The sequence below is a fragment of the Somniosus microcephalus genome, chromosome 19 (genome assembly GCF_052327205.1).
Source record: "Somniosus microcephalus isolate GS21.2 chromosome 19, FLI_Smic_1.0, whole genome shotgun sequence".
NCBI classification, from domain to species: Eukaryota; Metazoa; Chordata; class Chondrichthyes; order Squaliformes; family Somniosidae; genus Somniosus; species Somniosus microcephalus.
In genome coordinates, this window is record NC_141005.1 from 74,922,301 (window position 1) to 74,994,021 (window position 71,721).

The window sequence follows — 71,721 nt, forward strand, 5'->3', positions numbered from 1 at the left end:
TGTTGGTCCCACCCTTGACCTTTATGGGAACATGTTGGCATTGTACTCTCTCTATTTCCTTTCTGAAAGACTCTCACTGCTCTGATGTGGGTTTTCCTACAAGTAGCTGATCGCAGTCCACTTTGGCCAGATCCTGCCTTATTAAAATCGGCCTTCACCCAATTTAGAACCTTTATTTCCGGTCCATCTTTGTCATTTTCCATGACTACCTTAAATCTCACCGAATTATGGTCACTGTCACCAAAATGCTTTCCTACTGACACTTCTATCACTTGCCCAGCTACATTTCCCTAGAATTAGGTCCAGTACCGCCCCCTCTCTTGTAGGACTTTCTACATGCTGGTTCAAAAAGCTCTCCTGGATGCACTTTAAGAATTCCGCACCCTCTAAACCTTTCACACTCTGACTATCCCAGTTAATAGTGGGGAAGTTGAAATCCCCTACTATTACTACCCTATTATTTCTACACTTCTCTGAGATTTGCCTACATATCACAGAAATCACAGAAACCCCACAGTGCAGATAGAGGCCATTTCAACCCATCGAGCCTGCACCGACACATATCCCACCCGATCCCCGTAACCCCTACACCAACACATATCCCACCCTATCCCCGTAACCCCACGTGTTTAATCCCCCTAACACTAAGGGTCAATTTATCATAGCCAATCAACCTAACCTGCACATCTTTGGACTGTGGGAGGAAACTGGAGCACCCGGAGGAAACCCACGCAAACACAGGGAGAATGTGCAAACTCCACACAGACAGTCGCTCGAGGCCGGATTCGAACCCGGGTCCCTGGCGCTGTGAGGCAACAGTGCTAACCACTATGCCACCGTGCTGCCCTCTGTTCCTCTATCTCCCCCTGTTTGGGGGCCTATAGTACACTCCCAGCAAAGTGCTTGCCCCCTTTTTGTTTTTAAGTTCTACCCATATGGCCTCATTAGACCTGCTAAGATATCATCCCTCCTTACAGCAGTAATTGACTCCTTGATTAATATTGCAACCCCCCCCCCCCCCCGTTGTCTCGCCTGAAGATTTTATACCCTGGAATATTGAGCTTAATGTTTTTAGACTTCCCTGATACGGTAATGCTGATAGCGAAAATAGACAGTAACAAAATAAGAACTAGCCCAAAGCAGAGGAAAGCGAGCAATCCCTGCCCCAGCACCATCTGCCAGGAGAGACATTGTTCCCAAATACGATCACTCATGCTCTGGTAGAGCAATGTTCTCAGGCTGTGGGGTTGGGAGCAGCCTCTTGTGCCTTGAGGGTGAGGAGTGACTCTCCTCTGTTTACAGGGAAAGTGAGCACGATTCACTTGTTCACTCATCCTTGTGGAGACGTTTGCTTTAGCAGCACCATTTTTAATTTGAGAGAGTTAAGAGAAGCCCCACGCCCCATATATCATCACTGTATCCAGGAACCGAGTGCTACATCCACCAGGTTGACCTTTCGCGGAGAGCCCTGTAAAAACTGAGCAGTCCCAGCTCCAGATGTTACAGCCGCTGGATCCACATCTGCTGCTGTGTGAGGGACTGGTGGGTGTCTACAGCCGCTGGATCCACGTCAGCTGCTGTGTGAGGGACTGGTGGGTGTCTACAGCCGCTGGATCCACGTCAGCTGCTGTGTGAGGGACTGGTGGGTGTCTACAGCCGCTGGATCCACGTCAGCTGCTGTGTTCGGGATTGGTGGGGGTCTACAGCCGCTGGATCCACGTCAGCTGCTGTGTTCGGGATTGGTGGGTGTCTACAGCCGCTGGATCCACGTCAGCTGCTGTGTGAGGGACTGGTGGGGGTCTACAGCCGCTGGATCCACGTCTGCTGCTGTGTGAGGGATTGGTGGGGGTCTACAGCCGCTGGATCCACGTCAGCTGCTGTGTTCGGGACTGGTGGGGGTCTACAGCCGCTGGATCCACGTCTGCTGCTGTGTGAGGGACTGGTGGGTGTCTACAGCCGCTGGATCCACATCTGCTGCTGTGTGAGGGACTGGTGGGTGTCTACAGCCGCTGGATCCACGTCTGCTGCTGTGTTCGGGATTGGTGGGTGTCTACAGCCGCTGGATCCACGTCTGCTGCTGTGTTCGGGATTGGTGGGGGTCTACAGCCGCTGGATCCACATCTGCTGCTGTGTGAGGGACTGGTGGGTGTCTACAGCCGCTGGATCCACATCTGCTGCTGTGTGAGGGATTGGTGGGTGTCTACAGCCGCTGGAGCCACGTCTGCTGCTGTGTGAGGGACTGGTGGGTGTCTACAGCCGCTGGATCCACATCTGCTGCTGTGTGAGGGATTGGTGGGTGTCTACAGCCGCTGGATCCACGTCTGCTGCTGTGTGAGGGACTGGTGGGTGTCTACAGCCGCTGGATCCACGTCTGCTGCTGTGTTCGGGATTGGTGGGGGTCTACAGCCGCTGGATCCACATCTGCTGCTGTGTGAGGGACTGGTGGGGGTCTACAGCCGCTGGAGCCACGTCTGCTGCTGTGTGAGGGACTGGTGGGTGTCTACAGCCACTGGATCCACGTCAGCTGCTGTGTGAGGGACTGGTGGGTGTCTACAGCCGCTGGATCCACGTCTGCTGCTGTGTGAGGGACTGGTGGGGGTCTACAGCCGCTGGAGCCACGTCTGCTGCTGTGTGAGGGACTGGTGGGTGTCTACAGCCACTGGATCCACGTCAGCTGCTGTGTGAGGGACTGGTGGGTGTCTACAGCCGCTGGATCCACGTCTGCTGCTGTGTGAGGGACTGGTGGGTGTCTACAGCCACTGGATCCACGTCAGCTGCTGTGTTCGGGATTGGTGGGGGTCTACAGCCGCTGGATCCACGTCAGCTGCTGTGTTCGGGATTGGTGGGGGTCTACAGCCGCTGGATCCACGTCTGCTGCTGTGTTCGGGATTGGTGGGGGTCTACAGCCGCTGGATCCACGTCTGCTGCTGTGTGAGGGATTGGTGGGGGTCTACAGCCACTGGATCCACGTCTGCTGCTGTGTTCGGGATTGGTGGGGGTCTACAGCCGCTGGATCCACGTCAGCTGCTGTGTGAGGGACTGGTGGGTGTCTACAGCCGCTGGATCCACGTCTGCTGCTGTGTGAGGGACTGGTGGGGGTCTACAGCCGCTGGATCCACGTCAGCTGCTGTGTGAGGGATTGGTGGGTGTCTACAGCTGCTGGATCCACGTCTGCTGCTGTGTGAGGGACTGGTGGGTGTCTACAGCCGCTGGATCCACGTCTGCTGCTGTGTGAGGGACTGGTGGGTGTCTACAGCTGCTGGATCCACGTCTGCTGCTGTGTGAGGGACTGGTGGGTGTCTACAGCCGCTGGATCCACGTCTGCTGCTGTGTGAGGGACTGGTGGGTGTCTACAGCTGCTGGATCCACGTCAGCTGCTGTGTGAGGGACTGGTGGGGGTCTACAGCCGCTGGATCCACGTCTGCTGCTGTGTTCGGGATTGGTGGGGGTCTACAGCCGCTGGATCCACGTCTGCTGCTGTGTGAGGGATTGGTGGGTGTCTACAGCCGCTGGATCCACGTCTGCTGCTGTGTGAGGGACTGGTGGGTGTCTACAGCCACTGGATCCACGTCTGCTGCTGTGTGAGGGACTGGTGGGTGTCTACAGCCGCTGGATCCACGTCTGCTGCTGTGTGAGGGACTGGTGGGGGTCTACAGCCGCTGGATCCACGTCAGCTGCTGTGTTCGGGATTGGTGGGGGTCTACAGCCACTGGATCCACGTCTGCTGCTGTGTGAGGGACTGGTGGGTGTCTACAGCCGCTGGATCCACGTCTGCTGCTGTGTGAGGGACTGGTGGGTGTCTACAGCCGCTGGATCCATATCTGCTGCTGTGTGAGGGACTGGTGGGTGTCTACAGCCGCTGGATCCACGTCTGCTGCTGTGTGAGGGACTGGTGGGGGTCTACAGCCGCTGGATCCACGTCTGCTGCTGTGTGAGGGACTGGTGGGTGTCTACAGCCGCTGGATCCATATCTGCTGCTGTGTGAGGGACTGGTGGGTGTCTACAGCCGCTGGATCCACATCTGCTGCTGTGTGAGGGACTGGTGGGTGTCTACAGCCGCTGGATCCACATCTGCTGCTGTGTGAGGGATTGGTGGGGGTCTACAGCCACTGGATCCACGTCTGCTGCTGTGTGAGGGACTGATGGTTGTCTACAGCCGCTGGATCCACGTCTGCTGCCGTGTGAGGGACTGGTGGGTGTCTACAGCCGCTGGATCCACGTCTGCTGCTGTGTGAGGGACTGGTGGGTGTCTACAGCCGCTGGATCAAGAGTCCTCAATACATCACCCAGCTCCATGCTTCAAGCTGTTGAATGCCACATGTTTGCTTCCATGCATAATATATCGGTCAACACCAGAGTGTTGATATTCTCTCGGAAGTGGCTCCTTGCACCAAGTTTAACTGCAGTCAGGGAATGAGGTCTGACGCTCTACCATAAATAAAGCAGCCCAAGCTTTAAGCATCTCACACTCAATGTGTTGGAGTGGGCCTTTGGCGTAGCGGTAGCATCCCCGCCGCTGGGCCAGAAGGCGTAGGGTTTCGAACCCCGCTCCAGACAGTCCCGGCAAGTGGAGTCGGAGCTCCGGCTCTAAATTCTGGGTTGACATCCAGCGGGATACTTGCGTCCGTGGGTGGGTGTGGGTGGCCCCCCCCCCCCTCGTATGGGTTGTGGGAGCCCGTAAAACCCACCCGCCATAGGACTAACCACCCTAATGGCTGGTACGAAGATGGTTATGGTCACGGAAGGAGCGTTAATTGCGGCCAGAAATCCTTCCACCACTTCATACAGTTCCCCAAAGGGGACACGTACGACGACGACTCAATGTGTTTGGTCATTTATTAAACATTCATCTATAAAGCCAAGTGTTTCTAAAAAACATTTTATTAAAGCACATTTCTGAAACATTAACATCTCAAACACCACCATCTCTTACTCAGTATTTCCGCATTTGTCTGCATCCCGCTCTCTTTTTAAAGTTATCTTCCTATTTTTTAGGCCCATATTATGTACGAGCATGGGAAGGATTGGGGAGCTGAGCCAGGGCCTCTGTTGATGCTCTCACAATCCGTGCAGGGTCGGACACATTGGGCACGTGAACCTTTTTTCCCCCAGTTTGAAATGAAAGCAGAGTTTTACAGTGGTTCGGTGAGCTTCTCAGAGCCAATTAGATTGTGAGCTTTATCACATTTGCAGACAACACTGAAATGAGGACGGCAGTAGAGACAGAGGTCCCAGCAAAACGATACATGGAAGGATTTAGACAAATCAAATTTAATATTGATAACTGCAAAATATTGGGGCAAAAAATATGCCACATACTTACACAACTTGTCACAGGGACTTAGTCAGGGACCAGGAGCTGATGGTGGACTGACTGGTCAAGGTGATAAAGCAATTTAAAAAAGCAAGCAGAATGCCGGGTTATATCGCCAGAGTACAGGAAACTTTCGATTTACCGGCACCTAAATAACCGGAAATCTTGGTTAACCGGCAAAATTCAGGAGTAGGTTCAGGTAACTTTTATTACTTTTTTTACTCCATTTATTGCTGTGCAAGGGTGTGGCTGCAGCTGTTGCTAAGCTACAGAGACGCTTGCAACTTGTGCCCATTGTTCTGAAGCTGGGTTTGTTGCTTTAGCGTTCGGTTATCCGGAATTTTTGATGAACCGGCACCACGTCGGGCCCGTCCGTGCCGGATAAAAAAAAGTTTCCTGTACGTCAACTGAGGTTAAACTATTCAAAGCACTAGTCCGTTCCAACATGGAGCACTATGTCAATTCTGGCCACCCTGCCACAAAAAGGCTGTACATGCATTGCAGAAGGTTCGGAGAACAGCAACATGACTGCTAATGTAACACCCTTATTTAAAAAGGGCAGTAGACAGAAGGCTGGAAACTATAGACCGGTTAGCCTAACATCTGTGGTAGGTAAAATTTTGGAGTCCATTATTAAGGAGACAGTAACAGGACATTTGGATAATCATCATTTAATAGGACAAAGTCAGCATGGTTTTATGAAGGGGAAGTCATATTTGACAAATTTGCTGGAGTTCTTTGAGGAAGTAACATATAGGGTGGATAAAGGGGAACCAGTGGACGTAGTGTATTTAAACTTCCAAAAGGCATTTGACAAGGTGCCACACAAAAGATTATTGCTTAAGATAAAAAATCACAGGATTGGGGGTAATATTCTGGCATGGATAGAGGATTGGCTATCTAACAGAAGGCAGAGAGTTGGGATAAATGGTTCATTCTCAGACTGGCAATCAGTAACCAGTGGTGTTCCGCAGGGGTCAGTGCTGGGTCCCCAACTCTTTACAATCTATATTAACGATTTGGAGGAGGGGACCGAGTGTAACACATCAAAGTTTGCAGATGATACTAAGATGGGAGGGAAAGTAGTGAGTGAGGAGGACATAAAAAACCTGCAAGGGGACATAGACAGGCTAAGTAAGTGGGCAGAGATTTGGCAGATGGAATACAATACTGGAAAGTGTGAGGTTATGCACTTTGGCAGGAAAAATCGTAGAGCAAGTTATTATCTTAATGGCAAGAAACTGGAAAGTACTGAAGTACAAAGGGATCTGGGGGTCCTGGTGCACGAAACTCAAAAGGTTAGTATGCAGGTGCAGCAAGTGATTAAGAAGGCCAATGGGATGTTGGCTTTCATTGCTAGGGGGATAGAATATAAAAATAGGGAGGTATTGCTTCAGTTGTACAAGGTATTGGTGAGACCGCACCTGGAATACTGCATACAGTTTTGGTGTCCATACTTAAGAAAGGACATACTTGCTCTCGAGTCAGTACAAAGAAGGTTCACTCGGTTGATCCCGGGGATGGACATATGAGGAGAGGTTGAGTAGATTGGGACTCTACTCATTGGAGTTCAGAAGAATGAGAGGCGATCTTATTGAAACATATAAGATTATGAAGGGGTTGGATCGGGTGGATGCAGGGAGGATGTTCCAGATGATGGGTGAAACTAGAACTAGGGGGCATAGTCTTAGAATAAGGGGCTGCTCTTTCAAAACTGAGATGAGGAGGAACTACTTCACTCAGAGGGTGGTAGGTCCATGGAATATGCTGCCCCAAAAAGCTGTCGAAGCTACATCATTACATAAATTTAAAACAGAAATAGGCAGTTTCCTAGAAGAAAAGGGAATTAAGGGTTACGGGGAGCGGGCAGGAATTTGGCCATGAGTCTAGGTTCGGATCGGTCATGGCCCTGTGGGTAGCGGAGCGGGCCCAGGGGCCGTGTAGCCTGATCCTGCTCCTGTTTCGTGTGTCTAATTCTGTTAGATTCAGGAGATGGTTCTGTGATAGTGGATTGGCGGTTAGGATCAGATCAGTCATGATCTTATTGAATGGTGGAGCAGGCTCGAGGGGCCGATTGGCCTACTCCTGCTCCTATTTCTTATGTTCTTATGATACTGCAAGAAAAGGGGATAAACTACCAGGAAAAATTAAAGACATCCAAGCCTCAGAGCCTGACGAGAAGGTGGTTAACGGATCTCAGCGAGATATATAAAATATTAAATGGTATTCAAAGTAAGCCAGGCTGCATGGCAAAAAAGTTAATTGTGTGAAGAGTAAATTTGAAACAGATATTAGGAAGAATGAGTTTATTGAAATGGTGATAAATGTTTGGAATAGTCTGTCAGGTAAAGTTAAGAATCAAATGCTGTCAAAAGGCAATTGGGTAGTAGCCTGGAGGAGTTAGGATATTTGAGTGGTGGGCTTTGATGGGTCAAATGAGTTTTTCCTCACCCCAGACTGTTCTTGGGATTGCTGAGCCCTACTCCCAGGGAGGTCTCAGCTTCGAGGCTGAGCCTGCGCCGAGTTACCAGGGTGGCAGTAGGGCTGCTACAGTTGGTCACAATATCTCACAGCTAGGGAGCGGAAAGTCAGCCAGGGTCCCTGCTCGTAATCACTACCCAGTGACCCTGTTGGAAATCCGTGCATGATTCCATCGTTGTCCACGCCTCTGTTACAGACGCTTCAGACACTGTACCAGACATATGGGTCTGAGAAGAGCAGTTGGCAACAATAACCATAATACACTTGCTTGGGCACTGCAGTGGGAGCCTAACTCTGCATCCAATACACACTGTACCCGGCCTCGGAGTACTTCACAGAATAGTGCTGTGGGGGCTTTACTGTACATCTAACCAGTGATGTACCTGGCCTGGGACTCTGGGAGTCCTTCATGAGATAGTATAGAGGCTTTACTTTGTATTTAACCTGACCTGGGAGTGCTTGATGCGGACAATAGGTCCAAGGAGTGGGAAATATTGCATTTCCCATAACTGACATTACTCAATATAATGAGCTGGAAAGTTAAAAATAATATTGGCCTAGAAATTCGGGTCCCAATGCGTGAGTACTCACGGGTAGGCCCAATGAAAGTGCTGGTTTCGTGCATGCACTGCGCATGCGCGGGAAACCAGCACTTCCGTTCCCCTGAAAGAAGGGGTTCAGAGGTGGATCGCATGCGCAGGAGAGGCAGCGCGTGCGCATCGAACTTACGTTTTTTTTCCAGGTTTTTCCGGGAGGGCAAGTCTCCAGCAGTTACACTTTTAAATAGCAGGCGCAAGGCCTGCTTTTAACAAGGTAAGTGATGAATTAATTAAAATTAAAACATTTTTTCCACAGGTTTATTATTTTTAAATACTTTAAAGAAAGGTAAGTTTATTTTTAGCCCCGTTAGAAAATGTAATTAACTTTTTCAAAAGTTTAATTTATTGTTTAAAATAGTTATTTCATGTAATTTATAGTTATTTTAAAAATGTGATTTAAAAAAACAAATTATTTGAAGTTTTAGTGATGTTTTGGGGCTTATAGTATTTATAGGTTTGACAGCTCTTCCTGTCAAACTTATGAATGAAGCATTCCCTGCTACCATTGGCTCTCCATGGCCCATGTGATCCCAGGGGACGCATCGAACTAACTGCGCCCCTGGGAAAGGCAAGCACTGCGCGCCGGCAGTTGGAGGAGGCCCAGGATCGGAATCCCACGCGGGCCCACAGCTCAACGGCCGGCGCGCAAGGTAAGTGCAGGTCAGGGGGCTTGCACCCGCGGGAAGCCCCCGACCCGAATTTCTGGGCCAATGACATTTATCTATGTGGCCTGGAGAATCTTTAAATAAATATCTCCAAAATTGGGAAAACATAATTCGTGAGACCTGTATAGGCATGTGAATCTGAGGGAGCAGGTAGCTGCCTATTCCCAATTTCTCTAAGTTTTTCTGGGTCTGTCCCTGGGCTTTATCCCTTTATAATGTGGGGAGGGTCGAACTCTGCCCAGATGCATTTTATAATGTGGGGAGGGTCGGACTCTGCCCAGATACATTTTATAATGTGGGGAGGATCGGACTCTGCCCCGATACATTTGAATACAAGGAAGCTAGCCGTGAAGTTACCTCCACACATACAAAGAATGATGCATTCTCACAGTGCAGAGTAGCACACAGTTCAAATAGATGCCGTGAATTTCCTCTGGGGTTATCCCACTCAGCCACCCTAACTTCGGCAGAAGATGGTTCGACAGCCCGTTTACGAGATGTAAGCAGAGTTTCTGCTGATTTTCCGCCAAAGTTAGGGCAGCCGATCGGGAGAAGCCTGGAGGAAATTCCTGGTATGAATCTTTCCCGTCTCATACTACGCTATGGAAGTGAAGCCCGGGTTTGTGATCCTCAGGCGTATGGCTTAATTTGCCCCACAGATCTGTATCCAAAAGAGTGATTATTACTTATTGGTGTAAATAGACATCTTTATCTCGCTCCGAGAGCAGCAGTTTATCATCCTCTTGTTCTTCTGGACCTGAAAGATTTTGGAACAGATTGCAAGCAGTGAAATCATAGAACCACAGAATCTTACAGCACAGGAGGCCATTCAGCCCATCGTGCCTGTGCCGGCTCTTTGAAAGAGCTCTCCAATTAGTCCCACTCCCCCTGCTCGTTCCCCTGTAGCCCTGTATTTTTTCCCTTTTCAAGTATTTATGCAATTCCCTTTTGAAAATTACTATTGAATCTGCTTCCACCGCCCTTTCAGACAGTGCATTGCAGATCATAATGATGAGAGGGCTGTCCTATGAGGGGAGATTATATAGAATGGGCCGATACTCTCTGGAGTTTAGAAGGTTGAGAGGTGATCTCATTGAAACATACAAGATTCTGGGAGATTGACAGGGTAGATGCTGAGAGGTTGTTTCCCCTGGCTGGAGAGTCTAGAACTAGGGGGCATAATCTCAAGATAAGGGGTCGGGCATTTAAGACCAGGGTGAGGAGGAATTTCTTCACTCGGAGGGTTGTGAATCTTTGGAATTCTCTGCCCCAGAGGGCTGTGGATGCTGAGTCATTGAGTATATTCAAGGCTGAGATACATAGATTTTTGGACTCCAGGGGAATCGAGGGATATGGAGATCGGGCGGGAAAGTGGAGTTGAGGTCGAAGATCAGCCATGATCTTATTGAATGGCAGAGCAGGCTCGAGGGGCCGTATGACCTGCTCCTGCTCCTAATTCTTATTTTCTTGTGACATATATTAACAAACATTTGCATTGCTTGCTGATCAAAGCTGGTGTCTGTGGCTCTGGTCCAATCTGCTCATGTGCACCGCATCAAAACTTTTACCTCAGACTAATCACAGTTGGAATCTTCGGAATCTATTTGTATGAGCTCCACTGGAAAAGGAGGGAAGAGAAGATCAAAACTGGACATTGTGTACGAGTGGGTGCTCAGATACATCACAAAATAACAACTGTACGCACATAGGCCCCGATTTTAACGGGGAGGCGGGACGGGTGCGGGGGAGCCCAGTAGTGGGAGAAGAACCCGGCAAGGCCCGAGGACGTGGTGGCCCTCTCAGTTTGAACAGTAGTGCCTTATTTAAATAAATATGGCCGGCGGGCAGGAGTAGGAATCTAGTGGCAAGAGGCTGCGGCTGGGGACCCGTGGGAACGTTCCCCGGCAGTCAGAGGGAGAGATGGAAGACTCCGGGCATGATCGTGGTCGGGATTGCGGGGAGGGCAAGTCTGAGCATTTTCGGCTGAAATTGCCTTTCCCTTGTGATGCCTGGGGGCAAGACTCCTGCTCCTCCTGGCCCAAGAAGCTTAAAAAACAGGCAACGTTGTAAACTTGCCTGGACCTCTTCTCGCCGGTCAGTTCCTCCCACCAGCCACGTTTCTGCTGCCGGGCAACAGACAGCGTGAGGCGCCCCCCTGTGGCGAGGTTAAAAATACATCGCGCCACCAAGGGCATCATTGGGCCGTGGCTTCTGAATCTTAAGTAGGCCTGCCGCCCGCTTTTAGCAGGAGCCTCATCCAAGGACTGAATCGCTGCCGTAAATATTACGCCGGCCGGGAATGCTGAGGGTTGGGGGTCAGGTTGCGGGATTCCGATATTTTAAACCCCCCACACCGACCCTCTCCCGCACATCAGGGTGTTAAAATCGAGGCCCAGTGTCTGGTACCTGCCAACACTGGCAATAGCTGCCAGATTTCATCACGAGTCATGTAAAAAAAACCATAAATTTTCCACTAATATATAATTTGCATGAAATTATATCACAGAGAATAAATGATCATATAATTAAATACTATATAACAACATTGCACTACAAAAAGTAATCGATGGTGTAAAGCACTTTACAATTATCGATGTGAGGGGATGATGTGTAAATTAAAATCTTATTCTGTAAAGGGCAGGAAGGAGTAAAATCATTCAGCCTGCTACTTGGGACCCCAGTGTTTAGGGTCTAGAATCCTCTAGTCCCCTGTTCGTTTTCCCTCCAGGACACACACACACTTTTGCTCCTTTTAAAAGGCTCACATAATTTTAACCCCTAAATTTTTATCTCTTTAATTTTGAGCCTTTTAAGGGTTGCTTGCTTCCTGATATTCTATAGACTTCCTTCATCACCTTCCCTGTACAAGGATTGAGATGCACAGCAAGCTTATTCAGATGAGATTCATGAGGTGGCCTCACAACATCTAATGAGGGCAGCTCCTCCTCACTCAGCCAGCACTCGCGGAGTGGTTCCAGCAGCTTTTTAGCTGAGATCACGGAATGCACCCTTCACGCTGGCTCACTCTGTACTTCAGCTGGTGTGCTCAATGCTGATGTTGGGTGCAAAAAAACTGCTCTTTCCCCAGTTTTAGAATATTACACCGAAAGAACGAACTGGAATTCACATAACGTTTTTCACATCCTCCGACAGCCCAGAGCACTTCACAAACAATGAAGTATAACAAATTTGGGCAAGAGATACAGGGGGGATATGAGGAAAAACTTTTTTACGCAGCGAGTGGTGAGGACCTGGAACTCGCTGCCGACGGAAGTGGTGGAAGCGGAGACACTCGATGTTTTCAAGGGGAGACTGGATAGGCACTTGAGGGAAATAAACTTGCAGAGCTACGGCGATAGAGCGGGGGAATGGGACTGACCGGATTGCTCTACAGAGAGCCGGCACGGACTCGATGGGCCGAATGGCCTCCTTCTGTGCCGTATGACTCTGTGACTCTATGAAATGGCCTTTATTGCAAGGGGGTTGGAGTACAACAGTAAGGGAGTCTTGCTACAATTGTACAGGGTCTTGGTGAGACCACACCTGGAGTACTGTGCACAGTTTTAGTCTCCTTATCTGAGGAAGGGCATACTTGCTTTAGAGGCGGTGCAACGAAGGTTCACTAGATTGATCCCTGGGATGAGAGGGCTGTCCTATGAGGAGAGATTGTGTAGATCGGGCCGATACTCTCTGGAGTTTAGAAGGATGAGAGACGATCTCATTGAAACGTACAAGATTCTGAAGGGGATTGACAGGGTAGATGCTGAGAGGTTGCTTCTCTTGGCTGGGGAGTCTAGAACGAGGGGGCAGAGTCTCAGGATAAGGGGTCGGCCATTTAAGACGGAGATGAGGAGGAATTTCTTCACTCAGAGGGTTGTGAATCTTTTGGAATTCTCTACCCCAGAGGGCTGTGGATGCTGAATCGTTGAGTATATTCAAGGCTGAGAGAGATAGATTTTTGGACTCTAGGGGAAGTCGAGGGATATGGGGATCGGGCAGGAAAGTGGAGTTGAGGTCAAAGATCAGCCATGATCTTAGTGAATGGTGGAGCAGGCTCGAAGGGCTGTACGGCTTACTCCTGCTCCTAATTCTTATGTTCTTATTAAGTACTTTTGAAGTACAGGCATTGTTGTTTTGTAGGCAAACATGGCAGTCAATTTGCAACCAGCAAAGTCCCACTTACATCAAATGAGCTGAATGGCCAAGGAATCTGTAATTGGTGCTGGCTGAGGAAGGAATGTTGGCCAGGACTTGGAGAGAACTCCCTGCTCTTTGCTGAATCGTGACAGTGGGATCCTTTACATCCACCTGAACAGGCAGAGGGGGCCTCGGTTTAACATCTCATCGGAAAGACGGTACTCTCCTCTGCAGCACTCCCTCAGCACTGCACCGGATTAGGTACTCAAATCCTGGAGGGTGGGTTTCAACACACAAACTTCTAACTCGGAGGTGAGAGTGCTACTCATCAGCTCGACGTGTCAGCTTGGCTCAGTGGTAGAACTCTTGCTCGATTCCTCATCCCAGGACTTCAGCGCATAATCTAGGCCAACACTTCAGTTCGACACATTGTCAGAGGTGCCATCTTTTGGATGAGACATTGAACTGTCTGGGATCCGTCTGTTCGGTGGATGTAAAAGATTCCATGACACTATTCTAACAAGAGCAGGGAGTTCTCCAGTGTCCTGGCCAACATCTACCCCTCAACCAACACCAACAAAAGCAGCTTAACTGATCATTCATTTCACTTGCTGTTTGTGGGATCTTGCGGTGTGCAAATTGGCTCCCACTCAAATAACAAGAGAGATTGCTTGTCAAAACGAACTCATTGGCTGTGCAGTGCTTTAGGACATCCTGATGACATGAAGAGGTATAAATGCAAGCTCTTTCTCTCTTGAAGAACATAAAAAATGCACCCAAAAGTAAATAAAATTGGAGGAAAGAAGTGCAGAATGGATTTTTTTTAGTGTTAAAATATTTGTGAAAATGTAAAGAATGTCAGTTTACCTACTGTGTCCAGAATAACAGATGCCGCTTGCATTCCATCGTCCTCAGCCCCTGAAGTGACGCTTTCTATGCAGAGGGTAGGGCTGTGTGCATGGTAGTTGGGAGAAGAGGTGAAAACTCCCGCTGCACTGTTACTTGGCTCCTCTTTCACACACTGTATTTTGGGGTCTTGTGCCTCCCACTCTGCATCACATTTTCTTTTGTCGCAGCTTGTTTGAGAAGTGTGCGCCACATCCTGAAAAAGCGGACGGTTGTTTAGGCTTCTGACGCTGCGTTACCGACAGGACACAAACCCCGTTCATGTGGAACCAGCGACTATTCTAGGCCTCGTATTACAGCCAGACCTTTCCTCAGGCATCCTCCCCTTTATTGTGTCATTCAGATCCCAGCTTAAGTCGAGTGCCATTTAAAACTTACGAAACAAATTGTTCGCGGTGGTGACCGTTTCAAATCCCAGGGGACACAAGTTGAAAATGAGGAAGTTAGGATGAAGTAGGGAAGTTCAGGAGGGATGAGGGAAAGAGCAGGGCAGGAGGAGAGGGAGAGAGGAGGGGATCGGCAAGGAAGGGAGAGAAGAGGGGGTGGAAAGGCAGAGGAGGGAAAGGGACAGAAGTGGAGGATGGGGTTACTTTGGTGCTTTTCTTGGATGGGGATGAGACGGGGAAGAAGAGTGGGATGGCGGATAAGAACAGGACAGGGAATGGCGGGAGGGCAGCAAACTCTCAGCGCAGGCTCCAACCAGCTCTGTCCAAAAATACCAATCAGGCTCCTATAGGATGCTGGTTTACTTACTAAAAGCAGTCGAGCTCCTGGAACAGGCGGGTGCTTTGGCCGCCCTGTGGTAGGCACCAGTAGCAGGAGACAGGCCATCGGCCTTAATGGGGCAGTAAAGCTACCAACATCATTCTGAGCCCCCGTATCTCCAATTTCAGCAAGTTTTAATCATCCCCGTGCTGCAGCAGGAATGGAACCAAAGCAAGCAGTGTGTCTACATCAGCAGTGCCTTATGCATTGTAACTAAACTGTACTGCAAATCGTGATGTACCTCAAAGCACTGGCGAGGTACCACCAACGCTGCCTCCGCAAGATCCTGCAAATCCATTGGCAGGATAGGCGCACCAACGTCAGTGTTCTTGCTCAGGCCAACATCCCCAGCATCGCAGCTTTGACCACGCTCGACCAGCTCCGATGGACGGGTCACATTGTCCGCATGCCCGATACGAGACTCCCAAAACAAGCGCTCTACTCGGAGCTCCGACACGGCAAGAGAGCCCCAGGTGGGCAGAGGAAACGCTTCAAGGACACCCTCAAAGCCTCCTTGAAAAAGTGAAACATCCCCCACCAACACCTGGGAATCCCTGGCCCAAGACCGCACAAAGTGGAGGAGAAGCATCCGGGAAGGCGCCGAACACCTCGAGTCTCTTCGCCGGGAGCAAGCGGAAGCCAAGCGCAGGCAGCGCAAGGAGCGCACGTCAACCCAAGCACCCCACCCACCCGTCCCATCTGCCCCACCTGTGACAGAGACTGTCGGTCCCGCATTGGACTCATCAGTCACCTGAGAACTCATTTTTAATGTGGAAGCAAGTCATTCTCGGTTCCGAGGGACAGCCGAAGAAGAAGGTGTGGAATGGGAGGAAGAACATTGTGAGAGAGTAACCTGCATCCCTGGAAACATGCCCAGTTGAGTTTATAAACCCGGAGTCTCTCCTAGTACGTTCTTCTCAGGTAAAACCACCGGAGACACACTGGTCGGGGCAAGAATAACACAGTTGATGAGGTGTCGATTACACTGTGCATCAGAATGAGATTGGTGGGGCCAATAGTGCGATCGCTGTAGGACCACTGCCCGAGGCACTCTGTGCAATGCGCAGAAACAAGCTGACCGCACACCATAATTAATGCGAGATTCTTCCAACGCTCTCCTGGCCGGCCTCCCACATTCCTTCCTCTAAACTTCAGCTCATCCAAAACTCAGCTGCCCGTGTCCTAACTCGCACCAAGTCCCGTTCACCCATCACCCCTGTGCTCGCTGACCTACATTGGCTCCAGGTCCGGCTACACCTCGATTTCCAATCCCTCCATGGCCTCACCCCCCTCCCTATCTCTGTAACCTCCTCCAGTCCTACAACCCCCCCCAGAGATCTCTGCGATCCTCCAATTCTGGCCTCTTGCGGATCCCCGATTTTAATCGTTCCACCATTGGTGGCCGTGCCTTCAGTTGCCGAGGCCCTAAGCTCTGGAATTCCCTCCCTAAACCTCTCCGCCTCTCTCTCTCTTCTCATTTAAGATGCTCCTTAAAACCTACCTCTTTGACCAAGCTTTTGGTCCCCTGTCCTAATATCTCCTTATGTGGCTCGGTGTCAAATTTAGTTTGATAAATCGCTCCTGTGAAGCATCTTGGGACATTTTTGCTATAAAAATCCAAGTTGTTGTTGTTGTTGTTGTTATCAGCAGAGAGCACAAGGCCTTGGGCCTGAATTTCAGCTTCCAGCAAGTAGCGACGGGGGGCCGGTCGGTCCATGGGGGGCGGTCGGTCCATGGGGGGCCGGTCGGTCCATGGGGGGCCGGTCGGTCCATGGCGGGCCAGTCGGTCAAGGGGGGCCGGTCGGTCATGGGCGAACGGTCGGTCCATGGGGGGCCGGTCGGTCCATGGGGGGCCGGTCGGTCCATGGGGGGCCGGTCGGGTCATGGGGGGCCGGTCGGTCCATGGGGGGCCGGTCGGTCCATGGGGGACCGGTTGGTCAAGGGGACCGGTCGGTCATGGGGGGCCTGTCGGTCCATGGGGGGCCGGTCGGTCATGGGGGGCCGGTCGGTCATGGGGGGCCGGTCGGTCCATGGGGGGCCGGTCGGTCATGGGGGGCCGGTCGGTCCATGGGGGGCCGGTCGGTCATGGGGAGCCGGTCGGTCCATGGCGGGCCGGTCGGTCCATGGGGGACCGGTCGGTCCGTGGCGGGCCGGTCGGTCCGTGGGGGGCCGGTCGGTCCGTGGGGGGCCGGTCGGTCCATGGGGGGCCGGTCGGTCAAGGGGGACTGGCAATTTCTTACATCAGCAGTGGGGAAACGCTTCAGCCTTTACAGGTCAAAGTGCAGAGGAGGAGGAGGAGGAGGATGACTGTGGGACCCTAAGAGGGTGTACTCTCCAGTAAGGATTGCTGACTGGAGCACTGCTCAATCTCTTCCGTCACATTATAGGTGCAGGGGGACGGGGGGGGGAAGAATATAAATGAATTTATGGCCATAATGAGCTGTACAGACAATTCAAATTCCCAGTTTCCTTTGTGCTGGCTCGCAGCGCTGAGTGCACCAGGCTCATCATCGGCCTCAGGCCTCTGCACTCAACAATACAACGCCCGCCGACCCCGACAATACAACGCCCGCCGACCCCGACAATACAACGCCCGCCGACCCCGACAATACAACGCCCGCCGACCCCGACAATACAACGCCCGCCGACCCCGACAATACAACGATCGCCGACCCCGACAATACAACGCCCGCCGACCCCGACAATACAACGCCTGCCGACCCCGACAATACAACGATCGCCGACCCCGACAATACAACGCCTGCCGACCCCGACAATACAACGATTGCCGACCCCGACAATACAACGCCCACCGACCCCGACAATACAACGCCTGCCGACCCCGACAATACAACGATCGCCGACCCCAACAATACAACGCCCGCCGACCCCGACAATACAATGATCGCCGACCCCGACAATACAACGCCCACCGACCCCGACAAAACAACGCCCGCCGACCCCGACAATACAACGCCCGCCGACCCCGACAATACAACGATCGCCGACCCCGACAATACAACGCCCACCGACCCCGACAATACAACGCCCACCGACCCCGACAAAACAACGCCCGCCGACCCCGACAATACAACGCCCGCCGACCCTGACAATACAACGATCGCCGACCCCAACAATACAACGCCCGCCGACCCCGACAATACAACGATTGCCGACCCCGACAATACAACGCCCACCGACCCCGACAATACAACGCCCACCGACCCCGACAATACAACGCCCGCCGACCCCGACAAAACAACGCCCGCCGACCCCGACAATACAACGCCCACCGACCCCGACAATACAACGCCCACCGACCCCGACAATACAACGCCTGCCGACCCCGACAATACAACGATCGCCGACCCCAACAATACAACGCCCGCCGACCCCGACAATACAACGATTGCCGACCCCGACAATACAACGCCTGCCGACCCCAACAATACAACGCCCGCCGACCCCGACAATACAACGCCTGCCGACCCCGACAATACAACGATTGCCGACCCCGACAATACAACGATCGCCGACCCCGAGAATACAACGCCCGCCGACCCCGACAATACAACGATCGCCGACCCCGACAATACAACGCCCGCCGACCCCGACAATACAACGATTGCCGACCCCGACAATACAACGCCCACCGACCCCGACAAAACAACGCCCGCCGACCCCAACAATACAACGCCTGCCGACCCCGACAATACAACGATTGCCGACCCCGACAATACAACGCCCGCCGACCCCGACAATACAATGCCCGCCGACCCCGACAATACAACGCCCGCCGACCCCAACAACGCAACTCCCGCCGACCGACAATACAACGATCGCCAACCCCGGCAATACAACGCCCGCCAACCCCGGTGGCAGCCCACATAATATGGCACTTGGAGAGGCAAGCATGGCATCCCATCTATTGTCCCCGCAGGGAAGAGAAGCCCAAGTCAGGAAAAGTATTGACCAGACGACCGCCAATTACGCCTTCCATCAGGACAAATACATCCTCCTCATGACGAGTGAAATACAGTCAGTGAGGAGCCATGTGATACTTGGGGAAATGGAGTAACAGCAGGGAGCTTTGTCGGTCTGACCAAGCTTCGAGTTTGGTGTGGAAATTCTCGGCAGACACCCAACACCGACGCTGACCCATCACCAGCTGTTGCTGATCAAGGCACGGTGCCCGTCGCTAATTTGACCTACTCTTAGATCAGTTTTGTAAAGTCATATTGCAAGATAATAAACTGCTTTAAATCCTTGTACACTGTATATTAATTATATATATTTACCTCCTTACAACACGATGCAGCAGTATTACACCCCGGCAAGTGTACCATCCCATCTGAAACTGATTGTCGTCTCACTGAAAAGGAATAATTTAAACATATGTATTGGTGGTCATTAACAACCAGTATGAACTGATTAATATCAGTTTAATTACATCATTCATTTAAAACAGTTCCTGGAGTTGGCCACCTCACCAAACTGAAGCATAAAGAGAACGATACAAACTGGGAGATCAGAGCGCCGGACCCAATCACGATAGGTTCATAACGGACAGACACATTTACCCTCCCCGCCCTTTTTGATTAGAGTTCTTTACACGAATAGGTGCTTTACCTTTGAGGATCTGTGCTGCCATTTGAATTTTCCTTTGCTTGTTATCAAAGTGCTATGGATGATAGGGAGGTGCTGACTCAGAGACCCCCACCTCCCCTCCTCCAATGTGAACACGAACCTCAGCAATCCTCCAGCCGGGGGGTGACAGGGAGTGAGCTCGGGTAATTTACTGGGGGTGACGGGGAGTGAGCTCGGGTAATTTACTGGGGGTGACGGGGAGTGAGCTCGGGTAATTTACTGGGGGTGACGGGGAGTGAGCTCGGGTAATTTACTGGGGGTGACGGGGAGTGAGCTCGGGTAATTTACTGGGGGTGACGGGGAGTGAGCTCGGGTAATTTACTGGGGGTGACGGGGAGTGAGCTCGGGTAATTTACTGGGGGTGACGGGGAGTGAGCTCGGGTAATTTACTGGGGGTGACGGGGAGTGAGCTCGGGTAATTTACTGGGGGTGACGGGGAGTGAGCTCGGGTAATTTACTGGGGGTGACGGGGAGTGAGCTCGGGTAATTTACTGGGGGTGACGGGGAGTGAGCTCGGGTAATTTACTGGGGGTGACGGGGAGTGAGCTCGGGTAATTTACTGGGGGTGACGGGGAGTGAGCTCGGGTAATTTACTGGGGGTGACGGGGAGTGAGCTCGGGTAATTTACTGGGGGTGACGGGGAGTGAGCTCGGGTAATTTACTGGGGGTGACGGGGAGTGAGCTCGGGTAATTTACTGGGGGTGACGGGGAGTGAGCTCGGGTAATTTACTGGGGGTGACGGGGAGTGAGCTCGGGTAATTTACTGGGGGTGACGGGGAGTGAGCTCGGGTAATTTACTGGGGGTGACGGGGAGTGAGCTCGGGTAATTTACTGGGGGTGACGGGGAGTGAGCTCGGGTAATTTACTGGGGGTGACGGGGAGTGAGCTCGGGTAATTTACTGGGGGTGACGGGGAGTGAGCTCGGGTAATTTACTGGGGGTGACGGGGGAGTGAGCTCGGGTAATTTACTGGGGGTGACGGGGAGTGAGCTCGGGTAATTTACTCGGGGTGACGGGGAGTGAGCTCGGGTAATTTACTGGGGGTGACGGGGAGTGAGCTCGGGTAATTTACTGGGGGTGACGGGGAGTGAGCTCGGGTAATTTACTGGGGGTGACGGGGAGTGAGCTCGGGTAATTTACTGGGGGTGACGGGGAGTGAGCTCGGGTAATTTACTGGGGGTGACGGGGAGTGAGCTCGGGTAATTTACTGGGGGTGACGGGGAGTGAGCTCGGGTAATTTACTGGGGGTGACGGGGAGTGAGCTCGGGTAATTTACTGGGGGTGACGGGGAGTGAGCTCGGGTAATTTACTGGGGGTGACGGGGAGTGAGCTCGGGTAATTTACTGGGGGTGACGGGGAGTGAGCTCGGGTAATTTACTGGGGGTGACGGGGAGTGAGCTCGGGTAATTTACTGGGGGTGACGGGGAGTGAGCTCGGGTAATTTACTGGGGGTGACGGGGAGTGAGCTCGGGTAATTTACTGGGGGTGACGGGGAGTGAGCTCGGGTAATTTACTGGGGGTGACGGGGAGTGAGCTCGGGTAATTTACTGGGGGTGACGGGGAGTGAGCTCGGGTAATTTACTGGGGGTGACGGGGAGTGAGCTCGGGTAATTTACTGGGGGTGACGGGGAGTGAGCTCGGGTAATTTACTGGGGGTGACGGGGAGTGAGCTCGGGTAATTTACTGGGGGTGACGGGGAGTGAGCTCGGGTAATTTACTGGGGGTGACGGGGAGTGAGCTCGGGTAATTTACTGGGGGTGACGGGGAGTGAGCTCGGGTAATTTACTGGGGGTGACGGGGAGTGAGCTCGGGTAATTTACTGGGGGTGACGGGGAGTGAGCTCGGGTAATTTACTGGGGGTGACGGGGAGTGAGCTCGGGTAATTTACTGGGGGTGACGGGGAGTGAGCTCGGGTAATTTACTGGGGGTGACGGGGAGTGAGCTCGGGTAATTTACTGGGGGTGACGGGGAGTGAGCTCGGGTAATTTACTGGGGGTGACGGGGAGTGAGCTCGGGTAATTTACTGGGGGTGACGGGGAGTGAGCTCGGGTAATTTACTGGGGGTGACGGGGAGTGAGCTCGGGTAATTTACTGGGGGTGACGGGGAGTGAGCTCGGGTAATTTACTGGGGGTGACGGGGAGTGAGCTCGGGTAATTTACTGGGGGTGACGGGGAGTGAGCTCGGGTAATTTACTGGGGGTGACGGGGAGTGAGCTCGGGTAATTTACTGGGGGTGACGGGGAGTGAGCTCGGGTAATTTACTGGGGGTGACGGGGAGTGAGCTCGGGTAATTTACTGGGGGTGACGGGGAGTGAGCTCGGGTAATTTACTGGGGGTGACGGGGAGTGAGCTCGGGTAATTTACTGGGGGTGACGGGGAGTGAGCTCGGGTAATTTACTGGGGGTGACGGGGAGTGAGCTCGGGTAATTTACTGGGGGTGACGGGGAGTGAGCTCGGGTAATTTACTGGGGGTGACGGGGAGTGAGCTCGGGTAATTTACTGGGGGTGACGGGGAGTGAGCTCGGGTAATTTACTGGGGGTGACGGGGAGTGAGCTCGGGTAATTTACTGGGGGTGACGGGGAGTGAGCTCGGGTAATTTACTGGGGGTGACGGGGAGTGAGCTCGGGTAATTTACTGGGGGTGACGGGGAGTGAGCTCGGGTAATTTACTGGGGGTGACGGGGAGTGAGCTCGGGTAATTTACTGGGGGTGACGGGGAGTGAGCTCGGGTAATTTACTGGGGGTGACGGGGAGTGAGCTCGGGTAATTTACTGGGGGTGACGGGGAGTGAGCTCGGGTAATTTACTGGGGGTGACGGGGAGTGAGCTCGGGTAATTTACTGGGGGTGACGGGGAGTGAGCTCGGGTAATTTACTGGGGGTGACGGGGAGTGAGCTCGGGTAATTTACTGGGGGTGACGGGGAGTGAGCTCGGGTAATTTACTGGGGGTGACGGGGAGTGAGCTCGGGTAATTTACTGGGGGTGACGGGGAGTGAGCTCGGGTAATTTACTGGGGGTGACGGGGAGTGAGCTCGGGTAATTTACTGGGGGTGACGGGGAGTGAGCTCGGGTAATTTACTGGGGGTGACGGGGAGTGAGCTCGGGTAATTTACTGGGGGTGACGGGGAGTGAGCTCGGGTAATTTACTGGGGGTGACGGGGAGTGAGCTCGGGTAATTTACTGGGGGTGACGGGGAGTGAGCTCGGGTAATTTACTGGGGGTGACGGGGAGTGAGCTCGGGTAATTTACTGGGGGTGACGGGGAGTGAGCTCGGGTAATTTACTGGGGGTGACGGGGAGTGAGCTCGGGTAATTTACTGGGGGTGACGGGGAGTGAGCTCGGGTAATTTACTGGGGGTGACGGGGAGTGAGCTCGGGTAATTTACTGGGGGTGACGGGGAGTGAGCTCGGGTAATTTACTGGGGGTGACGGGGAGTGAGCTCGGGTAATTTACTGGGGGTGACGGGGAGTGAGCTCGGGTAATTTACTGGGGGTGACGGGGAGTGAGCTCGGGTAATTTACTGGGGGTGACGGGGAGTGAGCTCGGGTAATTTACTGGGGGTGACGGGGAGTGAGCTCGGGTAATTTACTGGGGGTGACGGGGAGTGAGCTCGGGTAATTTACTGGGGGTGACGGGGAGTGAGCTCGGGTAATTTACTGGGGGTGACGGGGAGTGAGCTCGGGTAATTTACTGGGGGTGACGGGGAGTGAGCTCGGGTAATTTACTGGGGGTGACGGGGAGTGAGCTCGGGTAATTTACTGGGGGTGACGGGGAGTGAGCTCGGGTAATTTACTGGGGGTGACGGGGAGTGAGCTCGGGTAATTTACTGGGGGTGACGGGGAGTGAGCTCGGGTAATTTACTGGGGGTGACGGGGAGTGAGCTCGGGTAATTTACTGGGGGTGACGGGGAGTGAGCTCGGGTAATTTACTGGGGGTGACGGGGAGTGAGCTCGGGTAATTTACTGGGGGTGACGGGGAGTGAGCTCGGGTAATTTACTGGGGGTGACGGGGAGTGAGCTCGGGTAATTTACTGGGGGTGACGGGGAGTGAGCTCGGGTAATTTACTGGGGGTGACGGGGAGTGAGCTCGGGTAATTTACTGGGGGTGACGGGGAGTGAGCTCGGGTAATTTACTGGGGGTGACGGGGAGTGAGCTCGGGTAATTTACTGGGGGTGACGGGGAGTGAGCTCGGGTAATTTACTGGGGGTGACGGGGAGTGAGCTCGGGTAATTTACTGGGGGTGACGGGGAGTGAGCTCGGGTAATTTACTGGGGGTGACGGGGAGTGAGCTCGGGTAATTTACTGGGGGTGACGGGGAGTGAGCTCGGGTAATTTACTGGGGGTGACGGGGAGTGAGCTCGGGTAATTTACTGGGGGTGACGGGGAGTGAGCTCGGGTAATTTACTGGGGGTGACGGGGAGTGAGCTCGGGTAATTTACTGGGGGTGACGGGGAGTGAGCTCGGGTAATTTACTGGGGGTGACGGGGAGTGAGCTCGGGTAATTTACTGGGGGTGACGGGGAGTGAGCTCGGGTAATTTACTGGGGGTGACGGGGAGTGAGCTCGGGTAATTTACTGGGGGTGACGGGGAGTGAGCTCGGGTAATTTACTGGGGGTGACGGGGAGTGAGCTCGGGTAATTTACTGGGGGTGACGGGGAGTGAGCTCGGGTAATTTACTGGGGGTGACGGGGAGTGAGCTCGGGTAATTTACTGGGGGTGACGGGGAGTGAGCTCGGGTAATTTACTGGGGGTGACGGGGAGTGAGCTCGGGTAATTTACTGGGGGTGACGGGGAGTGAGCTCGGGTAATTTACTGGGGGTGACGGGGAGTGAGACGGGGAGTGAGCTCGGGTAATTTACTGGGGGTGACGGGGAGTGAGCTCGGGTAATTTACTGGGGGTGACGGGGAGTGAGCTCGGGTAATTTACTGGGGGTGACGGGGAGTGAGCTCGGGTAATTTACTGGGGGTGACGGGGGAGTGAGCTCGGGTAATTTACTGGGGGTGACGGGGAGTGAGCTCGGGTAATTTACTGGGGGTGACGGGGAGTGAGCTCGGGTAATTTACTGGGGGTGACGGGGAGTGAGCTCGGGTAATTTACTGGGGGTGACGGGGAGTGAGCTCGGGTAATTTACTGGGGGTGACGGGGAGTGAGCTCGGGTAATTTACTGGGGGTGACGGGGAGTGAGCTCGGGTAATTTACTGGGGGTGACGGGGAGTGAGCTCGGGTAATTTACTGGGGGTGGCGGGGAGTGAGCTCGGGTAATTTACTGGGGGTGACGGGGAGTGAGCTCGGGTAATTTACTGGGGGTGACGGGGGAGTGAGCTCGGGTAATTTACTGGGGGTGACGGGGAGTGAGCTCGGGTAATTTACTGGGGGTGACGGGGAGTGAGCTCGGGTAATTTACTGGGGGTGACGGGGAGTGAGCTCGGGTAATTTACTGGGGGTGACGGGGAGTGAGCTCGGGTAATTTACTGGGGGTGACGGGGAGTGAGCTCGGGTAATTTACTGGGGGTGACGGGGAGTGAGCTCGGGTAATTTACTGGGGGTGACGGGGAGTGAGCTCGGGTAATTTACTGGGGGTGACGGGGAGTGAGCTCGGGTAATTTACTGGGGGTGACGGGGAGTGAGCTCGGGTAATTTACTGGGGGTGACGGGGAGTGAGCTCGGGTAATTTACTGGGGGTGACGGGGAGTGAGCTCGGGTAATTTACTGGGGGTGACGGGGAGTGAGCTCGGGTAATTTACTGGGGGTGACGGGGAGTGAGCTCGGGTAATTTACTGGGGGTGACGGGGAGTGAGCTCGGGTAATTTACTGCGGGTGAGAGGGAGTGAGCTCGGGTAATTTACTGGAGGTGACGGGGAGTGAGCTCGGGTAATTTACTGGGGGTGACGGGGAGTGAGCTCGGGTAATTTACTGGGGGTGACGGGGAGTGAGCTCGGGTAATTTACTGGGGGTGACGGGGAGTGAGCTCGGGTAATTTACTGGGGGTGACGGGGAGTGAGCTCGGGTAATTTACTGGGGGTGACGGGGAGTGAGCTCGGGTAATTTACTGGGGGTGACGGGGAGTGAGCTCGGGTAATTTACTGGGGGTGACGGGGAGTGAGCTCGGGTAATTTACTGGGGGTGACGGGGAGTGAGCTCGGGTAATTTACTGGGGGTGACGGGGAGTGAGCTCGGGTAATTTACTGGGGGTGACGGGGAGTGAGCTCGGGTAATTTACTGGGGGTGACGGGGAGTGAGCTCGGGTAATTTACTGGGGGTGACGGGGAGTGAGCTCGGGTAATTTACTGGGGGTGATGGGGAGTGAGCTCGGGTAATTTACTGGGGGTGACGGGGAGTGAGCTCGGGTAATTTACTGGGGGTGACGGGGAGTGAGCTCGGGTAATTTACTGGGGGTGACGGGGGAGTGAGCTCGGGTAATTTACTGGGGGTGACGGGGAGTGAGCTCGGGTAATTTACTGGGGGTGACGGGGAGTGTGCTCGGGTAATTTACTGGGGGTGACGGGGAGTGAGCTCGGGTAATTTACTGGGGGTGACGGGGAGTGAGCTCGGGTAATTTACTGGGGGTGACGGGGAGTGAGCTCGGGTAATTTACTGGGGGTGACGGGGAGTGAGCTCGGGTAATTTACTGGGGGTGACGGGGAGTGAGCTCGGGTAATTTACTGGGGGCGAGGGGGAGTGAGCTCGGGTAATTTACTGGGGGTGACGGGGAGTGAGCTCGGGTAATTTACTGGGGGTGACGGGGAGTGAGCTCGGGTAATTTACTGAGGGTGACGGGGAGTGAGCTCGGGTAATTTACTGGGGGTGACGGGGAGTGAGCTCGGGTAATTTACTGGGGGTGACGGGGAGTGAGCTCGGGTAATTTACTGGGGGTGACGGGGAGTGAGCTCGGGTAATTTACTGGGGGTGACGGGGAGTGAGCTCGGGTAATTTACTGGGGGTGACGGGGAGTGAGCTACGGTAATTTACTGGGGGTGGCGGGGAGTGAGCTCGGGTAATTTACTGGGGGTGACGGGGAGTGAGCTCGGGTAATTTACTGGGGGTGACGGGGAGTGAGCTCGGGTAATTTACTGGGGGTGACGGGGAGTGAGCTCGGGTAATTTACTGGGGGTGACGGGGAGTGAGCTCGGGTAATTTACTGGGGGTGACGGGGAGTGAGCTCGGGTAATTTACTGGGGGTGACGGGGAGTGAGCTCGGGTAATTTACTGGGGGTGACGGGGAGTGAGCTCGGGTAATTTACTGGGGGTGACGGGGAGTGAGCTCGGGTAATTTACTGGGGGTGACGGGGAGTGAGCTCGGGTAATTTACTGGGGGTGACGGGGAGTGAGCTCGGGTAATTTACTGGGGGTGACGGGGGAGTGAGCTCGGGTAATTTACTGGGGGTGAGGGGGAGTGAGCTCAGGTAATTTACTGGGGGTGACGGGGAGTGAGCTCGGGTAATTTACTGGGGGTGACGGGGAGTGAGCTCGGGTAATTTACTGAGGGTGCCGGGGAGTGAGCTCGGGTAATTTACTGGGGGTGACGGGGAGTGAGCTCGGGTCATTTACTGGGGGTGACGGGGAGTGAGCTCAGGTAATTTACTGGGGGTGACGGGGAGTGAGCTCGGGTAATTTACTGTGGGTGACGGGGAGTGAGCTCGGGTAATTTACTGTGGGTGACGGGGAGTGAGCTCGGGTAATTTACTGGGGGTGACGGGGAGTGAGCTCGGGTAATTTACTGGGGGTGACGGGGAGTGAGCTCGGGTAATTTACTGGGGGTGACGGGGAGTGAGCTCGGGTAATTTACTGGGGGTGACGGGGAGTGAGCTCGGGTAATTTACTGGGGGTGACGGGGAGTGAGCTCGGGTAATTTACTGGGGGTGACGGGGAGTGAGCTCGGGTAATTTACTGGGGGTGACGGGGAGTGAGCTCGGGTAATTTACTGGGGGTGACGGGGAGTGAGCTCTGGTAATTTACTGGGGGTGACGGGGAGTGAGCTCGGGTAATTTACTGGGGGTGACGGGGAGTGAGCTGGGGTAATTTACTGGGGGTGACGGGGAGTGAGCTCGGGTAATTTACTGGGGGTGACGGGGAGTGAGCTCGGGTAATTTACTGGGGGTGACGGGGAGTGAGCTCGGGTAATTTACTGGGGGTGACGGGGAGTGAGCTCGGGTAATTTACTGGGGGTGACGGGGAGTGAGCTCGGGTAATTTACTGGGGGTGACGGGGAGTGAGCTCGGGTAATTTGCCGGGAGGTGTACAGGGCGCAGTCATTACTGTGGGAGGGTGTAAAGGACGTGTGGCCTGGTGTGTTCTTACTGACTGACCCTGGCGATGATGTGGGTGTGGAGACTCAAAGCCACAGTCCCACGGTGCAGCACCAAGTGACTCAGTGCTGTGGAGCAGTGTGCTCAGCCACTGCAATTATTACTTTTAACTCGTCGCCATTCAAAGGAAACAGGAGGGCGCGGTGCACAAGTGGAGACCTGCGCATTACTCACATTTCGTGATGATCAAATTGCCCAGCATTTTCTTTGGATATACCCAACACTCCTGAAAATCGATCACCGTGTTCTCCATGCGTATGTCCATCGGCTTCTCTTCCTGGAGGCGGCTGAGCGCCGATTTGATCATTCCTTGCAGCTCCAGGACCTCCTGCTCTGTGGCGTAGCGAAGCAACTGGGACACCAGGCCTTTGCTGACTGCCATTCTCTTCAGCACATTCTCTGTTCTCGTCAACCTTTCCTGCAGCTTCTGTGTGTTGGTTGCGTGAAGCTCTTTCAGCTCATTAAGGAGCCTGTTCTCCTCCTCCTTAACCTTCTCTATGGCAGCAGCAACTCTCGCTTTGATGAGTTCTTCCATCTTGTATTTGTCACTATTCAGCTTGTCTACGAACAACTCCAGCTCCCCCTGTGTTTTGACAAACTTTTCCTCGTTCTTTTCTACTGCACCCAGCATATCTCGTAGCTCATTCTTCTGTGTGGCAATCTGCTTCCTGATGCCACTGCAGCTATGGTCCTTATGTTCCAGCACCAAACACAGGACACACAACCACACTGAGCAGGTGCTGCAATACAGACTAAACAGAAAGCAGAATTAGACCTTCTTTCAGACAATTGCATCCAAACAGAAGTTATAATCTGAGTTTTGTGCCCAGCACTCCCCCTAGCTTTGGTGTGCCCCCCACATCACACACGGTCCCGCAGTGACAGGCTGGTACACCCTCTGCCATACACGTTCCCTTAGCTAGGAGCAGGCGGACCATTTAACATCCGTACTCCCCGAGTGAGGGTCAGACTGACCGTGTACCGTCCACACTCCCCGAGTGATGGTCAGACTGACCGTGTACCGTCCACACTCCCCGAGTGATGGTCAGACTGACCGTGTACCGTCCACACTCCCCGAGTGATGGTCAGACTGACCGTGTACCGTCCACACTCCCCAAGTGAGGGTCAGACTGACCGTGTACCGTCCACACTCCCCGAGTGATGGTCAGACTGACCGTGTACCGTCCACACTCCCCGTGTGAGGGTCAGACTGACCGTGTACCGTCCACACTCCCCAAGTGAGGGTCAGACTGACCGTGTACCGTCCACACTCCCCGAGTGATGGTCAGACTGACCGTGTACCGTCCGCACTCCCCAAGTGAGGGTCAGACTGACCGTGTACCGTCCACACTCCCCGAGTGATGGTCAGACTGACCGTGTACCGTCCACACTCCCCGAGTGATGGTCAGACTGACCGTGTACCGTCCGCACTCCCCAAGTGAGGGTCAGACTGACCGTGTACCGTCCACACTCCCCAAGTGATGGTCAGACTGACCGTGTACCGTCCACACTCCCCGAGCGAGGGTCAGACTGACCGTGTACCGTCCGCACTCCCCGAGTGAGGGTCAGACTGACCGTGTACCGTCCACACTCCCCGAGTGAGGGTCAGACTGACCGTGTACCGTCCGCACTCCCCGAGTGAGGGTCAGACTGACCGTGTACCGTCCGCACTCCCCGAGGGTCAGACTGACCGTGTACCGTCCGCACTCCCCGAGTGAGGGTGGGACTGACCGTTTATAGTCCACACTCCCCGAGGGTCAGACTGACCGTGTACCGTCCGCACTCCCCGAGGGTCAGACTCACCGTGTACCGTCCGCACTCCCCGAGGGAGGGTCAGACTGACCGTGTACCGTCCGCACTCCCCGAGGGTCAGACTCACCGTGTACCGTCCGCACTCCCCGAGGGTCAGACTCACCGTGTACCGTCCGCACTCCCCGAGGGTCAGACTGACCGTGTACTGTCCGCACTCCCCGAGCGAGGGTCAGACTGACCGTGTACTGTCCGCACTCCCCGAGTGAGGGTCAGACTGACCGTGTACCGTCCACACTCCCCAAGCGAGGGTCAGACTGACCGTGTACCGTCCGCACTCCCCGAGTGAGGGTCAGACTGACCGTGTACCGTCCACACTCCCCGAGGGTCAGACTGACCGTGTACCGTCCACACTCCCCGAGTGAGGGTCAGACTGACCGTGTACCGTCCGCACTCCCCGAGTGAGGGTCAGACTGACCGTGTACCGTCCGCACTCCCCGAGTGAGGGTCAGACTGACCGTGTACCGTCCACACTCCCCGAGCGAGGGTCAGACTGACCGTGTACCGTCCGCACTCCCCGAGTGAGGGTCAGACTGACCGTGTACCGTCCGCACTCCCCGAGGGAGGGTCAGACTGACCGTGTACTGTCCACACTCCCCGAGGGTCAGACTGACCGTGTACCGTCCGCACTCCCCGAGGGTCAGACTGACCGTGTACCGTCCGCACTCCCCGAGGGAGGGTCAGACTGACCGTGTACCGTCCGCACTCCCCGAGGGTCAGACTGACCGTGTACCGTCCGCACTCCCCGAGGGTCAGACTGACCGTGTACCATCTGCACTCCCCGAGTGAGGGTCAGACTGACTGTGTACCGTCCGCACTCCCCGAGTGAGGGTCAGACTGACCGTGTACCGTCCGCACTCCCCGAGTGAGGGTCAGACTGACCGTGTACCGTCCACACTCCCCGAGGGTCAGACTGACCGTGTACCGTCCGCACTCCCCGAGGGTCAGACTGACCGTGTACCGTCCACACTCCCCGAGGGAGGGTCAGACTGACCGTGTACCGTCCACACTCCCCGAGGGTCAGACTGACCGTGTACCGTCCACACTCCCCGAGGGTCAGACTGACCGTGTACCGTCCACACTCCCCGAGGGTCAGACTGACCGTGTACCGTCCGCACTCCCCGAGTGAGGGTCAGACTGACCGTGTACCGTCCACACTCCCCGAGTGAGGGTCAGACTGACCGTGTACTGTCCGCACTCCCCGAGGGTCAGATTGACCGTGTACCGTCCGCACTCCCCGAGGGTCAGATTGACCGTGTACTGTCCACACTCCCCGAGTGAGGGTCAGACTGACCGTGTACCGTCCACACTCCCCGAGTGAGGGTCAGACTGACCGTGTACCGTCCGCACTCCCCGAGCGAGGGTCAGACTGACCGTGTACCGTCCGCACTCCCCGAGTGAGGGTCAGACTGACCGTGTACCGTCCACACTCCCCGAGTGAGGGTCAGACTGACCGTGTACCGTCCGCACTCCCCGAGCGAGGGTCAGACTGACCGTGTACCGTCCGCACTCCCCGAGGGTCAGACTGACCGTGTACTGTCCGCACTCCCCGAGTGAGGGTCAGACTGACCGTGTACCGTCCACACTCCCCGAGTGAGGGTCAGACTGACCGTGTACCGTCCACACTCCCCGAGCGAGGGTCAGACTGACCGTGTACCGTCCGCACTCCCCGAGTGATGGTCAGACTGACCGTGTACCGTCCACACTCCCCGAGTGAGGGTCAGACTGACCGTGTACCGTCCGCACTCCCCGAGTGAGGGTCAGACTGACCGTGTACCGTCCGCACTCCCCGAGTGAGGGTCAGACTGACCGTGTACCGTCCACACTCCCCGAGTGAGGGTCAGACTGACCGTGTACCGTCCGCACTCCCCGAGTGAGGGTCAGACTGACCGTGTACCGTCCACACTCCCCGAGTGAGGGTCAGACTGACCGTGTACCGTCCACACTCCCCGAGCGAGGGTCAGACTGACCGTGTACTGTCCACACTCCCCGAGGGTCAGACTGACCGTGTACCGTCCACACTCCCCGAGTGAGGGTCAGACTGACCGTGTACTGTCCACACTCCCCGAGTGAGGGTCAGACTGACCGTGTACCGTCCACACTCCCCGAGGGTCAGACTGACCGTGTACTGTCCGCACTCCCCGAGGGTCAGACTGACCGTGTACTGTCCGCACTCCCCGAGTGAGGGTCAGACTGACCGTGTACCGTCCGCACTCCCCGAGTGAGGGTCAGACTGACCGTGTACCGACCACACTCCCCAAGCGAGGGTCAGACTGACCGTGTACCGTCCACACTCCCCGAGTGAGGGTCAGACTGACCGTGTACCGTCCACACTCCCCGAGCGAGGGTCAGACTGACCGTGTACTGTCCACACTCCCCGAGGGTCAGACTGACCGTGTACCGTCCACACTCCCCGAGTGAGGGTCAGACTGACCGTGTACTGTCCACACTCCCCGAGTGAGGGTCAGACTGACCGTGTACCGTCCACACTCCCCGAGTGAGGGTCAGACTGACCGTGTACTGTCCACACTCCCCGAGTGTCAGACTGACCGTGTACCATCCGCACTCCCCGAGCGAGGGTCAGACTGACCGTGTACTGTCCGCACTCCCCGAGTGAGGGTCAGACTGACCGTGTACCGTCCGCACTCCCCGAGTGAGGGTCCATTTGGCTGGTACGAGACTGGCCTAAGGTCGACTCTTCCTCTCACTCCATGTGTGGGCACAGCTACTTTCTGTTCAGCTCCGCAGTGTTCCTGGGGGTCCTGTCTCTCAGGGTTGACAAGCTACAAGTGCAGTGAGACCAAAATGGAGAGAAAATAAAAATAAAAAACATTCAAAGGAAACAGTAAGGCCATCCTTCAGGAGCCAACATTACCTGAGTTGCTGTTCATCATGAGTACTGCAGAAAAGGGGCTTTGGTCTTCTAAGAATCTTCAAGAACTCATCAGAATCCAACTTCCTCAACGTCCCCAAGGTCTGAACGTGCTTCTTATGATCCGTCATTAGCACCTGATGTATTTGGAGGCACTTTGTGCACAGGAGCTTGTCACACTCGAGGCACATGAACTCTGGAGAAGTGCTTTCCTCACATGAGGCACAGCGCAGCTCCACGCTCGCTAGGATTTGCTGTTGCTTGTTTACTTTACTCTGCAAGTTTGCCACAAGTGTGTTGTCCTGCAGGGAAGTGAGGCCTCCCTTGGTCACCATCTCACAAATGGGACATGTGACACCTTTCTCATTACATTCATGGTGTAAGCAATCTTCACAGAAGCTATGGAGACACATGAGAAGCTTGGGCCTAGTGACAGGCTGGTTGCAAATCAAGCATTGAAAATACTCCTCGACTCTTGCCTCTGATCTTGTCGCCATAACCTGAAACGAGAAGTAACCTGTCAAGACTAACATATATATATAAAGATTATACCTAAGCCACTTGGTGGCCTGTGATTGGCTTGTCAACATGCTAATGCAGATATCCGGTTACAGTGCGAGGCAGCGGCCTGTTACTGGCAGGCTCAGGGTTTTCCAGTAAGTTGGAGAATTTGGAGAAGTGCAGATCCAACATCCCTGCAGTAATGCACGAGGAACTTCTCAAGCTGCCGTCTACCGTGTAGTGATAGCAACTCCACAGGGATCTGCAGAGAGCCCCAAAAACTAAAGCACAAAATCTATTGCTCTCATGAATACTATGACTATTGAAACCAGTTTACAGGAGGCTGTTACGCTGGATTGGGCAGAGTACAACATAGGAACAGGCAAAGGCCACTCAGCCCCTCGAGTCTGTTCTGCCATTCAGTTATGTGATGGTTGATCTGTGCTTCCAAGTCCATTTACCTGCCTAAACTCCATATCCCTTGATACCCTTGTCTGATAAAAATCTTTCGATCTCAGTTTTGAAATTTTCAATTGTCCCCCCAGCATCCACAGCTTTCTGGGGGAGGGAGTTCCAGATTTCCACTACCCTTTGTGTGTAGAAGTGCTTCCTGATTTTGCTCCTGAAAATCACAGCTCTAATTTTAAGATTCTGGGCTGGATTTTACTTACCGAGACGATTTGGGGCGGGACTGCTGTCTTCTGGGTTCTAGTCCCACCCCCAGCGATGTCTGACAAACAGACGCTATTTTACCCTGATTGGCCTCGTTAAGCCCGCCCTGTGGGTTCGCCGGCCAATTAAGGGAAAGCCGGTGTCAGATGACGCCAGTTGATGACGCTTCATCTGCCGGTTTTTTTAAAGGCACATGCACCACACTTGTTTGACAGATGATTTGTCAGTGTTTGACAGCATTGATATCGCCTGTTTTATGCACCCGCCAAAGTTGAAAATTCCGGTCCTTGTTTCCTCGAGATAAGTGCATTGATACCAGGAATGAGAGGTTACACCTAACGGGAAAGATTGAACAGGCTGAGCCTCGTTTCTCTAGAAACAAGAGGACTGAGGGGTGACCTAACAGAGATCCTCAAAATCTGAAGGGGTTCGAGGGTCGACGTAGAGAAGATGTTTCCACTTGTGGGGGAGACCAGAACTAGGAACAATCAATATAAGATAGTCACTAATAAATCCAATAGGGAATTCAGGAGAAACTTCTTTACCCAGAGAGTGGTGAGAATGTGGCTCTTGCTACCACAGGGAGTGGTTGAGGCGAATAGTAAAGATGCATTAAAGTAAGTTAGGTCAACACATGAGGGAGGATGGAATAGAAGGTTGTGCTGATAGGGTGAGATGAAGCAGGGTGGGAGGAGGCTCATGTGGAGCACAAACACCGACATGGACCTGTTGGGCAGGTGGCCGGTTTCTGTGCTGTAAACTCGATGTAATTAATCCCCTTTGTATTCCAGTCTCCTTGAGATAAAGGCCAACAATCCATTAACCTTTTTGTTTACTTATTTGTACCTGTGCATCATCTTTTAGTGATTGATGTACCTGAACACACAAATCCCTTTGCTCTTCCACGGTCCCCAATCTCTTGTCATTAAGAAAATATTCCAATTTGTCTTTCTTGAATACAAAGTGAATGACCTCACATTTCCCCACGTGCCATAGTTTTACCCACTCATTTACTCTGTAACTTGCTGCTCCCATCGACACTATTTACTGTCCCTCCTAACTTAATAATAATAATTCAACTTTATTGTCATTGTACAAGTACATGAACAACGAAATGTGATCTTGCAAGCTCCCATGAGTCCAGTACAAATAACATTAAACATAAATAGCACCATCCTGGGAGAAGCAAAGCTGCTGCGTCTGTGCGCGCCGCCATTCCTCCTATCTTCAGCCCAACGCCCGGGCCTGTTCACCAGCCGTCTCTCCCGGGGCTCCTTCCGTGACCTTCTCACCAACCGCCCCTCCTCGGGGCTCCTTTCGTGACCTTCTCACCAACCGCCCCTCCTCAGGGCTCCTTTTGTGACCTTCTACACCTGGTCTTCCCTGATGGTCACCCCTACCAGGTATTAACCAGGCCTGGCTCTGCTGAGCTTCCACAAGCCTTGCCAGTGACCCTGTCCCTAGTCCCAGGAACAGTGCCAGCTACAAACATGGATATACAGCTCTCTCTTCCCTCATCCAAGTCAGTGATAAATACGGTGAAAAGCTGAGGCCCCAGTACAGATCCCTGGGAACACCACTTTTCACATCCTGCCAATCAGAGTACATTCACTTTATCCCAACCAATTACTAACTTATGTCACAAGAGTAGGAAATCAGCTTGAGAGAACCTTAAGCTGATCAGGAAGGAATCAGGAAGGTCATCAGGAAGGAATGTCAGGGCACGACAGGAGGAGGCATGGACAAGGAGGCCCCTTCTCATGGTGATGCTGCATCCGTCCAACCAGGCCACCCCCAAAGAGCTCAGAGAATTTAGAGTCACTGACTGGGTCCTCGGGCCTGGATTCAACGAGACACGCACTCCGACTGTTTGGGCTCAACATGGAGGCCAGGGCATCATCGTTGAGTTGGCTGTTACATATAATCCTCATTCAAACCTCAACCTCTGAAAATAAAACCTCAGTACACCCGAGAGTCCCCTCCATTACATCAGCGAGGAGCCACGATTTCTGCCCCAGTACAACAAACAGCAGTGCAGCCAGGATCAAAGCAGCATTGTTCGTGACCTTGGAGCAGCTCAGACTCCTGGGGCGGGGGGGGAAATACCGGTCCCGCCCCCTTTGGGACGCTATCTTCGCCAGGGCGCTACTTTTAGCACCTCGGTAAAGTTAGCGCCCCCGCGCCGTAAATTGAATGGTAGTGCCCCAAGCAGGAGGCGGGGCTACTGGAAGTGTTCCCCTCCTCCCCGGGGCGCTACCACTCAATATCGCGGTGCTACGTGCAACAGCACCATGCGCATCGGCAGGCAGCACCGCGGTATTACAGGCCTCCCTCCCCTGATTAAAGGGGGGGGGGCCTAGCACAGCGCGCACCGGGGCCCTGCTGGACCATCGGGGAGCGGGGTGCCAGGAAAAGAGCCCAACACTCGAGGAGCGCCGGGCTGCCCGATCATGGCCGGCACCCCGCAGGAGGAGGAGGCCGCCAGAGGGGGAAGGCGCTGGCAGGCGGCCCAAAAAATAATGCCCGCCCGGCAGCTGCCCTTTAATTATCGCCGCCACGGCCATAAAAACATCACCCTGACCCTGTCGGACATATCGTCCAGCGGTGGCTCAGGGGGCGTGACCCAAGTTTGTTGCCGGGGCCCGAGCGGGGCGCTGCGCAGGGCGATGACATCATCGCCAGAGCCGCAGCACTGCGGGGCGCTACCGGCTACCGCTAACCTCCTGCTGAATTTCGCGGGAGGCGTTAGTGAGCCACGCCCGGGCACTGTGGCTTCGCGCCCTGTTAGCGCTCCCCGAGGCGCAAAACAACCTAATTTCCACCCCCGTTGTCTCAGATCGCCACAGCCTGAGCCACCTGCAGTTTACACATTGTCACGGTCTTAAATTTGAACAATCTCAGTCTCCGAGACCCCAATAATAACTGGGGGGGGGGGCGGTTTGTGACGTCCGATTTAGAGCAGAAAATAAACAACAATATCTGACCGGAACCCGCCCCATTTCTGCTGGAAGGGTTCGGTTAAAGTCAGGCTCCCACCATCAACCTCCCGCTGTCCCAGACTCCCGCTGTCCCAGACTCCCGCTGTCCCAGACTCCCACCATCAACCTCCCGCTGTCCCAGACTCCCACCATCAACCTCCCGCTGTCCCAGACTCCCACCATCAACCTCCCGTTGTCCCAGACTCCCGCTGTCCCAGACTCCTGCTGTCTCAGACTCCCAGCACCAGACTCCCGCTGTCCCAGGCTCCCACCATCAACCTCCCGCTGTCCCAGACTCCCGCTGTCCCAGACTCCCGCTGTCTCAGACTCCCGCTGTCCCAGACTCCCAGCACCAGACTCCCGCTGTCCCAGACTCCCGCTGTCTCAGACTCCCGCTGTCCCAGACTCCCACCATCAACCTCCCGCTGTCTCAGACTCCCGCTGTCCCAGACTCCCGCTGTCCCAGACTCCCATCACTAGCCTCCCGCTGTCCCAGACTCCCGCTGTCCCAGACTCCCGCTGTCCCAGACTCCCATCACTAGCCTCCCGCTGTCTCAGACTCCCGCTGTCCCAGACTCCCGCTGTCCCAGACTCCCATCACTAGCCTCCCGCTGTCTCAGACTCCCGCTGTCCCAGACTCCCGCTGTCCCAGACTCCCATCACTAGCCTCCCGCTGTCCCAGACTCCCGCTGTCCCAGACTCCCGCTGTCTCAGGCTCCCAGCACCAGACTCCCGTTGTCTCAAACTCCCGCTGTCTCAAACTCTTCCTATGTCAGCCTCTTCCTGTCTAAGCCATTCAGTGTCTCAGCCACTCATTAAGGGCCTTGCAGCACTGGAGGCAGAGTCCCTGAACATGCAGATACAGCTGCGGTGTTTCAAAGCCACTGTGCCTTTTGGCAGCAATTGTTAGCTTTTAATATTCGGTTAAAAGAACATTAGGGCCCAAATAGCACAAAGTACTGAACTGGACAGATCAGGTTTTATCCCATGCTATTAGCATTTCTATAATGCCTTTCACAGTCTGAGGATGTCCCAAAGCACTTCACAGGCAATGAAGTACTTTTGAAGTGTAGTGATTGTTTTAACACGGCAGCCAATCTGCGCACAGCAAGCTCCCACAAACAGCAATGTGATCATGACCAGATAATCGGTATTAGTGATGTTGATTGAGGGATAAATATTGGTCGGGACACCGGGGAGAACTCCCCTGCTCTAGTCAGTAGTAGTACCGAGGGATTTTTTACGTCTACCTGAGAGAGCAGACAGGGCCTCGGTTTAACGTCTCATCCAAAAGACGGCTCCTCTGACAGTGTGGCGCTCCCTCAGTACTACACTGGATTGTCAGCCTGGATTATGTGCTCAAGTGTCTGGAGTGGGGCTCTGAACCTTCTGACTGAGAGGCGAGAGTGCCGCCCACTGAGCCACTGGCTGAAACTTTTCTTTCTCTTAAGGAAACGACTCTCTCAATCAGCAGCCCCGCTTCGGCATTTTAAAGAAACGACACTGACTTCTCGGATGCAGATCTCTGACCCAGTCCACCCAAAGCTCCACTTAGCTGGTAATACTTACAGCTGAATTAGTGACTGGCTTCTCACTCGGTGTGCTGCAGTCTCGGGGAAACGAAACTGAGATTTGTGAAACTGGCTGAGGGGGCGGGGCTCAGTGACTGCACAGAAAGCAGGCTGCTGATTGGCATAAGTAAGTGAGTACATGACCAGGGCCCAATCATATCATTTTTCTGAGCCAACAACATTTGATCGATTGGACAGTTGAGGAAGAGTTTTACTTTCTGGCAGTGACAGGGGTGAAGGGAAGGGGAGGGAGTAACACTGACTGCCACTACAGGCAAAGATCTGGGATTTTAATTAAGAGGAGGAAACTCTACCTGTAGTTGTGATGGGGAGATGAAAACAATCAAATTTGACAGAATTTATTACTTGCCTTAAAGATAGAAAATGTAAGCGTAGATTTTTTTGTCATTCATTCTCTGAATGTGGGCATCGCTGGAAAGGCCAGCCTTTATTACCCATCCTAGTTGCCGTTATACGGCTGAGTGACTCGCCAGGTCATTCCAGAGGGCAACTGAGTGTCAAGCCCGTTGGTGCGGGGCTGGAGTCGCACGCAGTGGTCCCTCTGGTTTGCGGTCTGCGTGCGCCGTCCCTTTAAACTCGCTGCGCCGCAGTATCTCTTCCAGCGGCAGCGGCTGGTGAGCGGCCTGCGCGGGGCCTCCCGATCGGTGCGTGGCCGTGCACCTTAGAGAGAACGTTGGTCACGTGTGGGCCAGACCGGGTAAGGACGGCAGGTTTCCTTCACTAAAGGGCATTAGTGAACCAGTTGGGTTTTTTTTTACGACCAATCCAACAGCTTCATGGTCACTTTTACCGGTACCAGCTTTTTACTTCCAGATTTTGAAAACTGAATTCAAAGTCGCAAACTGTCATGGTGGGTGTGAATTCATTAATTATCTCAGATTAGCCCAGAGCTCTGGATAACTAGTTCAGTGACATAACCACTACACTGCTGTCCCCGCTGTTAGTCTAAGATTCACCGGTGAGGCAGTTACAGAGATGTAACCTCTTTCAAAGGAAGATCTGCAGACCATCTCCAGGACTGGCACTGCCCTGCCTGCAGTGGTTGAGTTGATAACTGTAGTGTATGTACCTTTAAGAGTGAACTACTTTTACAGCTCCTGTATACTGTAGTACTGGCAGTGGCCACACCTGTATATAAGCCTTGAGCATGCCTCTGTACCCCCAGTCTTGAGACTACCCTACTCCAGTAAACACCTGTTGATTGTTAAGTTACAGCATCCGTGTAGTTATTGGAAAACATCATACTCTCAGAATCATGGATCTAACAGTGGCGACGAGTGTCGATTCGAATCTACCTGCAACTCTGCATTTCCCTTCGAGGATTCGCTCCGGGAGAGCGGTGGAAGAAAGTCGAGGCCAGAAGCACGGGCGTCGACCACGAGCAACCGCCCAGTCGTCCGGCAGAGAGTGAACGTCGCAGGGGAGGCTTTTGAGAGCCGGGCTTGGTTCCCCAGCCACGACGATCAGCAACAGACTGACAACAGGTACAGCGCAGACCCTTCCCGGACAGCGGCGGCTGGAGCCGACCGACGGCAGAGAAGGAGCCGACCGACGGCAGAGAAAAAGCCGAGCAGCGTCGACGGGGTAAGAGAGAGGGTGAAGCGCACAGGGTGCAGCCGGGGGTTGAAAACCGAGCGGCGTCGAGGAAAAACAAAACAGAGAGAGAGAGGGTAAAGCAGCAGCCGGGTTCAGGACTGAGCGGCGGAAACGGGAAAGGCGCACAGAAAAAACGCGCAGAGCACAGCCAGGGCTCAAGGGCTGAACAGTGTCCGCAGGGAGAAGAAGGGAGAGCGCGGGAGACGCCATTGAGCCGCGGAGAAGGAAGAGCGCGGGAGACGCCATTTTTAGAAGCCGCAGTGGAGAAGGGCGAGCGCGGGAAGAAAGGAAAGCGCGGGAGACGCCATTTTGTGCCAGCGGAGAAGGGAGAGCGCGGGAGACGCCATTTTTGACAGTTAAATCACACCCAGGGATGCCGAAGAGTGGCAGTATCTCTACGTTCGACAATGAAGTCGAAGATTGGGCGACATATGTGGAACGTATTGAGGTGTACTGCAGGGCGAATGAAGTGCCAGATGCTAGGAAAGCACTGGTTCTGTTAAATTCCATGGGTGCAAAAACTTATGGCTTACTGCGAAACTTAATAACCCCAAAGAAGCCCGTGAATAAGAATTTCGAAAGCATAGTAGAAATCCTACAGGACCACTTAAACCCCACACCGCTGCTGATAGCAGAAAGATTTAAGTTCCACAAAAGGAACCAGCATAAAGACGAAAGTAATGCTGAGTACTTAACGGAACTGCGCAAGCTATCGAAACACTGCCAGTTTGGAGTGGGACTAGCAGATACGTTAAGGGACAAGTTTGTATGTGGGCTTCAAAGTGAAGGAACCCAGAAACGGCTTCTATCAGAAAAGGATCTTACGCTGGACAAGGCTTTCAGCATGGCAGTATCACACGAAGCAGCCGCAAGGGGTGCTGCAGAGATACAACGGAGACTGCAAGAATATGGCACCAATGAAATGTCATATGGAACAGGGAAGTGTTATCGCTGCGGCAGAACAACACACGACCAGAAGGATTGTTGGTTCAAGGACCAAGTGTGCAGACAGTGTGGAAAAGCAGGACACATAGCAAGAGTCTGCAGGTCTGGGAAGAAAACCAACAGCAAGAAATCTCCACAGGAGAAGTACAAAAAGGTACATAAGGTGATGGACAGTAGTTCAGACGAACAGAAAAGTGATACAGACTCCGGAAGCAAGGAGCTGGGTTGTCTGAAACTACATAAGGTAACCAAAATGGAGGATCACCAGGCTATCTGGGTTACACTCAAGATAGACAGAGTCCAAGTGAAAATGGAATTGGACACAGGATCAGCCCTAACAGTCATAAACCAAAGGGACTACAAGCGGCTATTTTCACATATACCCTTGAAAGCTACAGAGGTTGTCTTGAAGACGTACACGGGGCAAAAAGTCTACCCCAAAGGAAAAATAAGGGTGAAAGTGATATACAAAGGCCAGGAAATACCTAAAATGGACCTATATGTATTGCCAGACGGAGGACCACCACTACTAGGACGTGAATGGATCCGGAAGATACAATTAGATTGGCATTCCATACAGGCACTGAAGGTTGAGGCCAAAAAGGATGACGACGTCACACCTGGACGACTGTCAAAAATGCTAACTGACGCAAAAGAAGTGTTCCAGGAGGGATTCGGAACACTAAAAGGCATAACAGCAACGATTAAAATAGAGGAAAATGCAAACCCAAAGTTTCTTAAGGCCAGACCAGTGCCTTATGCGATCCGACCAGCTGTTGAAGCAGAGCTGGAAGGGTTGGAATGTTCAGGAGTACTGTCCAAAGTAGACTGGAGCGAGTGGGCTGCACCCATCGTTCCTGTAATGAAGAGGTCGTTGAGTAATACGCCTGGGGAACCAAAGAAGGTCCGCAACTGTGGGGATTTTAAGGTGACAGTGAACCCAGTCCTTCACACAGTACAATATCCGCTTCCACGAATTGAGGATATTTTTGCCTCGCTATCTGGAGGTAAACGTTTCACCAAAATTGATCTAGCCCAGGCGTACTTGCAAATGGAGGTAGAAGAAGCCTCGAAACAATACCTCACGATCAACACTCATAAAGGTCTCTACCAATACAATCGGCTGGTGTTCGGGGTAGCATCAGCTCTGGCTATTTGGCAAAGGGCGATGGATCAAGTCCTGCAAGGGATTCCAGGGACCCAGTGTTATTTGGACGACATCCTGGTCACGGGCGAAAATGACAGTGATCACCTCGCCAACTTGGAGAAGGTGCTCACTAGATTAAAGGAATATGGGCTACGAGCTAATCGCCACAAGTGCGAGTTTTTCCAGAAGCAGATCTCGTATTGTGGCCACGTTATCAATGAAGAGGGGTTACATAAGTCCCCTGAAAAGATTGAGGCAGTAGTCAAGGCTCCAGCACCGGAAAATGTGTCACAACTGAGGTCGTTCCTCGGGCTGGTGAACTACTACCATAAGTTCTTACCAAATTTGTCTACAGTACTACACCCACTGAACACCCTACTGCAAACGGGGGTACCATGGAAGTGGAATGATGAATGTAAATGAGCTTTCCAGAAGTGCAAAGAATTGATCACATCAAAAGAGGTGTTGGCCCATTTCAACCCAGCACCAGCAATTCGTTTGGCATGTGATGCATCACCCTATGGTATTGGAGCGGTGCTGTCGCACAAATTCCCAGACGGGTTGGAGAGGCCAGTAGCCTTTGTGTCTCGGTCACTAACCTCAGCCGAGCGCAACTACGCCCAGATTGACAGGGAGGCCCTCAGCCTAGTATGGGGAGTAAAAAAATTCAACCACTATCTGCATGGGCAGAAGTTCACCTTGCTGACTGACCACCAACCACTTGTCTCCATCTTTAATCCAAAGAAGGGCGTTCCGGTGATGACTGCACAACGGTTACAAAGATGGTCCCCTTTTTCTAGGGGCGAACCAATATGAAATATATAAAGGCACGAAACAGCATGGAAACGCTGATGGGCTATCATGCCTGCCACTGCCTACGGTGGAGGAAGCACCAGCAGTGGACCCTATCGAGATATTTTATTCGTCAATAATTGAACGATTGCCAGTAACTAACGCGGATATAGAGAAGGAGACCCGCAATGATCCGACGCTGTCTCGGGTATATGATTTGACGGTGAGGGGATGGCCAACACATGGCGACTCACTGTTGCCAGCATTCTCATCCAGAAGAGAACAGCTGTCAGTATGTCAGGGGACATTGATGTGTGGATCCAGAGTGGTGATTCTACCCAAGTTAAGGGAGAGAGTGCTAAATGAGCTTCATGAAGGTCATCCGGGAGGGGTGAAAATGAAAAGCCTTGCTAGGGCTTATGTGTGGTGGCCGGGGATCGATCAACAAATCGAGGACCTAACCAAGAGCTGCTCAGGATGCCAGAAGGTCCAAAATGCACCACCACATGCCCCTCTACACCCATGGGAGTGGCCCTCCTCTCCATGGCAACGGGTGCATATTGATTTTGCTGGTCGATTCATGGACTCAATGTTCTTAACAGCAGTGGATGCTCACTCGAAATGGCCTGAGGTGATAAAAATGTCCTCAACCACTACAGAGAAAACGATTGCAGTCCTACGGACCATATTTGCCAGGAACGGCTTGCCAGAGCAGATTTGCTCTGATAATGGACCACAGTTTGTGTCCGAAGAGTTTCGGAAATTTATGAGAAGGAATGGGGTAAGGCATTACACATCCGCCCCGTATCATCCAGTCACAAATGGATTGGCTGAGAGGTTCGTACAAACCTTTAAAAAGGCGATAAAGGCCATGTGCGACGATGAAGTTCCACTACAGCATAAGGTGGACAATTTCCTATTAGCCTACAGAAATGCGACACATGCAGTTACCAACCAGACCCCGGCCATGATGTTCTTTAACCGAAGGTTGAGATCTCGTCTGGATTTGCTCAGACCAAATGTGCGAAGAAATGTTGAGGATAAACAATTCCAGCACATCAATGAGAAGCTGACAAGGAGCTTCAATGTAGGACAACCAGTCTTGGCCCGTGACTACCGAACAGAGAAATGGCAACCTGGAACGATATGCACAAGGCAGGGGCCATTAATGTAAACAGTGGATGTCGGGGAGAACATTGTGAGATGCCACGTCGATCAGATCTTAGCGTCACAGGAACGAGTCAACCCCATGACTCGCGTACCTGGGGATGAACCCGACATACCGGTAGCATCTACCTCAGAACCCGTAGCAGTGGAAACTGATGAACTAACCGACGAAAAGGGGCCAGAATCGCCTCCACACCAAGAACAAGTACCTCAGGAAAGGTGCTATCCCGAAAGGATCAGGAAGCCGCCCCAAAGACTGAGTCTATAGATGGACTATTGTTGTTTAATGTGCATGTTACAGTGTTAATTGTTATTTGAATATTATGGGTACTGCTAATCTAAAAGGGGAGGAATTGTAGTGTATGTACCTTTAAGAGAGAACTACTTTTACAGCTCCTGTATACTGCAGTACCGGCAGTGGCCACACCTGTATATAAGCCTTGAGCATGCCTCTGTACCCCCAGTCTTGAGACTACCCTACTCCAGTAAACACCTGTTGATTGTTAAGTTACAGCATCCGTGTAGTTATTGAAAAACATCATACTCTCAGAATCACCAAGGTTCTACAGGGGGACATGACCACCACCACCACCACCCCCCGAGCCCCCCACTAGCTTTCCACCACTGAGGAGACTGCAATAACTGATATCACTCGTCAGAGCTAACCCACCGACCTAACTATATCTCATGATGTCTTCCATTCACAGGATCTCATCCAGCTCCCTTTGGAAGACCTGCCGTGAATCCATGCTCCCTGAACATCCTGGCAATCTGTTCCAGAGATCGATAACTGTGCAAAAAGTACTTGTTGGCATCTGGAACTTGGTTAATTCAGCTTCCGAAAGGTGTTCATGTTTAGTTAATTCGCTATGGGAAAAAATGTGGATGGTATCATTAGAGCGAGAGAGAGATTTCACTTAGCAACATGATGCACTATCAATTGCTACAAAAGACTGGAGATTGAGAAAGTAATAAACAGGCTTTTATTACCAAAGAACAGAGCATGCCTCTTGTGGTTGCCTGGTATCCAAAAGGGCCGGAGGCTTCTGAGCAGCGACCTTTATACCCAGCCATGAGGGTGGAGCCAGGGGCGGAGTCAGCTGAGGCATGCACAGACAAGTACAACAATATGCAAGAGTGAACAACAGTACTAACAGTGAACAACAGTACTAACAACAGTGGTGAACAACAATACTAACAACAGTGGTTTACCACACAACAGCTGGTGTTTTTTTTTAATTTATTCGCTTATGGGATGTGGGCGTCGCTGGCGAGGCCGGCATTTATTGCCCATCCCTAATTGCCCTTGAGAAGGTGGGGGTGAGCCGCCTTCTTGAACCGCTGCAGTCCGTGTGGTGAAGGTACTCCCACAGTGCTGTTAGGGAGGGAGTTCCAGGATTTTGACCCAGCGACGATGAAGAATCGGCGATATACTTCTAAGTCAGGATGGTGTGTGACTTGGATGGGAACTTGGAGGTGGTGGTGTTCCCATGCGTCTACTGCCCTTGTCCTTATAGGTGGAAGAGGTCATGGGTTTGGGAGGTGCTGCCGAAGAAGCCTTGGCGAGTTTGCAAACAACCAGCCTTGGATAGAATAGTGTATAATGTTTAGATTAGAAATATTGGGGGAAAATTCGATATCAACCATTTTGAGCCACTAACATCGGCCGGCTCTGATGCAGTCTCAGATTGATGCCATGCAAGCGCTGACTGATGCCATCCTCACTGGGTCGCCCACAGTCCACCGGGGATCTGATGGTGCCACAGCAGGCCAGCAATCTGTGCTCAAGCAGATTGCTCCGGATGCTGAGGTTCTGCCCCGTGGGAGTGCCAGTGTGTCAGTCGAGCAGGGAGGTGCTGTCCTCTCTCAGGATGACAGCATTCCTGCTCCCACCACTGCCACTCCGCCATTGCACTTGCCGCAGCCTGTAACCCAGCCAGCCCAGATTGCTGCCGCCCATGCAGAGTTGGTGCTGTCAGGAATGACCCAGGTTCTGCCTCGCCTCGCCACCAGAGGACACCATGAACTCTTATTTGTTAATCGTACTCACCTGTGCATGGTTATATGCCTGCTATTTAAGTGGTGCTTAGTTTTATGTCCGGTGCTCAGTCTTGAGTTTCACACTGCCTTGTGATCCTCTTGCCAGCCTGCTAGCCTGCATCTGTGCTGTTGTTATTTTGTTTGTTTCTAGTAAAGTCTATCTTTGTTTTTGCAACCTAACCTCTGCCTCAGTTTGCCTTCCTGCAGTTGGGTTCACCCAGTGCCACTCGTCACAGGTGCAGTCTACAGCCGGGCCTTCCAGGCCCAGAGCTGGTCGAGGGCGTCCCGCAAGGCCATCTGCAGTCTCTGGATCCGACATTCAGCAGCCTTCCACCAGCCTTGCTGCAGCCACTGGGGCCCCATTACAGAGGAGCAGTAGGGTTGGGAGGGGGGAAGTGCAAAGGGAAGGGAAATCATTGAGGAAGGGCGAGTAAATAAAATGTTAATAGCAAATGGGGGAGTGTGTGTATCAAAGTTGATTTGTTTGTAAATATATTGTTCAATTTAGTAAGAAGTATTTCGTGTGCGAAAACCGGTTCTGTTTGTTCATAGATTATTGTGTTTGTTTGTTATTGGTTGTGTTTAATAAGAGAGTTGTGCAGAATAATAAATTTTTATTTTGATGTTACAAATTTCCTCATGTTTCTCATTGGAACTTTGGCCGGTGATAGGGGCTGCGGGATGGCTGTAATGATGTGGTTGTTCAGCCCAAATGCCATCTGCTATCTCATTCATCGGAAGCGCTGTGTTATGAGGCATTCATGAACGGCCCTTGTTGAAGCAACATTAACCGGATCCCTCCTACGTTGTCACTGCTCCTCCTCCTCTTCATCCTCATCCTCCGCCTCCTCCTCCTGCTCCTCTCCCTCTTCCTCCTCTGCCTCATCCTCCTCCTCTTCTCCTGAGGTGGTCCACCAATCCCTGGTGGCAATGGCCGGGTCCTCAGAATGGCCAGGTTGTGCAGCATGCCGCACACAACAATGAAAAGGGAGACTTGATCGGGGGAGTACTGCAGGGCTCCTCCAGTGTGGTCAAGACACTGGAACCGTTGCTTTAGCACGCCGATAATCTGTTCGATCAGGTTCTTGATGGCGCTATGGCTCTCATTGTAGGCGAGCTCAGCAGGAGTGTTGGGGTTATGGAGCAGTGTCATCAGCCAGGTGCAGAGTGGATAATCCTTGCCCCCGAGGAGCCAGCCACGAGGGTGATGCAGTGGTTAGAACAGGTCTGGGACACCAGTCTGGTGCAGGATGAAAGCATCGTGGCTGCTGCTAGGATAGTGGGCATTGACGGTGAGGATGCGCTGTCTGTGGTCGCAAACCAACTGGACATTCAGAGAGTGGAAGCCTTTGCAGTTGCGGAAGACCTCTGCATTTTCATGAGGTGCCCGCAATGCCACATGCATGCAGTCAACGGCGCCCTCAACCATGGGGAAGCCCGCTATCCTAGCGAAGCCACATGCGCGTTCACGCTATTTGTCTCGGGTCATGCGGAATGAGATGTACTCCCTTCGCCTTCTGTAGAGAGCATCTGTCACCTCCCAGATGCAGCAATGGACAGTGAACTGTGAACTGTTTGCAATATCCCCTGTTGAAGCTTGGAAGGAGCCGTTGGCATAGAAATTGAGAGCGACTGTGACCTTCACTGCCACCGACAGAGACGTCCTGGTCCTGAGCTGAGGCTGGTGGTCTGGCTGCAGGAGGTGGCAGAACTCTGTGACCACCTCCTTGCTGAAGCGGAGCCTTCTAAGGCACTGCTCCTCTGAGAGATGAATGTATGAGAACTGCTCCTGGGTTACCCTGGGAGGGTGAGGTCTCCTGTGCAGAGCCCTGTTGGCCCTCCTCCCTCTGGCCACGTTTTCCAATCTCTCTCTCCGCCTCCGCTGCCTCCGATGGCGAAGCTGGAGGGCGAGACCCCGTGCCAGTACAGCCCCCATTAACTGTTGTAAATGTTGCAGTATGAAAAGTAAGAGAAATGGAAACCTGGTAAGTCTTGCTGATGAACAAAACTCCTTCAAGTAGGAAACCGTCAAATCTCTCCAAACGCCTCTCTGCTTATGTCAACGTGCAAAGGCAGTATTGATTGCCGACAGGAAAGATCAGGAAGCGCACGCCTTTAAATAGCGCTCCCCCAGCTCCCAGCCAAATGCAAACCGTCCCCCCTCTACCTGTCGTTCCTAGTGCCAGGCGCTGAGGCAGGGAGTGAGAATCAATTTCCGGACTGGGGCGCTACCGGGGCAATGAACGCTTGGATGACATCACGATCTCCGGGCACAGGAGATCGTGGCGGTAGTGTTTAGCGCCACCGCAAAGCGCCAGTTGAATTTCGCGGGCGGAGCTAAAATCACTGCGCACAGGCGGTAAGTCGTTAGCACCCCCGGAGGCGCTAACGGTAGGTGTTAATTAAACAAATTCTTCCCCCCTTTCTGTCAGGATGGGAAAGTCTAGAGACTGGAAGGAACCACAGCGAGACCACGGTGTTTTTGTGTGCTTCTAACGTTGTTGAGGTATGTTGAAGAAAATGCAGACTTGCATCTCTGCACTATGCAGTAGCCAGAGATGACCATATTAGGCAATGTCAGTTCCAGTTTGATAAGAAAACAGTCTATAAATATAAGCTTTTTTCCTTTGTTCAGGGAGCACAGAAAGACCCAAGCCTAGGTTCACGTGTTCTATCTGTGACTGTACTCCGCTTGTAAATTACTTTCTATGCTGAAGTTGAAGAATAAAATGATTATAATCAGAAGACCGAACTCGTTGCTACTCAAGTGAATAAACAGAACTTTGTTTAAGACAACATTTGGCGAGCCAGCACAGTCTGAACCTGCATCTTTTTGTTCTTTTAACTGGGGGGGTGTCGATACCGGAATGAAGTGAGATCTGGACCATCAAGAACTGGATCCGGAGGAGCTCTGGGACAGGAGGTAGACTGTCTCCACCACCGGCAACTTACTGTGACAATTACGCTGCGGGGCACAAGATAAAGAAAATGTAGGTGTGAGTAGTAAACATTTTATGGGGATATAGCAGTGGCTGAAGGAGCATTGCACTAATCATATAGTCCTCAATCTGTTATTGGCATCGCAGAAAGGGAAAGGTTGTTGTAAGTGAGGAGATTGGAGACTGATCACCTCCAATAAAGGCCGAGTCCAAGAAGGAGAGGGCCGAGTAGAAGGCAGCTGTAAAAATAAAAATGGTTGGCGATTATAAAGGAGTATTATCGTGGAATGCGTGGGCAGAAAATTATGCCCAAAAGCGCAGTAGGGAAGGACCTATTGAGGAGGGTATCACTAATGACCCTTATAGAGACCTTTCAAGGAAGTGTGAGAATCGAAATGTAAATAAAAAATATAAGAAAGCAAGAAAGGCCAAATGCATAATGGCAATGGTGCAAATAATAGCTAGTTTGAATGAGTAATTCACTAAACAGAGTAGCCAGGTTCAGGCTCTACAGGCAGAAATAGAGAGATTGAAAAACCAAAACGTTGCTGTACGTGCAGCACGGAGATTAGACGCCAACCAACAGTTGGAGATGCACCAATTACCCGCCCAGCTGCAAGATTCTTCAGAGACAATAACTAAGATGCAGGGGAAACTGAAGGGTACCAAAATAGCTTATCGAGAACTATGGAGCTTGTCGCAAGGAAACAAGGATAGAGAGGAGATAAGGCAATGGAGAGAGGAGAGATGGGGAACAGCAGAGGACAGGAACAAGATTAAAGAATTGAAAGTTAGAGTGGCAGCCTTGTCTGTCGGCATTCACCAGGAGGAATCCAGTAGTGACGATGACGAGGATGATCCAGTCCTCCCAGCAGCGCCCTCCACAGTCCAGAATGTAGTGTATGTACCCGCCTATCTTTAAGGGAACTATTGAATGTAACCGTTCACCTTTAAGGGAACTACTTTAGGTGTGGCACTATTTGTTTGGCTTCTGTATACTGTAATACCGATAGTGACCACACCAGTATATAAGTGTTGTGCCAGGAGTTATTGGGCAGATTCGCCCGGACCTTTGAATAGTAAAGACCTGTTTGTTTGTTACTTCTGAAGTCTGTGTATTTATTAACTGCACAACCCACAGACTTTACAGTGGCGACGAGTCCGATCGTACCCTGCGGCAAGATTACCAAAAGCAACGAAGAGCGTCGAAGAGAGACAACCGCCCTCGTCGTGCTACCAAAAGAAAACACGAGGCTGCAACAACAGAAAGCAGGAAGACTAACAACGAAAGCTGTATCAGCAACAGGCACTGACTACCCTTCTGCCACGGTGCGGAGTGAGCCGACCAGCAAGAAACAAGGCGGCCGAAGAGACTGTGAGTAGGGGAAGGGGTAGAAGTATCCGGAGGATAAGGGCAGAGCAGTCGACCTCGGTCGAGGGGGAGCTGTGCCGGCCAAAAGTCGGGTCCAACGGCGTCGGGTGACAGCCGGACCGCGATCGGCGGGAAAAATCCGGGCAGCGACCGCAGCCACGAAGCGCTGAGCCTGCGAGTAGGCGCGGGAAGAGAAACCCAGCCGCAGCCGGGGAGGGAAACACCGGTCTGCGAGAGGGCTGGGGAGGCGAACGGGAACCGTGCGGGTGAGAGCCGGGTGCGGAGAGAGAGACTGCGAGGAGCCAGTCCAGCGGCTGAGCTGTTCTCCACCAACGGGGTACTCAGAGCCGACAAAACCGAACGTGCGGGAGTGGGTGAGAGACACAGCCGAAAACGGGGTGAGAGACTGCGCGAGAGCCAGTCCAGCGGCTGAACTGTTCTCCACCAACGGGGTACCCAGGGCCGGTAGCACCGAACGTGCGGGTGAGAGAGCGACAGAGCCGGGTACGGAGAGAGAGACTGCGCGAGAGCCAGTCCAGCGGCTGAACTGTCCTCCGTTAACGGGGTGTACCCAGCGCCGGTAGAGCTGTGCGGGCGGGAGGAAAAGACATAGCCGAGTAAGGGGAGCTGTGCGGAAGCCAGCCAGCGGCTGAACCTGTCCGCTGTGGGGGAAGCGTACCCCTTCCATCGGGAAGAAACGCGGGAAGCCGCCATTAGGCGGAGAAGACGCCAGAAGCGGGAAACCGCCATTGAAGTGGGCGGGGCGAGAAAGGAAGAGCGGGAAACCGCCGATTTCGCGGGAAAACCGCCATCTTAGAAACAAACAAATAAATAAGAATACTTAAAGAAATACTGGTGCTGCTCCCAAGGGAAGAAAAATGCCTAAGCGAGGGAATATTAACGACTTTAATTCTGAAATAGAAGACTGGGCCACGTACGTGGAACGCATAGAGATCTATTGCGAAGCCAACAAAATAGAGGAAGACGACAAGGCGATAACATTGCTAAACTCGATGGGGGCAAAAACATACGGGCTCTTGAAGCATCTAATAGCACCAAATAAACCAGCGGATCAGACCTTCGAAGAGATTGTGGCTGTGCTGAAGGACCATTTGAACCCCACACCGCTGATGCTGGCTGAACGATTCAAATTCTACGCAAGAACGCAGAAGAAAGACGAAAGCAATGCGGAATACTTGGTCGAACTGCGTAGGCTAGCGAAATACTGCCAGTTCGGAGGGAATCTGACAGAAGCGCTGCGGGACAAGTTCGTATGCGGATTGTCCAAAGAAGGGACGCAGAAGCGACTACTGGAAGAGAACGACCTCACACTGGACAGGGCTGTCCTTATAGCTGCATCGCACGAAGCCGCAGCGAAAGGAACGGCAGAAATGCAACTAAAGGCGGCGGCACTTGGGGTGGACCAAATTACTTCAAGCACAACAAAATGCTACCGTTGTGGGAAGACAACGCATGACCAGAATCAATGCTGGTTTAAGAACCAAGAGTGTAGGAAATGTGGCAAACTGGGTCACATCGCGAAGGTATGCCGGTCCGGGAAAAAGACCAATAATCAAAGGAAGCCACCACAAGAAAAGTACAACAAGGTACACAAGGTGGCTGAGAAGAGTTCAGACGAACAGAATTCAGACTCAGACCCAAACAACCAGGAGCTGGGTAGGCTGAGAATCCACAATGTGGGTAAAGAAACGGATCTACAGGCCATCTGGGTCATACTAAAAATAGCTGGAGTCCAAGTAAGAATGGAGCTGGACACTGGATCAGCTCTATCAGTCATCAACCGAAGGGACTACCACCGGCTATTCTCTCACATACCTTTAAGAAATACTAAGTTCGTATTACAGACATACACGGGGCATAACGTATACCCCGTGGGGAAAATAAGAGTCAAGGTGAGAGATAGGGGTAAAGAACACCCAAGAATGAACTTGTACGTATTACCTGAGGGAGGACCACCACTTCTAGGACGGGAGTGGATTAAGAAAATAGACATGGAATGGCATTACCTAAAAGCCATAATGAGGGAGGACTCGGTGCAAGCTATTAGCTCAGATTCTGAAATGGATGATGATAAGACCAAGTCGAATATGGAAGACAAGGCTAAAAGGGACTTGCCGACGATGGGAAAGAAAACGAAGACATGCAGAAGGACTTATGGTACCAAGAAGAATAAAGCTGCAGAGCAGAACTCCAGGTTGACAGAGAATTCTGAGCCTGTTCAAGCAAAGGATTCATCCATGACGGAAGAACACCGAGCTCGGACGCAAACTTATGTCAAAGTACAACAACAATTAGAACAGTTGAGTGACCGTCTCGTACAAGAGATGAAAAATATGGAAAGGTTCTGGGACACCGAACGGGAGAACCTGGAAAGACTACAGAGACAGCTAGCTCAAGCAGAGAGCGACCATAGAGCCATCGTGGTGAAATACCAATCACATTCCCCTGATGCTGTTCAGGAACTAGAATATTTACAGAATGAACCAAAGGAAGAGGAATCTTCAGGGAGCCAGGATTTTATTCCAGTTCTTCTCTACGACTCCTTACAAGCAGAGTGTGAGAAGTTGAAAGAACAGTATGAACAGGCCCAGGCTACAATTCTGGAGGGGGTTAACTCGGCAGCCTCCGAAAAGCTAGTTTCAGTAGAAGCATATGAACAACTAAAGGTTGAACATGAGCAAGAAGTCCAAAGGCTGCAGGAAATTCTTGATGAGCTCAAGGCCAAGACAGACTCATCGGTAGGAGATCCATCCATAGATGAGAAATTAGAGGTGAAAATCATGGCAGAGCATGAAAGACAGGATGTCCAAGAACTTATAAAAACATTGAAGGACACCCAAGACAAATATGAGGCGGCAATGACCGTGGTTCAACAACTTGAAGAACAGATTCAACTGGGAATCCTTTCAGTGGAAGAACAGGACACTGTAAGAATGGTCCCTGAACATGAACTAGAGAGCATCAGGGCGCAACCTTTCCGAGCGCTGAAAGCCAAAGTTCAAGAGGAACGTAAGGTGGAAGTATTGGAGAAAGAGGTGGAGGAAATGGAGAAGACTCTTGTAGTGGCGCTTCTTAGTTTCCAAACAGGCAGGCCACTGAGCTGTGGGGCCTTTAACAACGAGTAGACGCGTGTCGAAATAAAACGTTCCCAAACGTAGCTTTGTCTTTTAAACTGTTTACTATAACACTTAACAAACGGAATTACAAAGCAAACACGTATAAACGAACACGGTCAAAAACTGTACTGCTCCAAACCTCACAGCTTCTGCCTCTTTCACCACGTGCAGTTTAAAACTGTAAGATGGCTGCACCCATGTGTGGCTTAGGGACTGTTCCATTGTGGCAAGAATGAAGGGGGTGTCGGACTATACTACTGGAGCAAGAAAATAGGGGGTTTCTTAATACAATAAGTCGTTCAGGTAAATTAACTGTATTATGCCATTTAGCCACTATTTTAAAGTATTTTCTTAAGCTTTTATGGCTCTCACATTCCGGCCCCTAATTGACTAGGCACATGAAGCATATCAATTACTCAAACATTAAGAGTCATAAACTAATGAGTTCAACATATTTACAATACAAGTGTCCACTTTTTTCTTTCGTTCAGGAGCTTTTCACGCTGCTTCTTGTAGCAGGCAGAGCTTTGTGATCGGTCTCTCCAGGGTACTGGTCTTGGTTTGCAAACAGACGCGACGAACGACGCCTCTGGAGTCTGGCATGGTCTTAATTATTTTTCCCATCAACCAAGAATTTCTAGGGGCTGAACCATCCACAATTAAGACAATGTCTCCGACGATGAAGTTCCTCTTTATTTTGGACCATTTTTGACGCTCCTGTAGCAGAGGTAAGTATTCTCTTGTCCATCTGGTCCAGAAGAGGTCTGACATATACTGAACTTGCCTCCACTTCCGACGGGCATACAGATCTTCCTTTTTGAAGACTCCCGGGGGCATGGCTGGCTGTGTTTTCAACAACAACAGGTGGTTCGGAGTCAGGGCTTCGAGGTCATTGGGATCATCTGATGTCTTAGTTATCGGTCGGTCATTGATGATGGCTTCGACCTCGCACAGAACGGTTTGGAGTCCCTCGTCGTCCAGCGCTTGCTGCTTCAGTACAGAACTGAGTAGTTTTCTTACGGTGCGTATCTGTCTTTCCCAGACACCTCCGTGGTGGGATGCAGCCGGAGGATTGAAGATCCACTTAATTCCTGTTTGCATCATGGCTTCCTGTATTTTAAGCTGATTCCAACCTTCAATAGCTTCCCGTAGTTCTCTCTCCGCTCCGACGAAATGAGTGCCATTATCAGAACGCATAATGGACACCTGTCCTCTTCTACAGACAAAGCGCCGCAAGGCGTTAATACAGGAATCAGTGTCAAGCGTGTGTGCCACCTCAATATGAACTGCTCTGATGGTCAAACAAGTGAAAAGCACACCATATCTCTTGACAAGGCTCCGTCCTCGCTTTACCTCGAAAGGCCCGAAATAGTCCACCCCCACGTTTGTAAATGGGGGCTTGTCTGGTAACAAACGGTCTTCAGGCAGGTCTGCCATTTTCTGCTCCCCAGCTCTAGCGTGTAACCGTCTGCAAACAATACATTCAGAGAGTATTTTTCTTATTACGGAATTAGCTCCTGGAATCCAGTATCTTTGTCTTAGCTTCGCAAGCACGTGATTCCTCCCACTGTGTCCAATACTCTGGTGTATATGCTGAAGAATGAGAGTAGCAACCCGGAGGTCCTTAGAAAGGATAGCAGGATGCTTGGCCTCCTCTGGCATAGCAGATTTGTTTAGTCTCCCTCCCACCCTCAGTACTCCATCTTGCAGTGTAGGGTCCAGCTTGTAGATATGACTACCTTTCTTGATTGGAGTATTTTGCTGTAGAGCTTCGGTTTCTTCTGGGTATCTTTGTCTTTGACTGAAGCAAACTATCTCCTTCTCAGCCTTGGCCAAATCCTCCATGGTCAATGAATTCTTGCTCAATGTGGTCTTGTGCTGATGCATATACTGCTGTAGAAGCATTCTCTGCTTATCAGGGTTACTTTCAGACTGACCGATAGTGGCTCGGTACTCTTTTCTCTTACCGCTCAGGTGTAGCAGCAACTCTTTCAACCTTAGAAACCATGCAACTGCTTTCCTCAACTGGTGCCATCCTGAGAAATGGTTAACAAGCTTGTTCACTGTGTCAAAGTTCTCTTTCGTAGTTATGAAATTTACTGTGACTGATCTCTTGACTTCGACGTCGTCTTCAGTAATCTGACTTGGCATATCTGGTCTTTCTGGCCATGATCTCTCTGTTTCCAGCAGATAACTTGGGCCTTGTATCCAAGTTTCACTCCTCATGAAGTTTTCAGCCTTCAATCCCCGTGAGGCTTGATCTGCTGGGTTTAATGAGGTGTTTACATACCTCCATTGAGATGGTTGTGTAGCTTCTCTAATGGATGAGATTCTGTTTGCTACGAAGGTCTTGAAGCGTATCTTCTCATTATATACTTCAGCACCGTCGTGCTATCCATCCAGAAGACAGATTCTTCTAATGGGAGCTGTAACTCTTTACGCATCACCTGGTCAACTTTAACTGCAACAACCGCTGCCGTCAATTCCAGTCTCAGGATGGTGACCTGCTTCAGCGGAGCCACCCTGGATTTTCCCATGAGGAAGGCACAATGTTTCTGGCCCTGTTGATTTGTCAGCAAGAGGTAGGTAGCCGTGCCATAGCCGTCCTCACTGGCGTCCGAGAAATGATGTAGTTGAGCCGTCTTTGTAACTCCAAAACTCGCGGGCTTGATGCATCTACTGACGTTGAAGCTAGAAAGTTGTTGCAAATCTGTCAGCCATCTGTGCCATCTCTGAGCTTGACCTTCTGGGATATCTTCGTCCCATCCTCTCTTGTCTCTACACAGCTCTCGTAGCATCAGCTTCACCGGCAGAATGAGTGGTGCCAGGAATCCGAGAGGGTCGTAGATGGAACTGACCACGGAGAGAATCCCTCGTCTTGTGGATGGTCTTTCGTTCACCATTATCCTGAAGTTGAACGTGTCTGACTCGATGCACCATTGTACACCAAGAGCTCTCTCGATAGGAAGGACATCGTGGCTCAGGTCCAGATCTTTGACTTCAGTGGCTCTTTCCTTTTCTGGGATAGAAGCTAGAACTGCTCTGCTGTTGCTTATCCACTTAGTCAGATGGAATCCTCCATTCGAACACAGAGTTCTAAGGTCTCTTGACAGTGCGATGGCATCGTCTTCTGTTGACACGGACTTCAGACAGTCATCGACATAAAAGTTTCTGAAGATTGTCTCCACAGCCTCGGATGGTGCTTTGCCCTTGCCATCTTCTGCAGTTTTTCTGAGAGCGTAGCTTGCACAGCTGGGAGATGATGTGGCTCCAAACAGGTGTACGGCCATTCTACATTCCACCATCGCTTCACTAACGTCGCCATCTGGCCACCAAAGGAAACGCAGAAGATCAGCATCTTCGTCAGGGATTCTGACTTGGTAGAACATTGATTCTATGTCTGCCATCATGGCAACGAGCTCTTGTCTAAACCTAGTCAAGACGCCAATGAGGGTATTAGTAAGATCAGGACCTTGAAGCAGCTGGTCATTCAATGAAGTTCCTCTGAATGAGGCGGTGCAGTCAAACACTACACGGATCTTTTTCTTCTTTGGGTGATACACCCCGTGATGAGGAATGTACCAGACCCTTCCATCGTCTCTGTTCAACTGTTCTTCGGGCACTTTTACAGCATAGCCTTTCGCTATGATGTTTCTCATGAAGTCTTTGTAGTCTTCGTGAAAGTCGGGGTTCTTGTTCAGCTTTCTCTTTAGACTGATGGCGCGTTGCTCTGCTATGCAGCGATTGTTCGGCATCTTCGCGGTCTGTCTTCTCAGTGGCAAACCAATGTGATAGTGGCCATCAATGAACTGTGTAGACCTTGTCATCAAACCCATGAACTGATGGTCTTCTTGTGACATCTCTGTCTTTTCCTCACAGCTGCGTTCTGAGAAGTCTGCGTTGAACTGCTGTATCAACAGCTCTTCAATGCTTGCGATAGAGATGCGATTAACTGTGACGTTTTGTCGTTCCTCCTTGTTCGACTTGTGGCCATCATCTCTCCTTACCGGTCCATTGATTACCCATCCAAGGGCTGTCCTGACGGCGTAGGGTCCGTCATCCTTGCTGTTTATCACCTGCCATGGCTCCATAGTTTTGTAGGCATTGGTTCCAATTAATAGGCCAATTTCTGCTTCAATGTATGGGAGACGCACCTTTTCTAGGTAGGGCCATCTATCCACATCCTTCTGCAGGGCTAGGTTCCCTATTCTAACAGGGATCTCCCTCTGTGTGAAAACATTAGGCAGGTCTATGAAGTCCTTCTCTTCAAGTCCACACACTTCTAGGTCTGACAGGATATAGCTTTGCATTGACTTCTCATGACCCATGGTGCGTAATAGGATTTCTGTTCTTCTGCCTCTAACGTTCAGCTGTCGCATGAGTGATTCTGTGCAGAACGTTGCTGAACTACCTGGATCCATGAAGGCGTAAGTCTCCACAACCTTCTCACTCCTCTTAGACTTGATCCTTACTGGTACGATGGCAAGAATACAGTCACTGTCACCGGCCCCAGTGAGTCCACAAGTCTCTGGTTCTAGCGACACCAGAGCACTTGAAACAACCTTCTCGTCGGTATTGTTTTCTTCACTCTTCTTAGAGACTTGTTCTTCTTTATGGATATGCAGCAGACTGGGATGTTTCCGAGTGCACTCTCTGCATGTTGTTCTTTGCTTACAGTTTCTACTCAGGTGCCCCTGAGAGAGACATCCAAAACATAGGCCGTTGTACTTCAGGAATTCGATTCTGTCCTTATGTGGCTGTGCTTTGATGTCGCTGCAGAAATCCAATGTATGATTCTTCTGGCAGAATAAGCATGGCTTCTGAAAGGCATTAGCAGGCGTCACTGTGCTGCTCTTTTTGGGAGATGAGTTCTGGGGCCTTTCTTCCTCGGCCTGAGTGACGATAGTTGCAAAGCTGCTTCCCCTGGAACCACCTTTCCTGAGAGTCTTTGATTCAGCAGGCTTGGCTTTCACTCTTCCATCGGTGGTCGGGCTGACATCCTGGATGTTTCCAAACAATGGGTCCCTAGCAATTTTAGCCTGTTTGTCTATGAAATTCACTAAGTCTGCAAACCTGGCTCTACTTTTCCGTCTCTCCATTATCTCAAAGGCTGTTCTTCTCCATTGTTCTCTCATCCTGTAAGGAAGCTTAGAGATGACGATTCTCATAGTCGTAGGATTGTCCATCTCTTCCATGAATTCAACATCCTCCATGGTGTTGCGACATCCTATGAGGAAGAGAACATATGCGTTCAATGCCTCTCCGTCTTCCGATCTGATCTGTGGCCACTTGGTAGCCTTTTCGACATATGCAGTGGCTATCTTCAGCTCGTTACCATAGTGCTCCTGCAGCAACTTCCTGGCTTCTATGTATCCCCGGTCCGATCTCATGTGTTCACAGCTTCTGACCAGGTCTTGTGGTTTACCACTGGTGTACTGTCCCAGGTAGTACAACTTATCACTGCTGCTCTCTGTCTTGGAGTCAATGGCTTGTTCAAAGGATCTGATGAAGGGCTTATACTTGAGTGGGTCGCCTTGGAACACTGGTATGTCTCTTTGAGGGAGTCGAAACAGATTCTGTTGTTTTACAAGCATCTCTGTAATTTCGTTCTGACGTTGCATCACTCGGTATAGGCTTCTCCCTGTGTCTTCAGGCCTCTGGTGGTCATCAGCAGGGTCTAGTCTAGACCGTCTGACGTCTGGGGTAGCATCACGTGCTCCTGTTAGTGGAGAGGCCACTCTTCCACGCTGTAATGCCGGGGAATTGCTTTCGGGCTCTGTTGTAACTCTTGAAGGTGCCCTGGATCCAACTCTATGTGGCAACGTTGACTGGCAGTGGCTCCCGCCGTCCCGTGAGCCTTCATAATCTTCGTACGCACTCAACCTGGCATCTGAGACCTCGATAGCTGTTTTCATCTCCAGCCGTTCTTTCTTTGCCTGCACCTGGGCCCGCTGGGCCTGCACTTGGGCCTGTTGGGCCTGCACTTGGGCCTGCAGTTGGGCCTGTTGGGCCTGCAGTTGGGCCTGCAGTTGGGCCTCTTGGACCTGCAGTTGGGCCTCTTCCCGTTCAAGAGCTTGCTTCTCATCTAAAGATGCTGCGCGCGCCATCAACGCCACCCGTTCAGCCTCCGCTCTCATGCGTCGCGCCGAACTTGTGGTAGAAGCGACTGACCTGCGTCCAGAAACAGAGCTACCTTCTTTTCGATTTTTGCTCGGTCTGGCGGAAGTCTCTGAAATGCTATCGTCTGGTCCGACTTCATCGTCAACCTTATCTTTCTCTGCTGTATCAGCATCTTGACGAATTTTTAACATCCACTGCTCCGTGGCCTTGATATAGTCCTTAATGCTGGTTGATTTAAGATCAAACCAGTCGTGCTGATCAGTGTTTCCCTCTTCTTCAGACAGAAGTGCTAATACATCTTCATTGAGTGTATTAAATTCTTCATGCAGCTTGGAGAAATCGTAATACATCATGTCTTCAGCTTTCTTAATATTAGCATTATCTTCCATGAGACGATCAATTATCTTCATTTTTCCAGTTATCTGAACTAATTTAGCCTTCCTTGCACCTATGCTTCTATGTAACTTCTCTTCCCTTGCCTTTGGGGTGAGCTTTATTTCCCTCTTTTGGCCAGCAATCCTTCTGGCTGGGGGAAGCTCCTGGCTCCGTAAGGCCTCGGCCATTTTACCCGCAGCTCTTATTTAGCTTCTCAACAGAATGAACAAAGCAAGTAACAGTCACTGTACCTTCGCTTTCTTAAATTGTCGTCTGGCTCCGTGACCATTCATGTATACATTCGCCGACGATTCCGTCCCTTCCTTCTTAGGGAGCTAGTTTTTGACTAATGTAGTGGCGCTTCTTAGTTTCCAAACAGGCAGGCCACTGAGCTGTGGGGCCTTTAACAACGAGTAGACGCGTGTCGAAATAAAACGTTCCCAAACGTAGCTTTGTCCTTTAAACTGTTTACTATAACACTTAACAAACAGAATTACAAAGCAAACACGTATAAACGAACACGGTCAAAAACTGCACGTGGTGAAAGAGGCAGAAGCTGTGAGGTTTGGAGCAGTACAGTTTTTGACCGTGTTCGTTTATACGTGTTTGCTTTGTAATTCTGTTTGTTAAGTGTTATAGTAAACAGTTTAAAGGACAAAGCTACGTTTGGGAACGTTTTATTTCGACACGCGTCTACTCGTTGTTAAAGGCCCCACAGCTCAGTGGCCTGCCTGTTTGGAAACTAAGAAGCGCCACTACAACTCTGATCCACCGTGTTCCCAGGGAAGAGTTAACGGTCAGCCAACTCCTTCATATGCTGAAGGACAAGACTCTGCGAGGGGAACAATCTGAACACGAGCTTCAATCTTCAGGGGGAACGAGTTCGGAGCTCTCAAAAGTCACGGAGATAGCTGAGGTGGCAACACAAATTTTACAAGGATGCCAAAAGTACGTTGAATCACGTCAAGGTGAACAGAAGAATGTGGAAACCGTTACTTCAGTAGAAGGGTTAAATAGCCTGATAACGCAATTACCGATGGAAAGGAAGGTATTGAACTCACAAATGAGGTCCGTCGTGAAGGAATGGCAGATAACCCAGGAAGAGCGGGATGAATATGAATGCATGAAGAAGGCTTTTCAAGAAAGATGTTTAGGGAAGGAACCACCGTCAGCTAACGTCCAGACGGGTGAGGAGGAAGAAGAAGTCTCTCTCGCTGGCCTAACTCAGGACGAACCCGAATATTACCATGACCTGTTGAGTGACACTGAATATTACGAGGATGTGGTCTGCCCAGCTTGTGATGAAAACTCTCAAAGTGCTGAAATCCGGAGGAAGCACTTAAGGTCTAAGGAACATAGAGAGTTGGTGGCGCTACAGCTGGCAGCCGAGAAAGGAGCTCCGAGAGTTTCAAAAAGGCAGAAAAGAAAAAGAAGAAGCAGAAGATAATAACTGTCTAAAATATTAGCACTTCTACCATTCCAGGCGGGACATTACGAAAGGAGCTAAATTAGTTGAAAAACTGGAAAATGTCAAGACAGCCAGTTGGTTGTAAAAGTCCGCACTGCTGGTTCAACAGGACGAAGGTTCAAGCTGTTACGTCAAGAAAAAGGCTATGGAGGAGTCACGCTAGCCAGGTAATCCGGCTACACCAAAGAAATGTTGTTCGGAACGAGTCAAGATCAGAGACTGAATCTATGAACTGTTTCCGCAGAGACTGAACCTGTGAACTGTTTCCACCGAGATTATATTTGTAAATTGTTTTATATGACATTGACTCCACCGAGATTATATCTGTAATTTGTTTTATAGGAAGTTGAAGATATGTATGTTTAACGGGGACTCTGTAAGTAATAAGCTAAAAAGGGTGGATTGTAGTGTATGTACCCGTCTATCTTTAAGGGAACTATTGAATGTAACCGTTCACCTTTAAGGGAACTACTTTAGGTGTGGCACTATTTGTTTGGCTTCTGTATACTGTAATACCGATAGTGACCACACCAGTATATAAGTGTTGTGCCAGGAGTTATTGGGCAGATTCGCCCGGACCTTCGAATAGTAAAGACCTGTTTGTTTGTTACTTCTGAAGTCTGTGTATTTATTAACTGCACAACCCACAGACTTTACACAGAAGGCCACTGAAGGTGGAGGCCTCTGATGCCGAGCAGGGAGGAAGTGATACTTCTAGTATCAGTATTAATGTAGGACATGTCGCCGATTATACCCGGTCTAAAACAGGAGATCGTACGGAGGTACACAGGTCTGTTAAAATGGCCCCCTTAGTGACCAAACACCTGTGCACAAAAGGGGAGGCAGTTACAAGGAACAGGTCAAACAGTATATGAATATGAAAATAGAGAAGTAAGTCGGGATCGGACCCTTTTACAATCATGCCAACTCAGTGGCCAATTGCCTAAATATGAGGGAATAAGAGACCCAACCTGGTTATTACAGTGTCAGCTGTGGCTCAGTTGGCAGCACTCTCGCCTCTGAGTCAGAAGGTTGTGGGTTCAAGTCCCACTCCAGAGACTTGAGCACATAAAGCTAGGCTGACACTCCAGTCTTTCGGATGAGATGTTAAACCGAGGCCCTGTCTGCTCTCTCAGGTGGATGTAAAAGATTCCATGGCAGTATTTCGAAGAAGAGCAGGGGATGTTATCCCCGGTGTCCTGGCCAATATTCATCCCTCAACCAGCATAACAAAAACAGGTCATTATCAGATTGCTGTTTGTGGGAGCTTGCTGTGTGCAAATTGGCTGCTGTGTTTCCCACATTACAACAGTGACTCCACTTCAAAAAGTACTTCATTGACTATAAAGTGCTTTGAGATGTCTGGTGGTCATGAAAGGCGCTATATAAATGCAAGTCTTTCTATCTTTTCTTTCTATTAAATAAAGACTATTGCTATATAGCAGGCTTGACAGACAAGGATGCTTGTTGACTGCTGCAGGCTGTCTTACCTCCAAGCGTGACATTGCCTGATGAGTTTGTACTGGGGGGAAGAGGGCCAATTCCCAGACCATGAAGCGTGTAAGATCATAGTGTGTGAGGCAGTGGGGTATAGGGTAGTGGCAGATATGGGAAAGAGTATGGACCATAAGCCCAGGGATGAGCACCCAATCCAGTATCATCAGAACCGTGGACCCCGTGGTGATTGAGTAGAATTGTCCGAGGACAGTCCCACTTTTTGGAGTTTAGTGATTAAGAAGTACAAGACCCTAGTAAATCCTGCTCATGAGCACATACTTCATCAAAACGCCACCGAACTGAGAGCGATGAAGCTGCGAGAAGGGATAGTGAGGGATCTTCAGACAGCCCTTCAAGCCTGGCATGAATCCCGCCTCGAGCATAAAACCCCGACAATCCCCAAAACTAAACAATCAGCGGCAGCTGTGACTGCTGAAGGGGCAAAGGGTGGAAGACCTTGCTTTAACTGTGGGAGACAGGGACACTTTGCCAATGAGTGTCGTACACAAAACACCTGTGGTAACTGTGGCAAGTCAGGACATACTAAAGGACAGCATTGGCCTAAGGGAGGAGGAGCCCACGGGCAGGGATCCAAATAGAAAGGAGGACAGAGAGTCTCAGTTCAACCTCTTCTGGATGAACAGAATGTGTACAATTTGGGCCTTACAGAAATTGGGGGAAGAGAAAGAATCAGGTTAAAACCACAAACCCAAATACTTTTACAAAGGATTGATGGGGACAGGCCTCAGTAGCTGCCGTGAGTTTGATGAAGAGGGCAGACCTTGTGTCTCAGTCTTGGTAAGAGGCCGCTGAGATAATTTTCTATTGGACATGGGGGCGTCCAGTTCCATCACTCACCATGAAGATTTCCCCTGTAGCAGACTGTAGAAGCTTCTATATGTATGTAAAAAGGAAAAAATTAGCAAAAGTAAATGTGGGTCCCTTACAGGCTGAACCAGGAGAAATTATAATGGGGAATAAGGAAATGGCAGAAAAATTAAACAAATACTTTGTGTCTGTCTTCACGGAAGAAGACACAAACAACTTCCAGGAAATAGTGGAGAACCAAGGGTCTAGCGAGAATGAGGAACTGAAAAAAATTAGTATTAGTAAAAAAATAGTACTGGAGAAATGAATAGGACTGAAAGCCAATAAATCCCCTCGACCTGATGGCCTACATCCTAGGGTTTTGAAAGAGGTGGCTATAGAGATAGTGGATGCATTGGTTGTCATTTTCCAAAATTCCATAGATTCTAGAATGGTTCCCGCAGATTGGAAGGTAGCAAATGTAACCCCACTATTTAAGAAAGGAGGGAGAGAGAAAACGGGGAACTACAGACCAGTTAGCCTGACATCAGTAGTGGGGAAAATGCTAGAATCTATTATTAAGGACGTGGTAACAGGGCACTTAGAAAATAATAATAGGATTGGGCAGAGTCAACACAGGTTTATGAAAGAGAAATCGTGTTTGACAAATCTGTGAGAATTTTTTGAGGTTGTAACTAGCAGGATAGATAAGGGAGAACCAGTGGATGTGGTGTATTTGGATTTTCAGAAGGCATTAGATAAGGTGCCACACAAGAGGTTATTAAACAAAATTAGGACTCATGGGATTTGGGGGTAATATACTAGCATGGACTGAGGATTGGTTAATGGACAGAAAACAGAGAGTAGGAATAAATGGGCCATTTTTGGGTTGGCAGGCTGTAACTAGTGGGGTACCGGAAGGATCAGTGCTTGGGCCTCAGCTATTCACAATCTACATCAATGATTTGGATGAGGGGACCAAATGTAATATGTCCAAGTTTGCTGATGATAAAAAGCTAGGTGGGAATGTAAGTTGTGAGGAGGATGCAAAGAGGTTTCAAGGGGATATAGACAGGCTAAGTGAGTGGGCAAGAACATGGCAAATGGAATATAATGTGGAGAAATGTGAAGTTATCCACTTTGATCAGAAAAATAGAAAAGCAGAGTATTTTTTAAATGGTGAGAGATTGGGAAATGTTGGCGTTCAGAGGGACCTGGGTGTCCTTGTACACGAATCACTGAAAGTTAACATGCAGGTACAGCAAGCAATTAGGAAAGAAAATGGTATGTTGGCCTTTATTACAAGAGGATTTGAGTATAAGAGTAAAGAGGTCTTACTGCACTTATATAGGGCCCTGGTGAGACCACACCTGGAGTATTGTGTACAGTTTTGGTCTCCTTACCTAAGGAAGGATATACTTGCCATAGAGGAAGTGCAACAAAGGTTCACCAGACTGGTTCCTGGGATGGGGGGATTGTCCTATGAGGAGAAATTGAGTAAACTAGGCCAATATTATCTAGAATTTAGAAGAATGAGAGATGATCTCATTGAAACATACAAAATTCTTACAGGACTTGACAGGGTAGATGCAGGGAGGATGTTTCCCCTGGCTGGGGAGTCTAGAACCAGGGGTCACAGTCTCAGAATAAGGGGTTGGCCATTTAGGACTGAGATGAGGAGAAATTTCTTCACTCAGAGGGTGGTGAATCTTTGGAATTCTCTGCCCCAGAGGGCTGTGGAGGCTCAGTCGTTGAGTATATTCAAAACAGAGATCGATAGATTTTTGAATATTAAGGGAATCAAGGGATATGGAGATAGTGCAGGAAAGTGGAGATGAGTTAGAAGATCAGCCATGATCTTATTGAATGGCGGAGCAGGCTCAAAGGGCCAAATGACCCACTCCTGCTCCTATATCTTGTGTTCTTATGTTCATTGCCTGCAGTTATTGGGAGTAGGAGGAGGAGGCATCTCGGCGGAGATGACTGTTCCCCTTCAATTACAGATTGGCAGTATTAAGTTTGAGTTATTGTGTATGGCCTCCACACATAAAGGGTCAATTTTAGGGTCAGACGGGATCGCAAAAGGGAATGTTGCAAACCATATGATTTGGCAGGGACCCGATCCACCCCATGACATGCATGTGCTAACCGTAATACATGATGTACACTCAGTGTATACAGTAAAGGGGTTTATGATATAACAACAGAAAATGTTGGAAATACTCAGCAGGTCAGGCAGCATCTGTAGAGAGAGAAACAGAGTTAACGTTTCAGGTCGATGACCCTTCGTCAGAACTGGAAAAAGTTTGGGATGTAACAGGTTTTAAGCAAGGTGCAGAGGCAGTGAAAGGGGGGGGGTGAGGGGAGGAAGGAACTAAAGGGATAGTCTGTCCTACGATTGAAGGCAGGAGAGATTAAATGTTGCAAATGGGGATGGCAGACTCTTCAACAGCTGCTACCTGAAAAAATAGGGGCCGAGGTTATGGTCTGAAATTGTTGAACTCGATGTTGAGTCCAGAAGGCTGTAAAGTGCCTAATCGAAAGATGAGGTGCTGTTCCTCGAGATTACATTGCGCTTCATTGGAATAGTGCAAGAGGCTGAGGACAGAGATCAGAGTGGGAGTGGAGCGGAAAATTAAAGTGACAGGCAACCGGAAGCTCAGGGTCACCTTTACGGACTGAACGGAGGTGTTCCGCAAAGCGGTATTTTGCTATTGTAAAAGGGTTTATGATGTTCACCTCCTATTACAGACGTCCGATCAGTGTCTGGCAGACATAATTTGGAAACATCAGAAAGTAAGGGCACAGCATAACCATGATTGTGGGAGGGTGACGAATACGGTGGTAGCAGTAGACGGTGAGGACCCCTCGCCCCAGAAGCAGTACCAGAATGCAAAAGATGCAGAACATTATCAAGTCCCTTTTAGGCCAGGGAATACTACGGGATTGTGTCTCCCGGAACAATGCCCCTGTCATGAATCTTATCATCCATGAAGAAATGGCGCATGAAATAACACTGGGCGGCCAGCTGGTGGCGCCGTCCAAGGAGTATAAATACTCGGGCGTGGGCCCAGCTTGCCCAGGACGTTTTTGTAACCAGGAACTAGTGATGTAACTAGAATCTCATGGTTGTGAAACAGTTGATTAAAGCCTTGTTTTATACTCAACCGAGTGCTTAGTGAGTTTTCTTACATCAGCCCCCGTACGGCCTGTAACGAAGCCTGACGGCTCGTGGAGAATGACTATCGATTACTGTCGGCTAATTAAACATACCCCGCCTGCCGCCCCGTTAGTAGCCAGTCACCCTGATGTGATGCCCAAGTTACGGGGCACTGCCACCGTCTATTCAACCTTGGACATTTCAAACAGATTCTGCAACATTGCAGTGTATCCAGACAGTCGGTACAAATTTGCATTTACCTTCAGGGGACAACAGTACACTTGGGCAGGGCTTACCCCAGGGATTCCACAACTCACCTACTTTGTTTCACCAGCGTGTGGCAGATGTATCACGGTCATGTTCACGAGCTGACAATGTGGTTCAGCATGTTGATGACTTATTGTTGCAGTCAGAGTCAATGGCGAAGCATTCCCTCCTCTTGGAGGAAGTCTTGAGCCGCTTAGAAGAGGCTGGATTTAAAATTAATCCGAGAAAAGCTGCACTTGCGCAGAAAGCTGCAACTTTAAAGGGTGTTAAAATTGAACAGGGAGGAAAAACCCCAGATCCAGCCAAGATACGGTTGGTAGTGGAAACTACCAAGACCACGGCTTTGTGGTCGTTCCTGGGTATTGTGGGATTTTGAAGGGAGTTTGTTGAAGGACTCAGTGAGATTGCAGACCCTGTTGTATCACCATGTACAGGGCAACCCTGGTAAAGAGGACATCCTTGAAGATTGGGAGTGGGAATCGCAGCAGGCCATTCAAAAATCTTAAAGAGGCACTCTGACGAGCCCTGATCCCTCTCAGCACTTCATTATGGAACTTGAAGTTTCAGAGCGATGTATATCTGCCGTGAGAATGCAAGAGGCGCACGGAAGGTGCATCCCAGTTAGATATTTCTCACCTACACTCTCCCCTGAGGAGTGATCGTATGACCAACGTACTAAGCAGATCCTGGGGGGGTGGGCCACTGGTTAGTCAAGCACATGGAATATTTGGTAGGATTCAATCAGTTAATCGTGCACATCCCTCATAGCCCACTGGTGTTATTAGTGAAGGGCCGGGTGGAAGGAGTGTCCCAGGCGCGGTGGGGAAGATGGATCTTGGAATTGGGCAGTAATATTACGGTCCGACACTCCCACACATACCAATTGGCTCACCTGTTGCAGTATGAGGGAGCTCCCCATGCCTGTAAAGTGGAAGAGGTCGTATCTAGTGGACCTATTAAAGCGATACCACTGGTGAGCTCCACTAGTGTTTATGGAGGATGGTTCCAGGTTTTATGAACAGGGACAGTACCAGACAGGTGCTGCATGCTGGATTCCACAGGCACTCGAAGTGTCCTCATTAAATGTCCGCCCCAGAACTCTGCCCAGAAGGCCGAAGTTATTGCTGTAGTTACAGCTCTCCAGGCCATTATGGGGAAGGTCACTATATATTCTGACAGTTCATTTGTGTGCAATTCCCTCGGAGTATTTGCCTATCTGGCAAAAATGTGTCTTCTGCACTGCGGAAGGTAAACCACTCGCCCATCATATCGCCAGTGAGCGACCAGGGCAAATTGCCATTTGTAAAGTGAAAGCCCATCAGCGGGAGGGAATGAGCCAAGAAGGCGACCATCATAATGTGGTTGGTCAATTGGCCAGAGAAGCAGCTATAGAAGGGGTTCCATGGAAACCACCTACCTCACAACCACTGGCAGCAGTGCGACAGGCTCCGGTCATACCGGATTTGAAAACCAATGTGGTAAAGGCTAAAGAGGCCCTCTGCCACGGGAAGAATCTTCCTCCACCCTTGGCACGGAGTAAGGACTCGCTTGTCCTACATGAAGAGGTTTTGTACCATGAGGATGGCCTCAGGTTGACATGGGTCACCCCTCTGTCTGAGAAAAGAATTGATTCTGTATAGGCATCAAACTGGGGGACGTGCCTCTGTTTCTTGGGTTATGGATATGCTACACAGTTGTTACTGGAGGCCAATAATGCGCCAGGATGTTCAACGTCACCGAGCTTTGGGTCTCAATTGTGCCCAAATGAATCCGGCCCCAGCTAAACGAAAGGTGGCGGTGGGTAGCTCCCACCTGAATACTGGTCCATGGGAAACATTGCAGACTGACTATACAGGCCCGTTACCCACAGCAAGAGGGGCTATTGGCTTACCTCAGTGGTGATAGATATGCTCACCCGCTGGATCGAAGCCTTCCCAGCCGGTAAAAATGATGCGGTTACCACGGCAAAGATTTTATGGGAGCCAATTCTTTACCAGATGGGGTTTTCCAAAAAGGATCGAAAGTGATAATGGATCACATTTTACGGCAGAAGTGATGCAACACCTGGTGCCGCCTCATCGGTGTGGAACAACATTTCCACATCCCCCACCAACCGCAGTCGATGGTGGAACGCTTTCAGCACTCTGAGAGCAGGGCTGAAAAAAGCTGTCATGTAGAGAACTGTAAGGGGTTTTCTCCGATACCGGTCCCCCGTTACACACAGTTCCTGGGCGTCAGGATTTATAAGAACAAAATACACACGGCACAGGGTGTTGGCTCAACCTTTGATTCGTTTGTTTATTGAACACACATACACACAATTACCTTCCCAGTATAAATCCCTACGATTTATATCAGGCTAACAACCCCAAAATACAAACCCCTACGCAAGGGTCATTTGCATCGACACAATATGACACAGTTAAGCCCGTCCGCGATTTGATTGTTACATATAAAGTTACCCAGACTCGATCACAAAGCCCTTATTGTGATCTGACTGAAACTCACAAACTTACTCAGACTCAATCATAAAAGCCCCCTCTATGATTTGGCTGAAATATACAATCACCACTCCCGATCGGCCGTCTCTTGGAGTTGATTGTCGGCCCGAATCTTTCTGTTCGCTGTTCTGCCGCCGGCTTCCCCCACGCTGTCTTCGAAGCGATCTCACTTTAAACCAAAACCAACTTGCAGTATTTCCTGGCCTCCTCTTGAGCATACGATTCGTTTCAAAATGTGTGAATTGTTCCTGGTATTGTCCATTGATTTGAGATATCTTTCTGACAATGCAACCCTCCCAAAGTGACTGCATTCGTATTCTAAAGGTTCGAGGTCCGGCCCATTGTCTAGGCCTGCACTGAAACTGGTTGTTCGGGGGCCATGGTCTGAGGTGGACAATGTAACCCCTTAAGGTAAATTAATTTGTGAATGTTCTTGTTCAGAAGCATGCGTATTTTAGATTGTCTGTGATCCAGTCGTCGTTTCAGCTGCAGTGTTTGAATTAACCCTTTATTGCCGAGCCCTTTTTGCTGGCTCTGCAGTTCTGGGTTTTTATAGTTCACTGTCCAATTTTTACCATTGTGGGGGAGGAGGAATCGATCCTACTCCTCCCCCCTTTACTATCTCTTACATTAGAGATATTACTTCTGCCCATTCTTCTGCCCTGGAGGGTGTAATGTCAGTTCCAGCCAAATCTCACTTTTTTTACACAGTCTATACATTTTATTCTATAATCCCAAATCCCCCTTATACAGTCTTTCCTGTTTTTCCATTTTTACTTTTTGTTTCGTTTTACACAATAACCTGAACAAATACAACACCATAATTAATTGCACAATTATCAATACCTGTGAGGCAATTCGGATCCAGGAAGGAATTTCAATATTAAACCCAATGGGAGAAAGTGGGTGGAGCCGCAAACGAGGCGCCAAGCTCGCCTTGGCGCCGGAATTAGCGCAGCGATCGGAGCAGCAGCGATCGGCGGAAATTCAGCTTGAGCGCCCCAAGAGGGACACGGGGCGAGGCTCGAGGCGCTCCGCGTCCCTTTAGGGTGCTGAAACTGAATATCGCAGCGCAACGTGCCACAGCGCCACACGCTGCGGCATGGCGCGCTGCGGTACTGCAGGCCTTCCTCCCATTCTTAAGGGGGAGGGGCCTGCACCAGCACGATGAGCGATCGTGAATGCCGGCAAAAGAGCCCGGCACCGAGGAGAAGGCACCGGGCTCTCGGAAAACAGCCGGCAATGCCGCGGGGGGAGAACAGGAGGCCGGGGACGGAGGTGCTGGCAGGCGGCCACCGAAAAAAATGGCCGCCCGCACCTCCACCTTAATTTGTGCCACTGCCGCCACAGTAGGCCCCGTGAACCGGGCGCGAGTAGCGTGCTGCGCTGCCAAATATCGTGATCGGGGCGGCGCAACGCAACAGGCTAATGCTGCCATTAGCGCTCCAGCTAAATATCGCGGGAGGCGTGGCCAGCAGCGCTAAAGCCACTGAGTGCCCTCTTTAGGCGCTAACTGGTGGCACAGCCCACCGAATTTCTCCCCCAATGTCCCACCAAGGTGGGGTGGTCATTTCTCTGATCACCTCTCGTGTTTCTCTGTTTTCCTGCTGAGGAGTGTAGTAATGTTTTTGGGAAAGCTCCACTTCCTTTACCAGTTTTGTCAAGTGCTCAGGTAATGGTGGGATATCATACCCAAAATGTGAAATATAATCTCGTAATTCCTGTCCTTCAACCTCATTACCCTCCCCCAGTATCCTCTTTAGCTGATCCCATAAGGTATAGACCTGTGTTTGCAGCTGGGCATCATCTATACTATTGACCAGTGACGTCCCCGTATTAAACACCATGGCCCCGTCATTGCTCAATCCCCTCTTCCGTCTCCCCCAAACCGGTGTGACTGTTGTCAGCTCGTTTATACAAATCCTTCCGACTTTCTTCCCCATAGTTCAAACTCATAGAATTGCCGGAACATTTCTTTTAATAGTTTCTCGTACAATTTTTCGTTTCAGCTGGGCACCACCGGGGTAGCCGTACTTTTGTCAAATTAAGGATAACAGATGCTACCTCGTAACGCACGTCATGGTACAACACCTTCCCTGTTGGAATCAGTACTAACCCATTCCGAGGTCCAGGTTTCATTATGGGGCA

At 51.2% G+C, this 71,721-nt stretch overlaps 1 protein-coding gene across 2 annotated transcripts; it reads right to left on the reverse strand.

The window, feature by feature from the left end:
• Positions 1–4,863: 4,863 nt before the first annotated feature.
• On the reverse strand, positions 4,864–38,339 carry LOC147104915 (protein PML-like). Of its 2 annotated transcripts, none has more exons than XM_085962052.1 (6): positions 38,221–38,339; positions 32,504–33,000; positions 27,994–28,571; positions 19,166–19,239; positions 14,068–14,298; positions 4,864–10,677 (listed from the first exon to the last, which is right to left on the reverse strand). In XM_085962052.1, the coding sequence occupies exons 2-6, from the start codon at positions 32,995–32,997 to the stop codon at positions 10,660–10,662; spliced, it is 1,395 nt and encodes a 464-aa protein (XP_085818178.1). In that variant the 5' UTR covers positions 32,998–33,000; positions 38,221–38,339; the 3' UTR covers positions 4,864–10,659. The 2 variants fall into 2 exon arrangements, with proteins under 2 accessions (XP_085818178.1, XP_085818177.1); XM_085962051.1 differs by having other exon boundaries at positions 14,064–14,298; positions 38,221–38,338.
• Positions 38,340–71,721: the final 33,382 nt, after the last annotated feature.

Excerpts from the sequence above, each read along its gene's own strand:
- LOC147104915 (XM_085962051.1), bottom strand. The coding sequence starts at position 32,997 with ATGGCGACAAGATCAGAGGCAAGAGTCGAGGAGTATTTTCAATGCTTG. Across the intron at positions 19,240-27,993 it reads CAATTTGATCATCACGAAAT|TGAGACGACAATCAGTTTCA; the intron begins GTGAGTAATGCG and ends ATTCCTTTTCAG. Across the intron at positions 14,299-19,165 it reads CTGCATCGTGTTGTAAGGAG|GATGTGGCGCACACTTCTCA; the intron begins GTAAATATATAT and ends CCGCTTTTTCAG.